At 43.4% G+C, this 72,089-nt stretch overlaps 1 protein-coding gene across 1 annotated transcript; it reads right to left on the bottom strand.

Annotated features, from left to right (window-relative positions):
• Positions 1 to 32,496: 32,496 nt before the first annotated feature.
• SLC1A4 (solute carrier family 1 member 4) lies at positions 32,497 to 68,200 on the bottom strand. The gene is made up of 8 exons (XM_069768714.1): positions 67,495 to 68,200; positions 49,748 to 49,790; positions 48,233 to 48,295; positions 43,909 to 44,075; positions 43,130 to 43,363; positions 41,594 to 41,788; positions 39,604 to 39,738; positions 32,497 to 37,536 (listed from the first exon to the last, which is right to left on the bottom strand). The coding sequence occupies exons 1-8, from the start codon at positions 68,019 to 68,021 to the stop codon at positions 37,302 to 37,304; spliced, it is 1,599 nt and encodes a 532-aa protein (XP_069624815.1). The 5' UTR covers positions 68,022 to 68,200; the 3' UTR covers positions 32,497 to 37,301.
• Positions 68,201 to 72,089: the final 3,889 nt, after the last annotated feature.

Below are 72,089 nucleotides of genomic sequence, written 5' to 3'. Positions count from 1 at the left end.
TTCTCACGCTCGATGCATGATGACATTAACCCTTTATTACCCCATATCCCACCACTACTCGGGAGTGGGAAGAGAGTGGCTGAGTGCCAAAATAGGCGCATCTTACAGATGTGCCTTTTCTGGGGTGGCTGGGGGCAGATGTTTTTAGCCAGAGGGGCCAATAACCATGGCCCTTTATTTTAACAGCTACAGCTCCCAAATTTTACACACAGACACTTGTAACATTATTAGCGAGGAATATGTAAAAAAATTAGGGATATGAAATGGATTACTGTATGTACAGTGGGGCAAAAAAGTATTTAGTCAGTCAGCAATAGTGCAAGTTCCACCACTTAAAAAGATGAGAGGCGTCTGTAATTTACATCATAGGTAGACCTCAACTATGGGAGATAAACTGAGAAAAAAAAATCCAGAAAATCACATTGTCTGTTTTTTTAACATTTTATTTGCATATTATGGTGGAAAATAAGTATTTGGTCAGAAACAAAATTTCATCTCAACATTTTGTAATATATCCTTTGTTGGCAATGACAGAGGTCAAACGTTTTCTGTAAGTCTTCACAAGGTTGCCACACACTGTTGTTGGTATGTTGGCCCATTCCTCCATGCAGATCTCCTCTAGAGCAGTGATGTTTTTGGCTTTTCGCTTGGCAACACGGACTTTCAACTCCCTCCAAAGGTTTTCTATAGGGTTGAGATCTGGAGACTGGCTAGGCTACTCCAGGACCTTGAAATGCTTCTTACGAAGCCACTCCTTCGTTGCCCTGGCGGTGTGCTTTGGATCATTGTCATGTTGAAAGACCCAGCCACGTTTCATCTTCAATGCCCTTGCTGATGGAAGGAGGTTTGCACTCAAAATCTCACGATACATGGCCCCATTCATTCTTTCATGTACCCGGATCAGTCGTCCTGGCCCCTTTGCAGAGAAACAGCCCAAAGCATGATGTTTCCACCACCATGCTTTACAGTAGGTATGGTGTTTGATGGATGCAACTCAGTATTCTTTTTCCTCCAAACACGACAAGTTGTGTTTCTACCAAACAGTTCCAGTTTGGTTTCGTCAGACCATAGGACATTCTCCCAAAACTCCTCTGGATCATCCAAATGCTCTCTAGCAAACTTCAGACGGGCCCGGACATGTACTGGCTTAAGCAGTGGGACACGTCTGGCACTGCAGGATCTGAGTCCATGGTGGCGTAGTGTGTTACTTATGGTAGGCCTTGTTACATTGGTCCCAGCTCTCTGTAGTTCATTCACTAGGTCCCCCCGCGTGGTTCTGGGATTTTTGCTCACCGTTCTTGTGATCATTCTGACCCCACGGGGTGGGATTTTGCGTGGAGCCCCAGATCGAGGGAGATTATCAGTGGTCTTGTATGTCTTCCATTTTCTAATTATTGCTCCCACTGTTGATTTCTTCACTCCAAGCTGGTTGGCTATTGCAGATTCAGTCTTCCCAGCCTGGTGCAGGGCTACAATTTTGTTTCTGGTGTCCTTTGACAGCTCTTTGGTCTTCACCATAGTGGAGTTTGGAGTCAGACTGTTTGAGGGTGTGCACAGGTGTCTTTTTATACTGATAACAAGTTTAAACAGGTGCCATTACTACAGGTAATGAGTGGAGGAAAGAGGAGACTCTTAAAGAAGAAGTTACAGGTCTGTGAGAGCCAGAAATCTTGATTGCTTGTTTCTGACCAAATACTTATTTTCCACCATAATATGCAATTAAAATGTTAAAAAAACAGACAATGTGATTTTCTGGATTTTTTTTTCCTCAGTTTGTCTCCCATATTTGAGGTCTACCTATGATGTAAATTACAGACGCCTCTCATCTTTTTAAGTGGTGGAACTTGCACTATTGCTGACTGACTAAATACTTTTTTGCCCCACTGTATATCCTGTCGGGTTTGGTAAGGAGTTAGCAAAAGCCGGCAATTGAATTACCGGCTTTTCTGCTATCTAGCGCTGTATGAAAACAAAAAAAAAAAAAAAAATATATATATATATATATATATATATATATACTAGATTGTGGCCCGATTCTAACGCATCGGGTATTCTAGAATATGCATGTCCCCGTAGTATATGGACAATGATGATTCCAGAATTCGCGGCAGACTGTGTCCTTCGCTGATTGGCCGAGGCAACCTTTATGACATCATCGTCGCCATGGCAACCATTATGACATCATCGTCGCTGTGCCCGTTGCTGATTGGTTGAGGCCTGGCGGCCTCGACCAATCAGAGACGCGGGTTGTCTACGTCCTTTATGACATCATCGTTTCTGTGCCCGTTGCTGATTGGTCGAGGCCTAGCGGCCTCGACCAATCAGAGACGCGGGATTTCTCTAGTAGCCTTCCACGACAGCCACCAGGAGGTTGTCTCCATTCCCTAATGGGGGACAGGAAGCACAAGAGGTTAAAAACCCCTCCCACCTCCCATTAACCAGTGTCTTTCCTGTCCCCCATGGGGCATGGAGAGGTTCCTGGTGCGCTGCTGCGGCGGCTCTAAGCAGAGTACCTGTGTTAATTTTCTTGCCGGGCACTTAAGGTCGGGCCCCCCGTGGCTTCCTCCTGCGCTGTGCCTCCCGTCTCCTCGGGATTCTGGGACCGCATTCCCCGGCCTCCTGCGTCCTCTTGCGGGGATAAAGCTGGTCGGGGTGCCCGCCGGAGGCCTCCCTGAGCTCTCCGGCGTTTCCCCCTCCAGCGCGCGCTGTTCGGCGACCCGGAAGTCAGGTGACGCTCCACTTCCAGGTCGGCGCTCCTGTGCAGGAGCGATACAGGCCAGAGAGATGGATTACCGAACGGCGTGCGAGGCACGCTGCATCCTCGCACGCCTGCCTGGGACTCCGGAGGGGGAGGGGCGGCTAATTGCCACGCGCTGGTGCAGGCTTATTTTCTACATAAGTTGCGAAGACGTCTCAGGTAAGCTGCTGTAAGCATGGATGCGTCTTGCCCTGCAGCTGCAGAGCCCAGCGCTCCCCAAGCCCTAGTAAGTACGGCAGAGGGGGTCCCATTTAAAGGCACATTTTTCAATATACCTTTTCTTACACGGCTTCCTCTCTCATTGCAGGGAGTCAAGCCTGGCCGTAAAAACATTACCAAGCGCAAATGTGCCACCTGTAATGTAAAAATGCCACCAGATTGGGAGAAAAAGTTATGCCAACCTTGCACGGATAAAATCGTCAGAGCGGAACACCCTTCTTTGATTGATGAAATTCGCTCCTTGGTTAGGCAGGAGGTTCAAACCTCTTTGGCCACACTCGCCCCACCTCCACCGCCACCACCATCCTCACCTGGTCCATCACTCCCTAAAAAGAGGAAAATCCAGGAGTACTCTGAGTCAGAGTCTGAGGGGTCTTATACGTCTTCCTTTGTCAAATGGGAAGATGCGGTACCACGTAAATCTGTGGAAATTAGGAAATACCTTTTTTCCTCTGAATATATTGAGGAATTGGTATCTGCAGTGAGGAACACTATGGGGCTAAAAGAGGAATCAGTTCCTCAGTCTATACAAGACGAACTGTTCGGCATACATACTGAAAAACAACCCGGGTTCCCCGTCCATAAAAGCATAATTGATATGATTAATAATGAATGGGAATTGCCTGAGAAACGGCTAACAACGCCTCCAGACTTTAAGCATCGGTTCCCTCTTGAGGAGGACCTAATAAAATGGGACATTCCAAAAATTGATGTCCAGGTGGCTAGAGTGGCTAAAAAGACGGCTCTGCCGTTCGAGGATTCCTCCCAATTAAAAGACCCCTTGGATAGGAAGATTGAGAGCCTTCTCAAAAAATCCTGGGAAACGTCTACCTCAGCCCTCAGATACAATATAGCATCCACCTGCGTGGCCCGCTCTCTCTTTCGTTGGATACAAGAGTTAGAAAGCCACATCTCTCAGGGTACCCCAAGAGAGGAGGTACTGGACTCTTTGCCTATCTTACACAGGGCAAAAGGTTTCCTTGCAGATGCCTCACTGGAATCTATCCGGGTGGCCGCCAGATCCTTGGTCCAGACAAATTCAGCCAGAAGAGCTCTCTGGTTAAAGATGTGGAGCGGAGACGTTACGTCAAAAATAAAACTGTGTTCTATTCCCTTTAAGGGTGACTACGTGTTTGGGCCCTCCTTAGATGACATCTTAGAGAAAGCCACAGACAGAAAGAAAACCCTTCCTGAACAGAGACCTCCCAGGAAGCGTTTTTTTCGACCCTCCCAGCCCTCCCAGGGTAAAGGGAAAGGAAAGACCGGGAGGTGGAGTTATGCTAAGGGGAAGCCTAAGAACATCCTTATTCCCCAACAAACACAACAAGAAAAGCAATGACTCCGATCCGGTGGGGGGGAGGCTTTCGAACTTCGTTCACAGTTGGCAGAATATCTCCAACAGCCCCTGGGTGGTGAGTGTAATCCAACAGGGTCTACTGATAGAGTTCGATGTGCCTCCTCCCAGGATCTTAAGAGTCACCTCCCCGTCATCTCGGGAGACTCAAAAGTTGATGATGGCTGGAATACAGGACTTGCTAGACTCAAGAGCTATATCCATAGTCCCGGTGAACGAGCAAGGGGAAGGACACTATTCCCGTATCTTCATGATAAAAAAGCCTTCCGGGCAATCTCGTATTATAATAAATATGAAAGCTCTCAACAAATACATAACCTACCGCAAGTTCAAGATGGAATCAGTAAAAACAGCCATCCCTCTAATAGCTCCTCATTCATATATGGCAACAATAGACCTCAAGGATGCCTATTTCCATATTCCAATACATCCTCGGCACAGGAAATACCTGAGATTTGCGGTCCAATTCAACCAAAAAATCTTACATTTCCAGTACAATGTTCTCCCCTTCGGGATCTCCTCAGCCCCAAGGGTGTTTTCCAGAGTCATGGCGGAAGCAGTTGCCCATATCAGGAGCCAAGACATCGCTATAGTACCATACTTGGACGACCTGTTAATAATTGGTCCTTCCGCCGAAGTTCTCAATCAGAGAATTTCCAAAACTCTGAACATCTTACAGCTTTTGGGTTGGATTCCAAATCTAAAAAAGTCTCAGCTATCACCATCAAAGGTGAGGAAATTCCTCGGAGTCCTCTTGGATTCAGAAGGTCAAAAATCCTTCCTACCAGAGGAACATTGGATGAATCTAATTTCCAAGGTCTCACACTTCAGGAAACAACGTTCTCCGACCTTACGGGTTGCGATGTCTCTTCTGGGTTCGATGACGGCCTGTATACAATCAGTCCAGTGGGCTCAGAGCCACTCCAGAGTTTTGCAGGCGCACATCTTAGGGAACTGGAACGGGAATCCAAATTCCCTAAACAGAAGAGTTTACACTCCAGGGAAGGTAAAAGCCTCGTTAACCTGGTGGGCGATCCAATCAAACCTACTGAAGGGGGTCGACTGGGTGCAAGATCCGCTAATTACAGTAACAAGGACGCCAGTCAAAAAGGTTGGGGAGCAGTGGTCTCGCAAATTCCATTCCAGGGTCTCTGGAATCAGAAGGAAAGCTCAGGTTCCTCCAACTCCAGAGAACTGTTGGCAGTGGAGAGGGCCGTTCTGGCAGCCAGCAGTCTCGTTATAGGTCAACATGTCAGAGTGTACTCGGACAATATGACGACTGTTGCGCATCTAAAACACCATGGGAGTCCAAAGTTCAACCAACTAAGAGCAATTTCAAACAGAATATTTTGCTGGGCAGAGAAACATCTCTCACTTTCAGCGATACACCTCAAGGGGTCGTGAACGTTCAGGCAGATCGCCTAGGTCGTCACGTCTTACATCCAGGAGAGTGGAGCCTGAAGGTGGACGTTTTCAAAATGTTGACAGACAGGTGGGGTCTTCCCGATATAGACCTTCTAGCGTCCAGCCAGAATGCACAAGTCGAGAACTACTTCTCCCTAAACCCCAAGGACAGGTCTCAAGGAGTAGACGCCTTTGCTCATACTTGGAGGTTCCATCTAGCATACGGGTTCCCTCCAATACCGTTACTTGCGAAGACCCTCCGGAAGATCCGGGACGATCAGGTCCAGACTATCTTAGTAGCTCCAGCATGGCCGAAGAGGAGCTGGTACCACCTCATCGAAGAACTGAAGGTGGACGGTCCAGTCTTTCTTCAAGTATCAGAAGATCTCCTCTGCCAGGGCCCCTTTTATCATCCAGAACCACTGAAGTTCAAACTGGCAGCCTGGCTATTGAAGCCCAGGTACTAAGAGCTAGGGGCCTTTCAGAGTCGGTAATATCTACTCTACAGAAATCTAGAAAACCTGTTACCAATGCCATATATGGCAAAATCTGGAATAGATTCTCCTCGTGGTGTCATCCTCATAAACCTGACCCTTTTCATCCTAATATTTCACAAATATTAGATTTTTTACAAAAAGGATTAGAGTTGGGGCTGAAGCCAAGTACCTTGAAAGTTCAAGTGTCAGCCTTAAGTTCCGTCTTTGATCGGGACCTTGCGGGTCATCGTTGGATAAAGAGGTTTATGGTCGCAGCATCAAGACATTGTCCAAGAAGACAAATTTTCGTGCCATCGTGGGACTTAAACATAGTCCTAAAAGGTCTTACGGCTCCTCCATTTGAGCCATTATCATCTTGTTCCTCGCAACTTCTGTCCTACAAGACGGCCTTCTTGGTTGCAATTTCTACCGCAAGAAGAGTAGGGGAAATACAAGCCCTTTCAATAAGAGAACCTTATCTTACCATAAGAGATGATTCCATTGTGTTCCGTCCAGATCCTTGTTTCCTACCGAAAGTAGTGTCAGAATTTCATCGATCACAGGATATAGTCCTCCCATCGTTCTGTCACAATCCTTCAAATCCGGAAGAACACAGATTCCATACTTTGGATGTACGACGTATAGTGTTATATTACTTAGAACATACTAAATCATTTAGAATTGACAAAAATCTCTTCGTTCATCTTTCTGGCAGAAACAAAGGCAAGAAGGTAGCGAAGAGTACCATTGCCAACTGGATAAAAAAGGCCATTTCTGAAGCATACTCAACTCAGAATATTGCTGTTCCTGCGGGCCTAAAAGCCCATTCCACCAGATCTACTTCTGTCTCTTGGGCTGAAAGGGCTGGCGCTTCATCGGAGCAGATTTGCAGGGCAGCAACATGGTCTTCCCTACACACTTTTACTAAGCATTATAGATTGGACTTCTGGTCCAATCGGGATCTTGCTTTTGGCCGAAAGGTTCTTCAAGCTGTGGTCCCTCCCTAAATACAGAATTGGTTGGCATTCCTCCTGGTGGCTGTCGTGGAAGGCTACTAGAGAAAATAGAATTATTCTTACCGTTAATTCGGTTTCTAGGAGCCTTCCACGACAGCATTAATTCCCTCCCGATGTTCTTGGATATTTTTCTGAGAACCTAAAGGTAACCGGTGCTATGGGTTCTGTTGTAAGTCACTGGTTAATGGGAGGTGGGAGGGGTTTTTAACCTCTTGTGCTTCCTGTCCCCCATTAGGGAATGGAGACAACCTCCTGGTGGCTGTCGTGGAAGGCTCCTAGAAACCGAATTAACGGTAAGAATAATTCTATTTTCTACGTCGATGCTGTGCCGGTCTCTGATTGGTCGACGCCGCCAGGCCTTGACCAATCAGAGACGCGGGATTTCCAAGACAGACAGACAGACGGAAAAACCCTTAGACAATTATATATATAGATGTGCCTCACTGACATATCTACCATATAATTGTCTAAGGCCGAGATCACACATGCGAGAAACACGTCCGTGTCTCGCATGTGAAATCCAAGCTCTGGCGCCGGCACTTGGGAGCCGAGCGTGCGGCTCCATGTGTTGCTATGCGGCCGCACGCTCCACTCCCCAGTGCCGGCGCCAGAGCTTGGATTTCACATGCGAGACACGGACGTGTTTCTCGCATGTGTGATCCCGGCCTAAGGGTCACTTCCGTCTTTCTGTCTGTCTGTCATGGAAATGCCGTGCTGCTGAATCAGCGATGGGCACAGTCCGGCCGCGAAATGGCCGCTCCCTACTCTCCTGCAGTCAGTGCCCCCTCCATACTCCCCCCCCCCCCCAGTCAGCGCCCACATAGCATTAAAAGGACTGCCTTACACATGCGGTTCTAGAATATGCATGTCCCATTAGTATATGGACAATGATGATTCCGGAATTCGCGGCAGACTGTGCCCGTCGCTGATTGGTTCGAGGCAACCTTTATGACATCATCGTCGCCATGGCAACCATTATGACATCTACGTCGATACTGTGCCCGTCGCTGAATCAGAAACGTGAGATGTCTACGTCCTTTATGACATCATCGTCGCTGTGCCCGTTGCTGATTGGTCGAGGCCGCGGGATTTCTACGTCGATGCTGTGCCGGTCTCTGATTGATTCTAACGCATCGGGTATTCTAGAATATGCATGTCCCCGTAGTATATGGACAATGATGATTCCAGAATTCGCGGCAGACTGTGCCCGTCGCTGATTGGTCGAGGCAACCTTTATAATATCATCGTCGCCATGGCAACCATTATGACATCATCGTCGCTGTGCCCGTTGCTGATTGGTCGAGGCAACCTTTATGACATCATTGTCGCTATGGCAACCATTAAGACATCATCGTCGCTGTGCCCGTCGCTGATTGGTCGAGGCCTGGCGGCCTCGACCAATCAGAGAGCCGGGATTTCCAGGACAGACAGACAGACAGACAGACAGAAAAACCCTTAGACAATTATATATATAGATGTGCCTCACTGACATATCTACTATATAATTGTCCAAGGGTCACTTCCGTCTTTCTGTCTGTCTGTCATGGAAATGCCGTGCTGCTGAATCAGCGACGGGCACAGTCCGGCCGCGAAATGACCGCTCCCTACTCTCCTGCAGTCAGTGCCCCCTCCATACTCCTCCCCCCCCCAGTCAGCGCCCACATAGCATTAAAAGGACTGCCTTACACATGCAGTGTAAGGCAGTCCGTTAACACTGCCATTAACCCTCTGTGTGACCAACTTTTTACTATTGATGCTGACTATGCAGCATCAATAGTAAAAACATATAATAAATAATAAAAAAATAATAATAAAAAATAAAAAATCATTATATACTCATCCTCCGATGGCCCCTGGATCCAGCCCAGGCCTTTCCCGCTCCTCGTGCGCCGCTCCAGTCGTAATAATACATTGCGGCAAATGACTGGAGCTGACGCAGCGGTCTCACGAGACCGCTACGTCATCACGTGTTATTGCTGCTTGGGACCGGAGCTGCGCGCGAGCAGCGGGAAAGGCCTGGGCTGGATCGGGGGCCGTCGGAGGGTGAGTATATAACTATTTTTTATTTAAAAAATTTTTTCAACAGGGATATGGTGCCCACATTGCTATATACTACGTGGGCTGTGTAATATACTATGTGGGCAGTGTTATATACTGCGTTGGCTGTGCAATATAATACGTGGCTATGCTATATAGACACACCAAAAAAGACTACCTTCACATAAGGGCCAATATTAAAAAATAACTTTTATTGATAAACAATACTGTTAAAAATAACATTGGTGAGGAAAAACACCTATGACACAGGAAAAAAGAGGTGGGTAGTCCAGGAAGGCTCCACAGCATATAGGGCAAAATACAAACAAGTGTTCATGTGCAAGTACTCATGTACCCATAAATAGCAGCATAAGTAGTCATATGATAGTAAATATAAGACATTTAGTACAACATAAGAGGTATAGTTACCAAAAATAGGAGCGCTCCTGGGGACCCACCACACCCGACGCGCGTTTCGCTTGAAATGCTTCATCTGGGGGTGGTTAGGTGCCAGCTGAAGATCATATTTAAATAACAAAGGACCAATAGGGAAAATGCCACACTCAAATTGACTAAATACATACACCAGTGGACGCATGCGCAGGCGCGACAGTAACACGCCGACACACTAAAGTGTCAACTGACACAAAGGGCCGAAGCTGCAGTACAGGATAATCGCTAGCAACATACCGTATACAAGCCGCAACAGAGCGGCCGCGACAGGACTCAGCAAGACCGGAAGTGACGGTAGATACTGATGCAACATCCGGTGCGTCCTAGGTAGGCATAGCAACCGCCAATGACAGGGTGATCACGGCGCTGTAAATAACGCTCACGCGCTGTAGATACTAACGCATCGGCGGATACTACCGCCACATCCAGTGCGTCCTTAGTAGGCATAGCAACCACCGATGAAGGATGATCACGGTGCTTATGGATGACACTCAAACACTGCAGATACATACACTCAAAAAGGAACACAAACAAACAGAAAAGACCGGAAATGACGGTACGGCCAACAATGACATACCGGTGCGTCCACCAGTCGCCATGAAAACCGCCGAAAAAGAAAAAGCAGCAGCTTAGTATACATAAACAAAACTGCTCCACATAGAAGGATACCACATGACATGTGCAGAAACAATGGTCAAATAGCAACAATGTATCCAGAAAAAAAGAAGACTGGACTAAAGTGCATACGAGTAAAATCCGAGGTATGTGACTATGTAATAGCCACACCAAAAAAAGTGCGAAGTGAGTGAGTGCGCAGTGCTCACGTGAATAATGCTAGAGGGAATAAGATATTATATATTATACATAATATGACACATAAGATAAAAACATGTTACATATACAAATACAAAATACATATATAGCAGCATAATATAAATATAAATATAACACTAGTGAAACACATAAAAAAGGTACAAAGTGATAATAGGCACATGAATAATCGCACATGAAGCATGAAGTGTATACAGGCGTCAATCCAAGACTGGATCAAAAAGGTAGAACAACATCCATGCAGGTATATCCCAAAAACCGACCCTAAAGGAACGAAAAGAAAAAAACAGAAAAGAATAAATAAAAAGTAATAAAAACAGCTAAAACCTAAGACTAAAATCAATTCCAAAGAACAGCACTGAACTTAAGAAAATTGATACCACAATATACAATATCGATGGAGCAGAAGACAAAGAACAGTAAAGGTAAGAGGCCCTACATCCCTCAATCAAAGATGGGCATGAGAAGGGGATATTAACTGGGAAGAAATGAGGAGAAGCTATTATGTTCATTAAGGCCCAATGGTGAAATGGTGTCCAACTTAAAAATCCACCTCGCTTCTTTCTGGGCTAGCATCTTCTTCCAATTACCTCCTCTGGATCCAATAAATACACGATCAATGCCCTTAACATGTAACCCTTTGGGATCACAGCTATGAACAGCTTTAAAATGCCGTGGGATTGGTTTGAGTTTAAGGGGATCAGACTCAGTTGATGCCGCTACAATATCCAACACATGCTCACGTACCCGTCTACGGAATTCCCGTGTGGTCATACCAACATAGATAAGACCACACGGGCAAGTGGCATGGTAGATGACGGCCTTGGTTGTACACGTGATAGTATGTGTAATCCGATATTGTCTGTCACCCTTTGAATTACAGAATTCAGAAGTTGCTACAATGTTGCTGCAAGCAACACACTTCCCACAGCTGGAGCATCCCCATTCGGGGCCTTTGGCACCAAAAATGTACTTAGGGCCTGATCCTTTATGATAGCTATGCACCAGTTGATCCCTAAGATTAGGTGAACGTCTGTAAGTGATAGATGGTTTAGATCCCACGCATTTGGCAATAGTTCTATCAGTAAGTAGCACCGACCAGTGTCTGGAAATAATCTCGCGGACCTCATCACTCCTGGAATTGTAGTCCAAAATACACCGTACCTCATTTTGTTCTTTGTCCACTTTTCTCTTCTGTAATAAGGCACTCTGTTGTGAATTCTGTGGCAGAGCTCCCTCCTGTGGTCACAAGTGGTACTTCGGCTGGTTCTCTCTGTGAGCTTCCGTTGGTGGAGGAAAGTGGTACTGCGGCTTCTGAGTTTCCTTCCTCAGGTGATGTGGTGAAGTCGTTAGGTGCTGCTGTATTTAACTCCACCTAGTGCTTTGATCCTGGCCTCCAGTCAATGTTCTAGTATTGGACCTGTTTCCTCCTGGATCGTTCCTGTGGCCTGCTGCTCTGCATAGCTAAGTTCCTCTTTGCTATTTGTTTGCTGTTTTTTTCTGTCCAGCTTGTCAATTTGTTTTTTTCTGCTTGCTGGTAGCTCTGGGACGCAGAGGGTGTACCTCCGTGCCGTTAGTTCGGTACGGAGGGTCTTTTTGCCCCCTTTGCGTGGTTTTTGTAGGGTTTTGTGTTGACCGCAAAGTTACCTTTCCTATCCTCGCTCTGTTCAGAAAGTTGGGCCTCACTTTGCTAAATCTATTTCATCTCTACGTTTGTCTTTTCATCTTAACTCACAGTCATTATATGTGGGGGCTGCCTTTTCCTTTGGGGTATTTCTCTGAGGCAAGGTAGGCTTATTTTCTATCTTCAGGCTAGCTAGTTTCTCAGGCCGTGCCGAGTTGCATAGGGAGCGTTAGGCGCAATCCACGGCTGCCTTTAGTGTGGTTGGAGAGGATTAGGGATTGCGGTCAACAGAGTTCCCACGTCTCAGAGCTCGTTCTTGTTTTTTGGGTTATTGCCAGGTCACTGTATGTGCGCTGACCTCTATGTCCATTGTGGTACTGAATTACCTTTCATAACAGCACTCCTTTGTTTGTAATATGCCCGTTGGTAGGAACGACAGATGGTCCTTTTTCCATAACCACGATCCAAGAATCGTGTACATAAATCCTTAGCCTGATTTTCAAAGAGTTGATCGTTAGAACAGATTCTCCTCGCACGTAGAAATTGACCAGTAGGAATATTTTTAATCAGATGACGTGGATGCTGTGAGGAGGAATGTAAGAGGGAGTTAGTAGACGTGGCCTTGCGGAATAAATCGGTATGGATAATCCCGTTATCTCCAATCATGATGGACACATCTAAAAATTAAATTCTCCGAGTTTTATACTTATATGTCAACTTGATGTTTTTGACATTAGAATTTAAAATCCCAATGAACTGTTCTAGCTCAAATTCGGACCCTTGCCACACCATAAGGATATCGTCGATGTATCTCCACCATGACACCACACCCTGACTCAGCGGGTGTGGGTCGGTTAGAAATACATCACGTTCCCATAATCCCAAAAATAAATTAGCATATGGGGCGCACAAGACGCCCCCATAGCGGTGCCCTGTAACTGAAGAAAAAAGGAATCCCGAAATAAGAAAAAATTGTGAGTAAGAACAAAATCCAAAGCCTTAACCAAAAAATTACATAAATCCAAATCTAAATCACTGTTACGTAAAAAATAGGAAACTGCTTCCAAGCCATTCTGGTGCCGAATCGAGGTGTACAATGACTCGACATCACAGGTGACCAAAGCCATGTTCTCCTCTAGCTGTAGTCCATCCAATTTCTTCAAGACATCAGTCGTGTCTTTAAGAAAGGATGGTAATGTTTCCACGAGTGACTTTAAATGAAAATCAATGAATTTGGAAATGGGGTCACATAAACCATTGACCCCAGAGACTATGGACCTACCTGGAGGTGTGACCGGGTCTTTATGAATCTTCGGTAAAAGGTAGATGCTTGCCACTGTTGGATCCTCATTCCAAAGACCATCTCGCTGTTTGGAGGTCAAAATGCCATTGGAAACCGCTAGTTCAAGAAGATCAAATAACTCAAGCCTAAATTTGGATAGGGGATTGAACGTAAGTTTCCTATAGCATGAGGAATCTTTCAACTGTCTCATCATTTCCCTTTCGTAGGCCTTCACAGACCACACAACAATATTTCCACCTTTATCCGAAGGCTTAATAATTACCTCCTTCAAGTCCTTAAGTTCTTTTAAGGCTCGTCTTTCCTCCAGATTAAGATTGTCCCTACTGATGGTTTCCGGGATCATCTCAACATCCTTCATAACCAGCTGAACAAAAAAGTCAATAGCCGGTACCGAATTTATTTGTGGAAACCTTTTAGATTTAGGAAGGAGGTGTTTAGGAAATAGTTTGGAGGCATCGGCTTCTGAAGCTAACTCCTCTAGAACCTGGAGTACTTCCGCTTCTGTTTCTAGGGGAGACAATTCAACAGATGGTTGTTGATGGTACAACCTTTTAAAGAATAGCCTACGTGCAAAAAGTTGAAGATCTTTAACCCCTTCCCGACCTGTGACACAGCGTATGCGTCATGAAAGTCGGTGCCAATCCGACCTGTGACGCATATGCTGTGTCACAGAATGATCGCGTCCCTGCAGATCGGGTGAAAGGGTTAACTCCCATTTCACCCGATCTGCAGGGACAGGGGGAGTGGTAGTTTAGCCCAGGGGGGGTGGCTTCACCCTCCCGTGGCTACGATCACTCTGATTGGCTGTTGAAAGTGAAACTGCCAATCAGAGCGATTTGTAATATTTCACCTAAAAAACTGGTGAAATATTACAATCCAGCCATGGCCGATGCTGCAATATCATCGGCCATGGCTGGAAACACTTATGTGCACCCACCCCACCGATCGCCCCCCCAGCCCTCCGATCTGTGCTCCGCTCCCCTCCGTCCTGTGCTCCGCTCCCCTGTCCTCCTGTCCACTCCCCCCGTGCTCCAATCACACCCCCCGTGCTCCAATCAAACCCCCCCGCACTCCGATCCCCCCCGCACAGCGATCCCCCCCCGTGCTCCGATCCACCCCCCCGCACAGCGATCCCCCACCCCGTGCTTCAATCCACCCCCCCGTGTTTCGATCCACCCCCCCATGCTCCGATCCACCCCCCCGTGCTCCGACGCCCCCCCGTGCCCTGATCTCCCCCCCCTTATACCTACCGAGCCTCCCGGGGTCCGTCCGTCTTCTTTCCTGGGCGCCGCCATCTTCCAAAATGGCGGGCGCATGTGCAGTGCGCCCGCCGAATCTGCCGGCCGGCAGATTCGTTCCAGAGTGAATTTTGATCACTGAGATATAACCTATCTCAGTGATCAAAATAAAAAAAATAGTAAATGACCCCCCCCCTTTGTCACCCCCATAGGTAGAGACAATAAAGAAAATAAAGAAATTTTTTTTTCCATTAAGGTTGGGGTAAGAACTAGGGGTAGGGGTAGGGTTAGGGTTCGGGATGTGCACACGTATTCTGGTCCTCTGCGGATTTTTCCGCAGAGGATTTGATAAATCCGCAGTGCTAAAGCGCTGTGGATTTACCGCGGTTTTTCTGCGCATTTCACTGCGGTTTTACAACTGCGATTTTCTATTGGAGCAGTTGTAAAACCGCTACAGAATCCGCATAAAGAATTGACATGCTGCGGAATGTAAACCGCTGCGTTTCCGTGCAGTTTTTCTGCAGCATGTGTACAGCGATTTTTGTTTCCCATAGGTTTACATTGAACTGTAAACTGCGTTTTCCGCAGCGTGTGCACATACCTTTAGAATTAGGCTATGTGCACATGGTGCGGATTTGGCTGCGGATCCGCAGCAGTGTTCCATCACGTTTACAGTACCATGTAAACATATGGAAAACCAAATCCGCTGTGCCCATGGTGCGGAAAATACCACGCGGAAACGCTGCGTTGTATTTTCCGCAGCATGTCAATTCTTTGTGCGGATTCCACAGCGTTTACACCTGATCCTCAATAGGAATCCACAGGTGAAATCCGCACAAAAAACACTCACACGAATCCGCAACGTGGGCACATAGCCTTAGGGTTAGGGTTGGGTTGGAATTAGGGTTGTGGTTAGGGTTGGGGGTGTGTTGGGGTTAGGGTTGTGGTTAGGGGTGTGTTGGGGTTAGGGTTGTGATTAGGGTTACGGCTACAGTTGGGATAAGGGTTAGGGGTGTGTTGGCGTCAGAATTGAGGGGTTTCCACTGTTTAGGCACATCAGGGGGTCTCCAAACGCAACATGGCGCCACCATTGATTCCAGCCAATCTTGTATTCAAAAAGTCAAATGGTGCTCCCTCACTTCCGAGCCCCGACGTGTGCCCAAACAGTGGTTTACCCCCAGATATGGGGTACCAGCATACTCAGGACAAACTGCGCAACAATTACTGGGGTCCAATTTCTCCTGTTACCCTTGAGAAAATAAAAAATTGCTTGCTAAAACATCATTTTTGAGGAAAGAAAAATGATTTTTTATTTTCACGGCTCTGCGTTGTAAACGTCTGTGAAGCACTTGGGGGTTCAAAGTGCTCACCACATATCTAGATAAGTTCCTTGGGGGGTCTAGTTTCCAAAATGGGGTCACTTGTGGGGGGTTTCTACTGTTTAGGCACACCAGGGGCTCTGCAAACGCAATGTGACGTCCGCAGACCATTCCATCAAAGTCTGCATTTCAAAAGTCACTACTTCCCTTCTGAGCCCCGACGTGTGCCCAAACAGTGGTTTACCCCCACACATGGGGTATCAGCGTACTCAGGAGAAACTGGACAACAACTTTTGGGGTCCAATTTCTCCTGTAACCCTTGGGAAAATAAAAAATTCTGGGCTAAAAAATTATTTTTGAGGAAAGAAAACGTATTTATTATTTTCACAGCTCTGCGTTATAAACTTCTGTAAAGCACTTGGGGGTTGAAAGTGCTCACCACATATCTAGATAAGTTCCTTGGGGGTCTAGTTTCAAAAATGGGGTCACTTGTGGGGGGTTTCTACTGTTTAGGCACACCAGGGGCTCTGCAAACGCAACGTGACGCCCGCAGACCATTCCATCAAAGTCTGCATTTCAAAAGTCACTACTTCACTTCCGAGCCCCGACGTGTGCCCAAACAGTGGTTTACCCCCACACATGGGGTATCAGCGTACTCAGGAGAAACTGGAAAACAACTTTTGTGGTCCAATTTCTCCTGTAACCCTTGGGAAAATAAAAAATTCTGGGCTAAAAAATTATTTTTGAGGAAAGAAAACATATTTATTATTTTCACGGCTGTGTGTTATGAACTTCTGTGAAGCACTTGGGGGTTGAAAGTGCTCACCACATATCTAGATAATTTCATTTCGGGGTCTAGTTTCCAAAATGGGGTCACTTGTGGGGGGTTTCTACTGTTTAGTCACATCAGGGGCTCTGCAAACGCAACGTGATGCCCGTAGAGCATTCCATCAAAGTCTGTATTTCAAAACATCACTACTTCACTTCCGAGCCCCGGCAAGTGCCCAAATAGTAGTTTACCCCCACATATGGGGTATCAGCGTACTCAGGAGAAACTGGATAACAAATATAGGGGTCAAATTTCTCCTGTTACCCTTGGGAAAATTAAAAAATTCTGGGCTAAAAAATTATTTTTGAGGAAAGAAAACGTATTTATTATTTTCACTGCTCTGTGTTATGAACTTCTGTGAAGCACTTGGGGGTTCAAAGTGCTCACCTCACATCTAGATAAGTTCCTTTCGGGGTCTAGTTTCCAAAATGGGGTCACTTGTGGGGGGTTTCTACTGTTTAGCCACATCAGGGGCTCTGCAAACGCAACGTGACGCCCGCAGAGCATTCCATCAAAGTCTGCATTTCAAAACGTCACTACTTCACTTCCGAGCCCCAGCATGTGCCTAAACAGTGGTTTACCCCCACATATGGGGTATCAGCGTACTCAGGAGAAACTGGACAACAACTTTTGGGGTCAAATTTCTCCTGTTACCCTTGGGAAAATAAAAAATTGCGGGCTAAAAAAATCATTTTTGAGAAAAGAAATTTTTTTATTTATTTTCATGGCTCTGCGTTATAAACTTCTGTGAAGCACTTGAGGGTTCAAAGTGCTCACCACACATCTAGATTAGTTCCTTTGGGGGTCTAGTTTCCAAAATGGGGTCATTTGTGGGGGATCTCCAATGTTTAGGCACACAGGGGCTCTCAAAACGCGACATGGTGTCCGCTAATGATTGGAGCTAATTTTCCATTTAAAAAGCCAAATGGCGTGCCTTCCCTTCTGAGCCCTGCCGTGCGCCCAAACAGTGGTTTACCCCCACATATGGGGTATCTGCGTACTCAGGACAAACTGGACAACAACATTTGTGGTCCAATTTCTCCTATTACCATTGGCAAAATAGGAAATTCCAGGCTAAAAAATCATTTTTGAGAAAAGAAAAATTATTTTTTATTTTCATGGCTCTGCATTATAAACTTCTGTGAAGCACCTGGGGGTTTAAAGTGCTCAGTATGCATCTAGATAAGTTCCTTGGGGGGGGTCTAGTTTCCAAAATGGGGTCACTTGTGGGGGAGCTCGAATGCATAGGCACACAGGGGCTCTCCAAACGCGACATGGTGTCCGCTAACAATTGGAGCTAATTTTCCATTCAAAAAGTCAAAAGGCGCGCCTTCCCTTCCGAGCCCTGCCGTGTGCCCAAACAGTGGTTTACCCCCACATATGAGGTATCGGCGTACTCGGGAGAAATTGCTCAACAAATTTTAGGATCCATTTTATCCTATTGCCCATGTGAAAATGAAAAAATTGAGGTGAAAAATTTTTTGTGAAAAAAAAGTACTTTTTCATTTTTACGGATCAATTTGTGAAACATCTGAGGGTTTAAAGTGCTCACTAGGCATCTAGATAAGTTCCTTGGGGGGTCCAGTTTCCAAAATGGGGTCACTTGTGGGGGAGCTCCAGTGTTTAGGCACACAGGGTCTCTCCAAACGCGACATGGTGTCCGCTAACGATGGAGATAATTTTCCATTCAAAAAGTCAAATGGCGCTCCTTCCCTTCCGAGCCTTACCATGTGCCCAAACAGTGGTTTACCCCCACATGTGAGGTATCGGTGTACTCAGGAGAAATTGCCCAACAAATTTTAGGATCCATTTTATCCTGTTGTCCATGTGAAAATGAAAAAATTGAGGCTATAAGAATTTTTTTGTGAAAAAAAAAGTACTTTTTCATTTTACGGATCAACTTGTGAAGCTCCTGGGGGTTTAAAGGGCTGACTATGCTTCTAGATAAGTTCCTTGGGGCATCTAGTTTCCAAAATGGGGTCACTTGTGGGGGAGCTCCAATTTTTAGGCACACGGGGGCTCTCCAAACGTGACATGTTGTCCGCTAAAGAGTGCAGACAATTTTTCATTCAAAAAGTCAAATGGCGCTCCTTCCCTTCCAAGCCCTGCCGTGCGCCCAAACAGTGGTTTACCCCCACATATGAGGTATCAGCGTACTCAGGACAAATTGGACAACAACTTTCGTTTTTCAGTTTCTCCTTTTACCATTGGGAAAATAAAAAAATTGTTGCTGAAAAATCATTTTTGTGACTAAAAAGTTAAATGTTCATTTTTTCCTTCCATGTTGCTTCTGCTGCTGTGAAGCACCTGAAGGGTTAATAAACTTCTTGAATGTGGTTTTGTGCACCTTGAGGGGTGCAGTTTTTAGAATGGTGTCACTTTTGGGTATTTTCAGCCATATAGACCCCTCAAACTGACTTCAAATGTGAGGTGGTCCCTAAAAAAAATGGTTTTGTAAATTTTGTTGTAAAAATGAGAAATCGCTGGTCAAATTTTAACCCTTATAACTTCCTAGCAAAAAAAAATGTTGTTTCCAAAATTGTGCTGATGTAAAGTAGACGTGTGGGAAATGTTATTTATTAACTATTTTGTGTCACATAACTCTCTGGTTTAACAGAATAAAAATTCAAAATGTGAAAATTGCGAAATTTTCAAAATTTTCGCCAAATTTCCGTTTTTATCACAAATAAACACAGAATTTATTGACCTAAATTTACCACTAACATGAAGCCCAATATGTCACGAAAAAACAATCTCAGAACCGCTAGGATCCATTGAAGCGTTCCTGAGTTATTACCTCATAAAGGGACACTGGTCAGAATGGCAAAAAACGGCAAGGTCTTTAAGGTCAAAATAGGCTGGGTCATGAAGGGGTTAAGTATGGAAAAATGATCAGGAGCAGAAGATGGAGAAAAAGTAAGACCCTTATTTAACACTGATACCTGTGCATCAGTGAGCACAATATCAGAAAGGTTAATTACCTTCATCAAATTCCTTTGTGGTACTTCGTCCTCGTCATCAGGGTTAGTCTGGAGTCTCCTCCTGGTATTGTATCTACGGGAACGATCCTCCTTTCTTCTATGACTGAACCGCATATGGTTCTGTTCACCCGTGTTGGAGGATGATATTGATGTACCAGTGCTGGAGGTACTGGCCACTTCTGATGTAGACCCCCTATCCTGGACATTAGCATGACTCCATTTATAGGCCTTATTCTCATTCTTATCCTGAAGGTCTCTCTGAAACTTTTTATTCTTACTGGAAGAAATCACTCTCTCCCACTCGTCACAGGATGCGTCCACATCTTTCCTAAATGAGTCAAATTCTTCCTGGGAGCATTCCTTCTGAAGTTTCTTAAAGATCTCATCAATTTCCAGACTCAACTCATTGATAGATTTAGTGTTAATATCTATCAAAATAGACATAAAGCTCAACGAGCAAGTATGACAAGCTTCCTCCCAGCGGGTTCTAAAGGCACTATCATTAACCGGAAATGAGGGAAAAATTTCAACCCTCAAACCTCTTGGAACAATATTCTTTAATATATAATTGTCCAACGACATCTTGTTCCACCAAATCCGAGTGCGGCGGTTTAACAGATTTTTAAACGTTTTTTTCAGTGCAGTCTTTTGTACTGGTTCCTGTGTCTGAGTGTTTCCACTACGTGGCTGTGTAATATACTGTGTGGCCTGTACTATATACTTCGTGGACTGTGCAATATACTGTGTGGCTGTGCTATATACTACTTGGTTGTGCTATATACTATGTGGGACTACGTGGCTGTGTTATATACTGCATGGACTGTGCTATATACTATGTGGGCTGTGTAGTATACTTCATGGGCTGTGCAATATACGTGGCTGTGCTATATACTACGTGGCTGTGCAATATACTACGTGGCTGTGCTATATATTACGTGGCTGTGCAATATACTATGTTGGTTGTGCAGTATACTACGTAGGCTGTGCAATATACTACGTGGCTGTGCAATATACTATGTGGCTGTGCAATATACTATGTGGCTGTGCAATATACTACGTGGCTGTGCAATATACTATGTGGCTGTGCAATATACTATGTGGGCTGTGCAATATACTACGTGGCTGTGCAATATACTACGTGGGCTGTGCTGCATACTACGTGGCTGTGCAATATACTACGTGGGCTGTGTTATATACTACGTGGCTGTGTTATACACTACGTGGGCTGTGTTATACACTAGGGGGGCTGTGTTATATACTGCGTGGGCTGTTTTATATTACGTCGCTGTGCTATATACTATGTGGGCTGTGTAATATACTACGTGGCTGTGTAATATACTGCGTGGGCTGTGCAATATACTACGTGGCTGTGCTATATACTACGTGGGCTGTGCAATATACTATGTGGGCTGTGCAATATACTACGTGGCTGTGCAATGTACTACGTGGGCTGTGTTATACACTACGTGGGCTGTGTTATACACTACGTGGGCTGTGTTATATACTGCGTGGGCTGTTATATACTATGTGAGCGGTGTTATATACTACGTGGCTGTGTTATATGCTATGTGGCCTTCTATATACTACGTGGCCGGCCGCAAACAATCAGCGAATTGGCGTGGGATTTGAATCACACTTCGCTTACTAGTCGCGCCTGGCTGGCTGAATTCTGTGTATTCATTATATTATTCTAAAATCTTCATAAATAAACTACATACATATTCTAGAATACCCGATGCATTAGAATCGGGCCACCATCTAGTACATATACATACCTATTCTATGTGTACTGTATATATCTGTTCTATTCTATCCTGTCAGTGTGATTTTACTGTACACCGTGCTGAATTACCGGCTTTTCAAAGAACACCGATGCGTAAAAATCGGACAGCACTCGCATGGTGCGAGTGCTGTTCGATTTTTTTCTCGCACCCATTGACTTGCATTGACGAGTCTCGTCCGAGAATCGCAGCATGCTGCAATTTTTTTCTCACTTCGATTTCGGTCCGAGTGCAATCTGATTTTTTTATCCGATTGCACTCGTCCGTTTAGCTCGCAAGTGAGTATGAGCCCTAAGGGTAGAATAACACACAGATATCAATGTGACATGATGTGAGTGGCATGTGGTCACTTGAAAGTTGCAGCAGAGTTCAACTGGATTATTAGAGATTCAGTGGAATTGTATCACTTATTGTTAATTCACATAGAATTTTCTAATTAAACTATCGCACTTTTATGGGCTGACTGCCATATGCAGGCTCGGACTGGCCCACAGGGTAACAGGGGAATCCCCCAGTGGGCCCCTGTGTAGATCTGGGCCCCCAACCCCACTGTATGGGCAGTACTTGGCATAATTCACTTGATTCACTCTGTACAGAAAAAAGCAGCATCTCATTCATTAACCATGCTACCCAGTTTATTATTATATAGAGAAATAGGTAAATTTGTGAACGAAGGTAGTATAATATTTGCTTGCAGGTGAAAAGTGCCTCCCCCCCCCCCAAAGTCAATGTTACTGGTGGGCCCTTTTCACCCCAGTCCGACACTGGTTGTAGTGCTTGCACTAGTGCTGTGACTCATTCTTGTGCTGATCTTTATGGAGTGTGAAGAGTCCCACTGATCTGATAATACTGGCCTATTCTAAGTATCAATAATCTAATCCTCAAAGCACTGAGTCAGAAATTACTGCTGGCAGATTACTGCTATTTATTCTGTAAAAATGTGACTGCAGCTGTTGGCTATTAACAGCCTGTAATCGATGATGAGTATAAGATAAAGAAATATTAGATCATTTTCACTCATCCAATATTCTCATAGTGTTCTGTCCATTATAAACAAGTACTCATTATAGTCTGTGGACATGCTCACATGTCCAGCTTTTTTATAGATAAATTAACACTATCCGTGGGGCCAGGGCCGGCGTTAGGGGCAGGCAGACTAGGCAGCTGCCTAGAGCCCCCGCTGCCCTAGGGGCCCTCAGCCAGGGGCGGACACACTGCTGATGGCACTGCTCCAGGGCCCAGAGGTGGAGGGGGGCCCCTGCAGGCAGGGCCGGTATTGTGCAGGATCGGGCCCCTCTCACTCCCTCCTATAATCATGGAACACCCAGAGGGAGAGAGAGAGTGGGGCGCGAAGTGCAGGAGATCAAAAAGGGGGCGTGTCATGCAGGGAGAGACGCTGGCCAATGAACGCTTTCCTTACCTCACCAGGACCAGACTGAGGAGAGCGCGCACTGGTTGCTGTCCTCCTGCATGGCGCGTCCCAGTCGTGAGTACTCACCCCTACAGTCAGGTGAGGTGCCCCACCGCACAGCACATAGAGATAGCAGTGGAGGAAGAGAGCCTTAGGGGGTCTTCTGCTCCCTCCACTGTTCTGTCCCCGGCAGGCTGCAGTGTCTCCTCACTGTGAAGAGATGGGGGAGGAGGCTCACTGCACGGGACAGCAGGTAGAACCAGGGGGCTGATATCAGTGCTGTCTGCTCTGTGCCCCATCCCCCACAGTGGGGTCTGCAGCCCCCTGCAACTGAACTATGTGACCTCATCCAGGGCTCATCTGATCACCTATACAAGATTAGTATGTGTGTATATATGTGCTTGTATGTGTGTATGTATGTGTGTGTGCATCTGTGTGTATGTTTCTATCTGTCTGTATATCTGTGTATGTATGTACGGCGTATGTGTGTATGTATGGTATATTTGTATGGCTGTGTGTGTATGCATGTACAGTATGTGTATGCCTATGTGTGTATGTATGTACAGTATCTGTGTGTATCTGTATGTGCAATAAATTTCTTTGGATATATGGTATGTATGTTTATGTGCATGGACATACAGTATATGTGTATGTATATGTGTGTACGGTATGTGTATACTATGTGTATATACTGTATGTGTGTATGTATGGTACATGTATGTGTATCTGTATGTTCGGTATATGTATATATGTATGGTATGTGTATTTGGTGTATGTATGGTATATGTATGTACGGTATGTGTACTAAATGTGTATATAACTATCTGTGTATGTACGGTATATGTGTGTATGCATGTAAGGTATGTGTATGTATGTACGGTATATGTATGTGTGTATGTATGGTATATGTATGTACGGTATTTGTGTGAATGTACGGTATATGCATGTGTGTATGTACGGTATGTGTATGTATGACGGTATATGTATGTGTATGAATGTACGGTATGTGTATCTGTGTGTATGTACGGTGTATGTATGTACAGTATATGCCGGAACAAAAATCATTGTTCTCATCAGCACATCGCCCAGTTAAAACTGCAGATATGCTGCTAAGATGATACTGTATGGGGACAGATTGATTTACTAGTGATCATTCTGTCCCCTTCATTATTCCTCAGCCAGTGTAAAGAGGCTGGAAACAAGCGGCGAATGACTTCAATATTGTTAATCACACTCGTTTAGTGGCCTGAAATCAGCGCATGTAGCTACAACCAAAATGTTTCTGTTTGATGGTGCAATATGTTAGCATTTGGGGCCCCATTTTAAATATTTGCCTAGGGCCTCACTTTGCCTAAAACCAGCCCTGCATGGGGCTCCATAATGCTGTCCACTTTTCACTGTCAAATAGGTAGAAGTTGGAAAATGTTGATCTTTTTTAATCCTTTCACACAAAAACCGTACTTATGGTAAAAATGTACATCGTGACCATACAAATGACAAAAATCGTTTAAAAATCATTGCCCAAAATGTATCCATATAAGGGGATAGATATGATTTCTCATTGCAGTTCTTGAAGAGAAACACATCTTATGAGCCCAGTTTCCTACATGAACCAGACGCCTAAATGAACTCTAGAAGAAAAGCTATAATATCTGACGGCATCACAACATGTGTCAACTGATGAAAACTAAATTTTAAACCGCACTCCTCTTAATATATTGCAATCATCATATTATATGGCACTGTGTACTTATAATTGCTCATTTTTCCCTTCTGTCCTTCATTTTTCCCTTCTTCCCAGTAAATTATTTTCTTTTCTATTAGGTCTATGACATCACGTGAGTAAAAACAGACTAGCTGAATCCTTCTAAGCTCTATGTAGAAACAGGAAGCCTCTCTTCCCTGCATGAGTCATCATTAGAACTACAATTCTACATCACGTAGTATAGAGCAAATGAAAAAGAGAAGAATTAGCTGGGTAGAAAAGCAAAATGAGCAATTGTAAGTACACAGTGATATACAATATGATGATTGCAATATACTGTATTAAGAGGAAAAAACTTTCCAAAAATGTTTCTGAATAAATGACATTCCATGCTGTCAACATAGCATTTTTTGGTGCCATCAGGACACTATGTAGGTCTGTTACTGTTTTACAATTTGCATTTCTTGCATCAATGAAGTAACTCCGGATGGGCGCTTTATGCACCTGATTTAAATGCATGGAGTAATTCAATTCCCCGGTGTTACACCCTTCCCAATTTGCTGTCCAGGAAGGAGGCGCTGATGCCTCTTCCCACAACCTGCAGTTACACAGACAAAACAGTCTGCAACCACGTCCAGTCCAGCGTTGAGTTGTCCCTTGTCAGCATATATGTCTGTTCACAAATTGTTAGATAGGGCATATACACTGCTCAAAAAAATAAAGAGAACACTAAAATACCACATCCTAGATATCTCTGAATGAAATATTCCAGTTGCAAATTTTTATTCATTGCATAGTGGAATGTGTTCAGAACAATAAAACATAACAATTATCAATGTAAATCAAAATGAATATCCCATGGAGGTCTGGATTTGGAATGATACTCAAAATCAAAGTGGAAAATCAAATTACAGGCTGATCCAACTTCAGTGGAAATGCCTCATGACAAGGAAAAGATGCTCAGTATTGTGTGTGGCCTCCAAGTGCCTGTATGACCTCCCTACTGTACAACGCCTGGGCATGCTCCTGATGACGCGGCGGATGGTCTTCTGAGGGATCTCCTCCCAGACCTGGACTAAAGCATCCGCCAACTCCTGGACAGTCTGTGGTGCAATGTGACGTTGGTGGATGGAGCGAGACATGATGTCCCAGATGTGTTCAATCGGATTCAGGTCTGGGGAACGGGCGGGCCAGTCCATAGCTTCAATGCCTTCATCTTACAAGAACTGCTGACACACTCCAGCCACATGAGGTCTGTCATTGTCCTGCATTAGGAGGAACCCAGGGCCAACCGCACCAGCATATGGTCTCACAAGGGGTCTGAGGATCTCATCTCGGTACCTAATGGCAGTCAGGCTACCTCTGGTGAGCACATGGAGGGCTGTGCGGCCCTCCAAAGAAATGCCACCCCACACCATTACTGACCCACTGCCAAACCGGCCATGCTGAAGGATGTTGCAGGCAGCAGATCGCTCTCCATGGCGTCTCCAGACTCTGTCACGTCTGTCACATGTGCTCAGTGTGAACCTGCTTTCATCTGTGAAGAGCACAGAGCGCTAGTGGTGAATTTGCCAATCCTGGTGTTCTGTGGCAAATGCCAAGCGTCCTGCATGGTGTTGGGCTGTGAGCACAACCCCCATCTGTGGACGTCGGGCACTTAGACGATCCTCATGGAGTCGGTTTCTAACCGTTTGTGCAGACACATGCACATTTGTGGCCTGCTGGGGGTCATTTTGCAGGGCTCTGGCAGTGCTCTTCCTGTTCCTCCTTCATAATATAAATAAGGCTTTTAACTGAAACGTGTCGGTTTTTCTATGGACATATGTGGGTATATTTTTTTATATTGGACTAATAAATGTGATTTTTTTATTTTTATTTTTCCTTTTACTGGTCATTGCTGGAAAAAAAACTTCTTCCTCTTTTTTTTTTTGCATTGCGGCATATGTCCCAGACAGGAGTGACTCCTTGCGATGAACTACATCCAGACACGATGTATCTGAACACGATGAGCCGACTTTCTCTGATCCCATTCCCTCTCTGTGTAATGCTGTGAAGTCTTATCTACTATATAATTGTGTAAGGGTCACTTCCGTCTTTCTGTCTGTCTGTCACGGATATTCATTGGTCGCGGCCTCTGTCTGTCATGGAAATCCAAGTCGCTGATTGGTCGTGGCAAAACGCCCACGACCATTGCCACCACCAATCAGCGACGGCCATAGTCTGGCAGCGAAATGGCCGCTGCTTTAGTGCCCTGCAGTCAGTGCTGAGTGGTCACACAGGGTTAATGCCAGCGTTAATGGACCGCGGTGTAACTCACTCCGTTACCGCAGCAATTAAACTGTGTGACCAACTTTTTACTATTGATGCTGCACATGAAGCATCAATAGTAAAAAGATTTAATGTTACAAATAATAATAATAAAGAAAAAAGGTTATTCTCACCCTCCGACGTGGAGTGGTGTCCTCGGCAGTGCAAGCGGCAGGTTCCGGTGCCAAGGATACTATGCGAGAAGGACCTGCCATGACGTCATGGTCATGTAACCGCGACGTCATCACAGGTCCTGCGCTCATACCAACCCTAGGACTGGAAGCTGCCACGTGCACCACACACAGGTGCCAGGACTTCAAGGGCCCTTTGGAAGGTGAGTATATCTTTATTTTTTATTTTAAGTCTTTTTTAACCACTCATATAGTGCCCACATTGCTATATACTACGTGGGCTCTGTTACATAATGTGTGGGCTTTGTTATATACTACATCTCTGTGCTATAGACTATGTAGCTGGGCAATATACAACGTGACTGTGAAATATACAACGTGACTGTCCAATATACTACGTGTTCTGTGTTATATACTACGTCGACTGTGCAATATACTATGTGGCTCTGTTATATACTACGTAGCTACTATATACTACTGTACATACCTGTGCAATGCACAGGCTATGTTATACACTACGTACCTTTGCTACGTACGCTGTGTTACATACTACGTAGATCTCTTATATACTACGTAGCTATGTTATATACTACGGCGGTTGTGTTATTTACTACGTCACTGTGCAATATAGTACGTAGCCTGTGCTATATGCTACATACATATTCTAGAATAACCGATACGTTAGAATCGGGCCACCATCTAGTATCAAAATAATCTTGCAGTCTACACAGACTGACAAATCACCCGACAAATGAGCAAAATGCACGTTCGTTGGGTGAAATTATATTTTTCGGCGCACAAAAGATCATAGTTCTCGGCTGTCATCATCCTGTGTAAACAGAACTTGTGCTGCCGAGAACAATGCACAGTGAACGATCTATTATGGATTATCCAGTGCCTGTGTTAGCAGACTATTTATTTATGACGTATCGGTAAATATTTATCGGCAGTCATGTAATGCCACAAGTCAGGTGGTGTAAATCCACCTCAATTGATGGCTTCCAGGGCAGGATAGCCCCAAAATATGATGGTGCATGCCACAATTTTTTGTCAGAATCATACTGAAAAAGTAGAAACAGAGACATTGGAAGTTAGAATGTTAGATACAGAAAGGCCGCGTACAACTCTGTTGTTTCCTTTTTTTTTTTGCAATAAATGTAGGACACAAGAACAAAGTGCAGAAACCTGTTCACATGAGTGCACACTAGTAATGTGTAAATAAAGCACTGGTTCTATAGCAAAGTCTTCTTTATTTTGAATGCAACACATGTTTAATTTGTGATTGCTACATTGTATACATATTATGTACAAGGACAGGGTATAATGGATAACACATGCATTCCCATCATCATCATCACACAATTCTTTACTTTTAAGGTCACTTTGTTATTGGTGACATTCCTTTGACAAGCTGCCAGGTCAAAAGTGACTTCCAATGAAAGAAATACACGGAGGATAAGGATCGGAATGTGAGCAAAGGTCCAATCCAGTAATAACAAAACCTCTCTGCACTCGTGTCATCCTTCTGAACACACAGAGGCACCGGGCAGCATATTTATAAAAATGTTGCTGTAGGATTTGTGGTGGAAATAGTGCAGATTTCAGTGGATATTGGACGCCATCTTTACACTCCATGGGACTTTCAGGCCAGTGTTATTATAGTGCTTTGGAACAAAGCACTATATTGTAATCCGAACGTGGTTAACTTCTTATTCTTCTTATTATTAGGCTTTTTTCCGCAATTAATGCGGCCCAAACCGCTGCACGCACAGACTCCAGTGAGGTGTCATTTCGAAGCCAGCGTCCATGAGAGGTGTGCTAAGTATTTTTCGTGTCGATTGGATTTGTAGTTTTGGCGCAATTGTCGTTTGAAAATTTTTTTTTTCTCATTGGAAAGCATTGCCGCAATGCATTTCAATAGGGAAATTTTGCCATAAGGTATAATGGCAGATTTCTGAGGCAATTTAAAAATAACTGCCAACTGCCACCTGGCTGATCAGCTCATTGATATGCGAAGTCAGACCCAGTTACTATGCCAACGCCTACGAACTCTACATGACCCCACCAGGACACAGTTTTGCCAGATAATATCAGCTCTTAAAGTGACCCGCGCACCAAATTGTTACCTGAGGTGTCCAGCTCACCAAATCGGACCGAGTGACCCCGCCCACCAAATCGGACCCAGAGGGTAAGTGCACCCCCGCCCCGTATGTGCAAAAGTAAGTGCACCCCCGCCCTGTGTGTGCAAAAGTAAGTGCACCCCCGCCCCCGTGTGTGCAAAAGTAAGTGGACCCCCGCCCCCGTGTGTGAAAAGTAAGTGCGCCCCCGGCCCCATGTGTGCAAAAGTAAGTACACCCCTGCCCCCGTGTGTGCAAAAGTAAGTGCACCCTGCCCCGTGTGTGAGAAGTAAGTGCGCCCCCGACCCAGGATGTGCAAAAGTAAGTGCACCCCCGGTCCCGTGGGTGAAAAGTAAGTGCACCCCCGGTCCCGTGGGTGAAAAGTAAGTGCACCCCCAATCCCGTGGGTGAAAAGTAAGTTCCCGTGGGTGAAAAGTAAGTGCACCCCCGGTCCCATGGGCGAAAAGTAAGTGCACCCCAGCCCCGGGTGTGAAAAGTAAGTGCACCCCCGGTCCCTTGGGTGAAAAGTAAGTGCACCCCGGTCCTGGGTGTGAAAAGTAAGTACACCCCCGGTCCCGTGGATGAAAAGTAAGTGCACCCTCGGTCCCGTGGGTGAAAAGTAAGTGCACCCCCGATCACGTGGATGAAAAGTAAGTGCACCCTCGGTCCCATGAGTGAAAAGTAAGTGCACCCCCGCTGCCATATGGGAAAAGTAAGTGCACCCCCGATCCCGTGTGTGAAAAGTAAGTGCACCCCCGGTCCCGGGTGTGAAAAGTAAGTGCACCCCCGGTCCCGGGTGTGAAAAGTAAGCGCACCCCAGGTCCCGAGTATGAAAAGTAAGTGCACCTCGGTCCCGTGGGTGAAAAGTAAGTGCACCCCGGTCCCCTGTGTGAAAAGTAAGGGCACCCCCGGTACCGGGTGGGAAAAGTAAGTGCACCCCCGGTCCCGTGTGTGAAAAGTAAGTGCACCCCCGGTCCCGGGTGTGAAAAGTAAGCGCACCCCAGGTCCCTAGTGTGAAAAGTAAGGGCACCCCGGTCCCGGGTGTGAAAAGTAAGTGCACCCCCGGTCCCATGTGTGAAAATTCAATGCACCCTCGGTCCCGTGGGTGAAAAGTAAGTGCACCCCCGGTCCCGGGTATGAAAAGTAAGTGCACCCCTGATTCCGTGGATGAAAAGTAAGTGCACCCTCGGTCCCATGAGTGAAAAGTAAGTGCACCCCCGCTGCCAAATCGGAGGCCGAGGGGTCCCGACCACCAAATCGGAGGCCGAGGGGCCCCGACCACCAAATCGGAGGCCGAGGGGCCCCGACCACCAAAACGGAGGCCGAGGGGTCACGACCACCAAATCGGAGGCCGAGGGGCCCCGACCACCAAATCGGAGGCCGAGGGTCCCCGCCCACCAAATCGGAGGCCGAGGGTCCCCGCCCACCAAATCGGAGGCCGAGGGTCCCCGCCCACCAAATCGGAGGCCGAGGGGCCCCGCCCACCAAATCGGAGGCCGAGGGGCCCCGCCCACCAAATCGGAGGCTGAGGGGCCCCGTCCACCAAATCGGAGGCCGAGGGCCCGCCCACCAAATCGGAGCCCGAGGGGTCCCGCCCACCAAATCTAAGGCCGAGGGGTCCCGCCCACCAAATCGGAGGCCGAGGGGTCCCGCCCACCAAATCGGAGGCCGAGGGGTCCCGCCCACCAAATCGGAGGCCGAGGGGTCCCGCCCACCAAATCGGAGTCCGAGGGCCCACGCCCACCAAATCGGAGTCCGAGGGCCCCCGCCCACTAAATCGGAGGCCGAGGGGCTCCGCCCACCAAATCGGATTCCGAGTGACCCTGCACACCAAATCGGACCCCGAGTGACCCCGCCCACCAAATCGGACCCCGAGTGACCCCGCCCACCAAATGGGACCCAGAGTGACCCCGCCCACCAAATGGGACCCAGAGTGACCCCGCCCACCAAATGGGACCCAGAGTGACCCCGCCCACCAAATCGGACCCAGAGTGACCCCGCCCACCAAATCGGACCCAGAATGACCCCGCCCACCAAATCTGACCCAGAGTGACCCCGCCCACCAAATCTGACCCAGAGTGACCCCGCCCACCAAATCTTACCCAGAGTGACCACTTCCACCAAATCTGACCCAGAGTGACCCCGCCCACCAAATCTGACCCAGAGTGACCCCGCCTACCAAAGCGGCCCCAGAGTAACCCCGCAAACCAAACCGGCCCCAGAGTGACCCCGCAAACCAAACCAGCGCCTGAGGGGCACCCAAATGTGAAAGTCTTGCAGGGGCAGCCCAGGCACCATTCCAAAGCACTATCTGTAGTTCCTTCAGGAAATACCCATCTAGTTTATTAATGTGGACCCATCCTGGGTTTTCTCATTGTAAATTGGTAAAATTGCAAAGCACTTGTAAAAACAAGCCAATTTGCAGTTTACATCTTGATAATAATATTCTCCTTTCTCTACAATGGAGGGATCTTGATTGTGTAGTGTATGGCTTGTTGCTTAGATTACTGGACACTAGTGATGGGTGAACGTGGTCGGATAAGGTGTTATCTGAGCATGCTCTGTGCTAACTGAGTGACTTTGGCACTCTCTAAAAATATATTCGAATCCCTGCAGCTGCATGTCTCACAGCTGTTCGAGTGCCGCAACACATGCAGGGATTTCCTGTTTGTTAGGCAATCCCTGCATGTTTTGTGACTGTCTAATGGCTGTGGGGACTATAATATATTATTCGAGTACGCCGAAGTCACTCTGTTACCACACAAGCATGCTTAGATGACACCTTATCCCAGCACGTTCACTCATCACTACTGGACACCTCTGCAATGTATCAGTTGTAGCCGGTCTTATATCTAAAGAGTGCAGCGCTTACAAGTTCTTTGCTATAGCACTTCCAAGCTCTGCTCTGAAGCCGGCCACAGTGCTGGAGTCGGTCAACGTCGTTGCTCCTCCGATGCTGCAGAAGTAAAGCTGGCTTTACTTGCAGAATGGGAGAGCGCACAGTTCGGGCCAGTGGCACAACCATTCTACTGGTCAAAATTGACAGTCCTGGCAGCTGTTGGTCCAAATTCCTGCTGCCGCAGACAGAAGATGTGACAGCCCCTTTACAGTGATCCTCTTTTTTTTTTTCTCTGATCCATTATCTTGAATAGGTCATTTCCATCCATAAATCGGACACATACATTTTTTTATTTTTATTTTTAAAGGACATGTGAACAAACCCATAGGGTATAATGACCACAAGTAATATACATGAAAAACACCTTAAAGAAAATCGAACATGTGAAAGGGGCCAAAAGCTAAGCTGACATGAGAGTCTTTTGGTCAGTGTGTATAAAGGGCAGTACACAGATCAGTGTTTGCCTATATTCTAGAGACACATGAGCTATTCTGCACACAGACTTCAGATCCACATGGAAAAAAATTGCAGCATGTAGATAGTCTGGTCTAATTTATGGATCAAATAAGAGACTGTAAATACTGACTCCAGCCCCCATTTGCTATGTGGACGAGCACATGGGGCTGCAAATGGAGACAGGCACATCCACAGTTTGCAGATATAAGTGGTCCGCAATGTTCAGCGCTCATTTTAACATGAACCTCATTATTTTCTTTTTCTGGAGTGCAGTGTTTGCTCACCTTCTCTATATCCTGACGATCAGTGTTCTTTTTTTAGGAAACTGGATATCCCCCTTTAATTAATGTGTAATGGTTCTATTTCCCGCTATCACTTTTTAATAGAATCTAGGAAAGAAACGGAATCTGGGAGGATGAGAACATCTCAAGGTCTTACCTCTTTAGTTTGAGAAATCCTCTTTAAAAAAAAAATTCAGCACAGATAAGGCTACGCTCCCACGATGAACTTTTGATATTGCAGATTTTCTGCACCTTTTAAGTAAAGTAGGTTACTTGCATTTTCTAAAAAATACACAGCATAAAAAACGCACCAAACACTCATCATGGGAACGTAGCCTAAGTCTACGTCCCCACAATGAGCTATTGGTGCGTTGTTGACGCTGCATAAAAAATGCAGTGTCTTACAGTTCCAGCAAAGTGGATATGATTTATAAAATCTCCTGCCCACTGTGAGTTTTTTGTTACTCAGTGTAAACTGTTCTTGCGGTGCATGTTTCAAATGCACAGCATGTCAATTTATCTTCGGTACAGAAAACTCAGCATACCCAGATTTCCCTATAGACTTGCATTAGATTCGTAAAATCCGCCGGGTAAAAAACACATGGGCGTTTTGAGTGCGTTTTCTTGGCAGAAATGCATAAAAAACACATGTAATCCGCACCTAAATATGTCAATAAAATTTTGGCAAAGCCAAATACCAGGAATTATCAAAATCGAAGTAGCATTTTTTTTTTAAAGAATGTCATACAGTAGCTTGCAAAAGTATTAATCCCCTTGGCTTTGTACCTATTTTATTACATTACAACTTGTGTTTAAATAATTTTGTAACTTGACTTGTGTGTGATGTATCAGCACTAAGTATTCTAAGTTAGTGAAGTAAGAAAAATATAGGCATAAATTAAATGTATGGGTTCAAATGAAACCTAAATTTGGCATGTGCATATGTATTCTCCCCTTTTGTTATGAAACACTGGTGCAAGCAATTACCTTCATAAGTCACATTCGTAGTGACAGGACATCCACCTGGGTGCAATCTAAGTGTCACATGTCTGTCAGTATATACACTTTACCTTTTCTGAAAGGCCACAGAGGCTGCAACACCATTAACAAGAGGCACCACTAACCAAACACCATGAAGACAAAAGAGATCTCCAAACAAGTCAGGGACAAAGTTGTTGAGAAGCACAAGTCAGGGTTGGGTTATAAAAAAAAATCCCAATCTCTGTTGATCCCCCGGAGCACTATCAAATCCATCATCATCAAATGGAAAGAACATGGTACCACAACAAACCTGCCAAGAAAGGGACTCCCACCAAAACTCTCTGCCCGGGCAAGAAGGACATTAATCAGAGATGCAGCACAGAGACCAAAGGTAACCCTGAAGGAGCTGCAGAGTTCCCAAGCAGAGACTGGAGATTCTGTCCATACGACCACAATAAGCCGTACAGTCGATAAAGGTGGCCTTTATGGAAGAGTGGGCAGAATCAAAAGCCTTTACCTACACAAAAATTGTAAGGCTTGTTTTGAGTTTGCCAAAAGTCATGTGGGAGACTCCCCAAATGTATGGAGGAAGATTCTGTGGTCAGATGAGACCAAAATTTTACTTTTTGGCCACCAAGTTAAACGGTATGTCTGGTGCGAAACCAACTCAGCTCATCCCAAGAACATCATCCCCACAGTGAAAAATGGTGGTGGAAGCATCATGCTGTGGGGATGTTTTCTGGCAGCAGGGACAGGGAAAATGGTCCAAGTCGTGGGGAAGATGTATGGTGCGAAATACTGGGATATTCTTCAGTAAAACATATTTTAGTTTGTCAGTAATTGGAAACTGGGACGCAGATTCACTATCAAACAAAACAATGACCCAAAGCAGGGGCGGACATATCATTGGTGCAACCTGTGCAGCCGCACAGGGGCCCAAGGGGTAAGGGGGCCCATTTCAACCTCCAAAGCAGGTGCAATTTTGCACTTTTCGGAGCTCTTGGGCTGCAAAGGGCCTATATATTGTTCTTGCACAGGGGCCCTTTTCTATCTGTGTCCGCCAGTGACCCAAAGTATACTGCTAATGCAACACTCGAGGGACTTAAGGGGAAACGTGTAACTGTTTTGGAGTGGCCTAGTCAAAGCACAAACCTTAATCCAATTGATAATCTGTGGTCAGACTTGAAGATTGGTGTTCACAAGAGGAAACCATCTAACTAGAAGGAGCTGGAGCAGTTTTGCCTTGAGGAATGGACAAAAATTTCAGTAGCAAGAAGTGGAAAGCTCAGAGAGACTTATCCAAAGGGTATTGTGGCAAAGGAGCCTCTACAAAGTACTGATGGGTTGGGGTGAATGCACTCTGAAGTTTTTAGTTATTTTGTCCTATTTGCTGTTTGCTTCACAATAACCCAATGTTCACAGTTTTAGGCATGTTCTTTACATGAACTGATGCAAACCCTAAAAAAAAAACAGTGAAATTCCAGGTTGTGAGGTAGCAAAACACAAAAAATGCCAATGGGGTTGAATATTTTCACAAGCCACTTTACCAAAAACAGACATGAAACGCAGTGGCAAAATTGAGATAAAAACACGTGTAAAAAAATTGCACACAAAAGCGCACTAAAAAAACACAAGTAACCTAATTTAAATAATAGGTGCAGGAATTCTGCAATGTGAAAAACTTACCAAAAGCTTATCGGGGAAGCGTAGCCTAAGGCTGGCGTCACACTAGCAGTATTCGGTCAGTATTTTACATCAGTATTTGTAAGCCAAAACCAGGAGTGGGTGATAAATACAGAAGTGGTGCATATGTTTCTATTATACTTTTCCTCTATTTGTTCCACTCCTGGTTTTGGCTTACAAATACTGACGTAAAATACTGACCAAATACTGCTAGTGTGACGGCAGCCTAAAGGATAAAAAAAACTTGACAACTGATAAATGCATTTCTCATGGAGTGAAATTAATTTCTGCAAAATAACTGTCTATTTTGCTAAGACATCTAACAAAAAGGAAAAAAAACAACAATTCACTTTACAGAGAGAACAAAGCGCAAGTACAAGCATTTATGAGACACTAGGTTACAAGAGACGAGACAAACTCCAGTAGCGCTGCGGAGGCACAGCCCTGGCCACAACGGTAAGTGTAGAAAGTAACACAGGCTGTGGAAACACAGGATTGCCGACTACAGTAAAACATATCACTAGTAAACATCAGTGGACATACAAAATTCCCCATATCCCGGGTCCCATAGTCCAATCCTACAACCTTATCCTCAATTTCAGATGATGGGAACTGACCAATGTATTGACTTGTCCTGGTACAACGTTCAAGTAAATGTCACACACTTGTATGAAACTAAAGCCCTTGGGTAAACTATTCAGTATCATGGGGCAGCCTTTAAGCTGCTGTCCTGAGGATCACCATAAAGCTCCCGGACCCCACCTACTAAGTGTCACTTACTGGTGACATCCTAGGCAGAAGAAAGGCCTCTCGGCCTCCTCAAGCATTATAGAGTTATTCCCATTTTCATAAATGGATATTGTTAGATAGTCTTTTCAAATAAAAGCATTTTACAGTTTACTGCTTATTAAAATGTTCATCCTTTGAGATATTAACAGATTACTTTTGCTTAAAGCTTGTCGCCTTGGAGACCGACCACCACTGCAGTAAAACGTGCAGTGCTTACAATCTCTCTTCTGTTGTGCTTTCCGCACTGTTTTGAAGCTGACCTGGATCGCTGAAGTGCGTTGTTTCCTCCTAATACTGACCAGCATCAGCACATTGCTTACAAGATAGACAAAGGTGGTCAGTTACCTAGGCAACGAGCAGTAAACAAAAGAAAACTACCATACTCAAGAATGGCTGCAAATTTAAAAAAGCAGTAAATTACCAAAGTAATTGTTTTTACAAGGACTATCAGACAAAGACCCATCTATGAAGATGGGAATAAATCTTTAAGGACTGGGCAGAGCTTCTATTGTTACTATCTTGAAGATTTTCAATGTTTTGCCTTCAATTTTCAACCCTATTTATCAAAATTATCTGACAAAAACATTGGCTTTGTTGCCCATAGCAACCAATCACAATGAAGCTTTTCACAGTTTAAAAAATCCAATTGGTTGCTACAAGCAACGAGCCCATGTTTTTCTGTCAGACAGTGTTGTAAATGAGGCTCATTTGACAAAACTATCTTTTTCTCATAATATGGACATGCTCCAGATACAACAAGACTTATTAGTGGTTATCGTCAATGATTACATTGTGTGGGGATCTGTTGAGGATTCGGGAAGGAGTCGCTACTCTAGCAGCTCATACTGGCAGTGAGCAATGTCTGGCCTTAAGGACCGACCAGCAGTCTAACCACAATAATGAGCACCACATGGCACATCACAGAACTGACTCCTTAGATTCGGGCACAGATACGTTGTGAGGATTTGAGAGCTGGTCCCTGTGCATTACTAGGGGGGAGGTTTCCTCTTCTGACTTGCAGTTTGGCACAGCTTCTACGTAGACATCACTCAGCTCCTGCGGGATCTTCGCTGCTTCTTTTTGATTGAGGTGATGGAGGATACCTGCTCCAAGAGCGTCTCCTTCGACGTTTACCACAGTGGTAGTCCGATCCCTATACATAGAGGAACATGTCAGACAGAGGAATTTAGATGGACAAGAATTTACCAACAAGACTGTACTCAAACCCCCTTATCTCTTGGGTCCCTGTGCGGCTGCACAGGTTGCACCAATGATATGTCCGCCCCTGCTCTGGAGCATAACCTTCTAATGTATTCAGCCTTTACTCTGGGCCATGCTGGAGTAACCAGGACTCCTTCTGCTATAAATATATACTTTCATTTCTTAAAATACGAGTTTTTTAGGCATTTAGGAAGAGTGAAGTATGTAGTTTCTCCTGATTTATTGATTGGGTAGTTCCACCAGATAGTACTGGGGCTGAGAACTGTAAAAAGGGCCCAAAATTCAATGTACTGCTCTGGGTCTCGGTTTGGCATTTGGAGAATTTTATTAGTAGCTCCTTAGAACTTCATCAAAGGTATGTTAGACCTGGTTCACCTCAAGATGTCAAGGGGTTCCTGATGGTCAACATAGCCATTGACTTTAATGAACCAGAGGGAGTCACTTTGTTCTGTGTCTGAACCCATTTTGGGCAGCATCCGCCATTTTCAGACCGGCACAGAAACTTGGTAGTCGTACCCTATAATCTAAATAACTGGTAGCTTCATAGTGAATGCTAGATTTTTTTATAGTCAATTTCAGTCCATTTATTCCTTTTATTTGTGGGACTAGATATTCTTCTTGTACTTGTACAACTTTGCTAACAGCCTTGTCTAAAATCCTTCTACTGTTACAGACTAAAAACAAGTCCTTTGTAATCAGATTCTTCATTTATGTGCTATGGCTCCCATACAAAAGAGATAAAAGTGGCTGAAATGGGAAATGTCATCCATAAGAAACGATCATTGTCTGGATCAGTGAAAAAAATGATTGTTCGTTTAGAACGATGACCAACTAGTGAACATAGTTCAAAGACCGATTAGGTTTGTTGGATTTTTTTGGATGATATAGGCAATGAATTGTTATTGGTTCGAAAAAAAAACCAACATTTGAGATACAGTCTGAGAAGGTTTTTTTTTGTATAATAAAGCATAAGTGGAAAAAATAAAACGTAACTTTTATTAGAACTAAAGCCACACAAAAAAAACAAAACCAAACACCCAAGTGGATAAAAACTTTGTACAGGGGTAGCTGTGGACTGCCCTTGTAAGGGCAGGAGCTTTGGGGGATAGTCTATCGATAGCCCCATAGGGACTGACATAGGGATTGTCGTCTCCGCCATTTTTTCCGGATCATCTTCTGACCAGAAGCTATCCGGCGCTCCTGAGCCCTCATCTTGGAACTGGTGAGATTGTTCCTTTTTGCATTATTTATATAGCCATCAGTGGCACTGTCTATCTGCAATTATTGATGGTCTTTTAATTGTTTGTTCGTGTATCTAGTTTGACGCTGTGTGCTGTGGAGGTGATTCTACTCCAGCTTCATATGTCAGAAACTAGTTTACGATGATACCTCCAATTTGTTGCGGAGGGTATCATTTTGTCCTATCTGGGGATAATTAGTCTCCGTGGTCACCATACCATTTGTTGGGGACTACACCCCAGTTTTTTATCCACTTGGGTGTTTGGTTTTGTTTTTTTTGTCTGGCTTTAGTTCTAATAAAAGTTATGTTTTATTTTTTCCACTTATGCTTTATTATATATTATTTATAGTGGTATCGTCTATGTGACCTGTAGTCAGTACATAGACTCTGCTTTGTTCCAAGGTTTTTTTTTGACCGTTCCGACTGATGAACGACCATTTATCAGCCCATATTTGTCTCATATGTATGGGGGCCTTTACTTTCTTCCATCTACTTCTTCCTATTCTACTGTTTGTAGATTAACAATACAGCAGCCAATAGTACGTGACTGCAGGAATACAACACAAGCATGTTTGTTTCTAGTCTGTGACCTTGAAGACATGGGAGCTGTAAACACAAAATGGTTGAATCATTTTATTCAAGACTGCTTGCAAAGAATTTTTTTCTACTGTTTATTTTCCATTATGGATACATGGGAGGGTGGAAACAAAAATTGGTTAAAAAGATGGACATTTTCTAGAGCCCCTGTTACATACTTACACTATCCAGTCAACAGCCAGTATCAATGACAAGTCATTTGTGGGAAGTCCAATGGCCTCTAGGATAATTGCTATAGTGAGAACTCCCCCTGCCGGTATTCCAGCGGCACCAACACTCGAGGCAGTGGCAGTCACACTGTGAATCAAAGATAAATAGTTGAAACTAGTGGAAGAAGATTGGAAACATACAAAAGTATCAAATAATTTTTTTTAAGAATATAGTAATTGTAAATTATCTTTCCCATGGAAGGAAGAAAACTTCTTCTGTTGCCTGTAGGTTACTATCCTCCGAGTTATTGTCTGACCCATTAAAGATCATTGTCTAAGGATATCCGCCAACCAGTAACACCTATCTGTAGACCAGGGTTCTTGAAGATCAAGGAACTAGATAACAGCAAGAAAGTGAAGGATTCCACGCTGTCTCCCGCCTACCCCGACGCGCGTTTCGGAGATTTCCTTCCTCAGGTTGTTTTGGGATGTTCAATCCACTATCTCTGTATACGTTTTAGATGGATCCTTTTTTCAACTATGGAGCTACATTGGGATCCATATATGTATGTACTTTCTTGATCTTTTCTTAGGGTTTCCAAGCTGCCTGTCACTTTTTAGCCTGTTCATTTGTCTTTGACCTTTTGATATAAATAACTGTAATTTTGCAATATATATATATACCCGTTTTTACTTTTTTACTGTAATTTTTTGTGGTGGTTTTCAGATCAAGGTACTAGTCAGATGGGTTACAGGCAATGGTGCAGCTCTCAATTGGTTACAAAATGTCAGAATGTGGCAAAAAATTAAAAATCAAAATCATGTGCAGAACATGTGTATGTCTAGTAAGTTCCTTCCTGACACACGCTATATACGTGTGTAGGATTTTGGGTGTGCATGCATGGAGCGGGCTCAGGAGCTTAGCCTGCACTATAAACAGAGAATGCTAGCTGTATTATACAGATGACACCTGTCTCTAACTGCTGTGGTTGGAATTAGCTCCTATTGTGGCAGTTTAACCCCTCAGATGCTGCAATCAATGGCTATCTCTGCATCTAAGTGGTCAGGCAGGGGAGGGCCCTCTGTCACCCAAGAGAACAGAAAAAGAAAAGCAATAAAAATATACGGTAATTCAATTTAAAACAAAATTAATAAAAACATCATAACATTTCAAATCTCAATATTTTTCAATTCTGTAAAAAAAAACAAATAACATCTGTTATCACTAGATCAAAATAATTGAGAATTGTTAAAATACCGCATTATTTGTCTTTCGTGATGAAGATTGTAAAAAAAATAAATACAAATGCCAAAAAAAATAAATATTGAAAAACTATAGAAGCTCGTAATTGAAATGATGTAATTCAATACTGCGACTCTTCCCCCAAAAAAGGCCCTAAAACATCTTTTCATGTCAGCAGAAAAAAAATGGCGATTTAAAAAAAAGTAAAAAATGAAAAATAGCTGCATCTGGCAGGGACTAATTGCATAATAAATAATCTTTGTTGCATAAGACTATACGATAAGAAGCTATAGTATAACAATTCAGTGAGATTCTGCTGCAATTACTGACCTACACAGAGCGTCATTGTTCGGACTTGTTAGACCGGTTTCTGGACAGGCGGTTTATAATCTTTATATATGGTTTGTAGGTAACTCTTATAGCGGGTGTCCACTTTCAGGAAAATGGGCCCCAATCTATGTAAAATTCCTAAAATATCAAGCTCAGTAGGTATTTACACTCCCTGGGTCCAGCTTCTCTTCTGGTCTCAGTGTTTGGCTGCAGCGGTGACCTTACGTTTCCAGAAAGATAATTTGTCCTAAACCATTTTTATTGATCATGTATGCCCAATTTGAGCAAAAACAGCCAATACAGACTTCAATGTGTACGGTTGTGTCTGCTAAATGATCGTTCTGCAAACAATTATTCATTCAAAATTTTCTGACTTGACACTTTGCGTGGGATCATTTGATTTACTGATATGGAAAGACTAGTGTCTTACAGAATTGTGAAGATCTGTCCAGCATTTAGGTCATAGTTATTCATCTGGGCGATGAATACTGCTGCCATGCACTGGAATATAGCTGCACCATCCATGTTCACTGTGGCCCCAATGGGGAGGATAAACCTGCTTATCCTTTTGTCGATGCCATTATTTTCTTCTATGCATTTGATCATGGTTGGAAGAGTTGCAGAGCTAAGAAACAAAAGATAAAAAAATCAGAAAATGGCTCAAAAACAGTCATGTCCTGAACATGTGCAGGCCTACTTTTCATGACGTCATTATGTTTGTTAGCATTGTACACATAGGACAGCTAATATCTAGATTGTGAGCCCCCATCGGGGACAGTGATGATAATGTGTGCAAACTGTAAAGCGCTGCGGAATATGTTAGCGCTATATAAAAATAAAGATTACCGTATTATTATTATTAATAAGATTTAATTATTTATAATTTAACCCATAATAAATAGACATTCGTGGCAAATCATTTGCTTTAAACTCACCTCCCAATGTGGTTGACTTCGGCTGGATATTTGGAGTCCATCATTGAGCCAGAGCTTGGGGCTACGAGAGAATCCTCTAGTAGTCTGGGGAAGTAGTCTGACCTTGACTGTTGTTAGGGTGTATAATGCCACATATGTAGCATGAAGAGACTGCAGCTTTACAAGCCAGGCACAGCTGCCATAGTGGATAATCTACAATACTAGGCACAGCTACCAAATGGGACTAAGCTGCTGTACCAGGCACAGCTTCCAAATGGGGCTAAGCTACAGCACCAGGCTCAGCTGCAAAGTAGGACTTAGCTGCAATACCAGGCAGAGTGGTAAACTGGACTAAGCTACAGTACCAGGCCCAGCTTACAAATGGGACTAAGCTACAGTACCAAGCAGAGTGGCAAATAGGACTAAGCTACAGTACCAGACACAACTGCCAGTTGGCACTAAGCTACAGTACCAGGCACAACTGCAAGTTGACACTAAGCTACAGTACCAGGCACAGCTGCCAGTTTGAACTAAGCTACAGTACCAGGCACAGCTGCCAGTTTGAACTAAGCTACAGTACCAGGCACAGCTGCCAGTTTGAACTAAGCTACAGTACCAGGCACAGCCGCCAGTTTGAACTAAGCTACAGAACCAGGCACAGCTGCCAGTTTGAACTAAGCTACAGTACCAGGCACAGTTGCCAGTTTGAACTAAGCTACAGTACCAGGCACAGCTGCCAGTTTGAACTAAGCTACAGTACCAGGCACAGTTGCCAGTTTGAACTAAGCTACAGAACCAGGCACAGCTGCCAGTTTGAACTAAGCTACAGTACCAGGCACAGTTGCCAGTTTGAACTAAGCTACAGTACCAGGCACAGCTGCTAAATGAAACTAAGCTGCAGGGACTTTATGAATGGGCCACTATGCCCGTGTAAAGAATATAGGGAACATGGTGGATTTAAACTCATCAAAATTTCAGAACCAGAAACCCCTTTAACAAAAGCAGACTAGCAGTAAATAACGAAAAGGTTAACAGGTTCAATATTTGCTTACCTTGAAGAGGTCGCAAATGCTGTTGCAAAAGGAGTTATCAATCCTAACAGGAATGTGTAGGGGTTCTTGCGAGTAAAAGCAAAATAAATAAGAGGAAGAACGATCCCTCCGTGGATGACATGACCTAAAATAGATGCCATGATGTATTTTCCCAAACTGGTCACCAAGAGCACGATGTTTCCCATTTCAACAATCTTGCTTCCAACAAGAAACATGATTCCAATAGGAACGTACCTAAATCACAAAAATACAATGTGACGGCTGTTAATATGGCAAGAATCAACATTTACATTTCATAAGATAATATAACATCTGGGATACAGATAAGACTTCTTCGTGCTTAAATAAAATGAAAGATTCAATTATATTGAATCTATGGATATCTGAGACAGACTGAGAAATGATCACTGAGACATATCACATTACTGCGTCTGATATTAAAGGGGATCAAGAACGCAATATTACACGATTATATACCGTAATTGATTTTCAAAGGCACCATGTAATGCATAATTTCACCAGTGGGGGCACTGCAGGGGATTAGAACATTTGCTGTGACAATATATGATAATCTTATTCTTGAGGGATCCTTCTGACAATAAACAGAAAAAATTCCCTTACTTTTTCTACTATATATGATTGTGACTTGGGGGCCAACCTGAGGATTTAGGAGCCGTAATCACTGATCTGATAATCACGGGAGTACTTCTGGGACATAGGGGCAATGGATAACTGCAGGAACAGTAGTTTTGTTAGAAAAGTCGGCTTGCTACACTTACCACATAATCCAAGAAACAATAACCATTGTGGCCTCATTAAACGCATTGAAAAATTTTATCAACTCTTCCCCTTCTGGACCCAACTTTTTTAAGGCTACTCCCAATACAAGTGCGAAGAGGACGAGTCCCAGAATGTTCATTCCTTCAACTTCCATCCCCACAGGAACCTGAAAAATCAACATTACACTGTTATCAAAACAAGAAAAATACCAGTCATAAATTACCATAAACATACAGTACAGACCCCAAAAGTTTAGACACACCTTCTCATTTAAAGATTTTTCATGACTATGAAAATTGTAAGTTCACACTGAAGGCATCAAAACTATGAATTAACACATGTGGAATTATATACTTAACTAAAAAGTGTGAAACAACTGAAAATATGTATTGTATTCTAGGTTCTTCAAAGTAGCCACCTTTTGCTTTGATGACTGCTTTGCACACTCTTGACATTCTCTTGATGAGCTTCAAGAGGTAGTCACCGGAAATGGTTTTAACATCACAGGTGTGCCCTGTTTAATAAATGGGATTTCTTGCCTTATAACTGGGGTTGGGACCATCAGTTGTGTTGAGCAGAAGTTTGGTGGATACACAGCTGATAGTCCTACTGAATAGACTGTTAGCTGCTTTTTCTTGCCATAATACAAATTCTAAGTAAAGAAAAACAAGTGGCCATCATTACTTTAAGAAATAAAGGTCAGTCAGTCTGAAAAATTAGGAAAACTTTGAAGTGTCCCCAAGTGCAGTTGAAAAAACCATCAAGCGCTACAAAGAAACTGGCTCACATGAGTAAGACCAAGAGTCACCTCTGCTTCTGAGGATAAGTTTATCCGAGTCACCAGCCTCAGAAATCGCAGGTTAACAGCAGCTCAGATTAGAGACCAGGTCAATGCCATACACAGTTCTAGCAGCACACACATCTCTACAACGAGAGGAGATTTTGTGCAGCAGGCCTTCATGGTAAAATAGCTGCTAGGAAACCACTGCTAAGGACAGGCAACAAGCAGAAGAGACTTGTTTGGGCTAAAGAACACAAGTAATGGACATTAGATCAGTGGAAATCTATGCTTTTGTCTGATGAGTCCAAATTTGAGATCTTTGGTTCCAACCACCGTGTCTTTGTGCGACGCAGAAAAGGTGAACGGATGGACTCTACATGCCTGGTTCCCACCGTGAAGCATGGAGGAGGAGGTGTGATGGTGTGGGGGTGCTTTGCTGGTGACACTGTTGTGGATTTATTAAAAAATGAAGTCATACTGAACCAGCATGGCTACCACAGCATCTTGCAGCGGCATGCTATTCCATCCGCTTTGTGTTTAGTTGGACCATCATTTATTTTTCAACAGGACAATGACCCCAAACACACCTCCAGGCTGTGTAAGGGCTATCTGACCAAGAAGGAGAGTGATGGGGTGCTACGCCAGATGACCTGGCCTCCACAGTCACCAGACCTGAACTCAATCGAGATGGTTTGTGGTGAGCTGGACCGCAGAGTGAAGGCAAAAGGGCCAGCAAGTGCTAAGCATCTCTGGGAACTCCTTCAAGATTGTTGGAAGACCATTTCCGGTGACTACCTCTTGAAGCTCATCAAGAGAATGCCAAGAGTGTGCAAAGCAGTCATCAAAGCAAAAGGTGGCTACATTGAAGAACCTAGAATATAAGACATATTTTCAGTAGTTTCACACTTTTTTGTTAAGTATATAATTCCACCTGTGTTAATTCATAGTTTTGATGCCTTCAGTGTGAATGTACAATTTTCATAGTCATGAAAATACAGAAAAATCTTTAAATGAGAAGGTGTGTTCAAACTTTTGGTCTGTACTGTATATCAATGGCGACTCAAAAACAATACTGTTACAGGAGAGACAAAATAGTCCAAAAATTGCCAATAAATTACAAAATAACAATATTTATTGAAAGATCAGTCACTAGCTTCCACATAGAAAATTCATAGTATTACAAAAATGAAGTACCGTATATGGATTTTATCATCAATGTGACTACATCCATAGATGCAAAGAATGACCCAAGAATACAAGACGGGACATGTACTGTTGCAACAAGATCAAAGAATTATGCAAAAGATATGTCCATATTGCTATCAAGTGTTAAGTGCATATGCCTCAACTATATAGTGATTTTGCAAATAGTGCATCTATATAAATACTTAGTTAATCACTATATACCTTTGTGCAAATAGTCCAAAAAAAGTAATTAAATAAATGGGATAATTACCCATAAGTGTAAGAGTCCCGTCTGGATCCTGGACACCTTACCTCAAAGCGTGTTTTGCGTCAAATCGTTACCGCTTCCTCGGGGGGCGTGCAAAGGTACCCTTTCATCCTAGATAGCTGCTGGCCACTTGTTCTACCAACAGCAATCTCTTTTGACTCCATTATACACATAAACTCTAGGGTCAGTGGAATATTCATGAGTTTTCAATGCGTAAAGAAGAGTAAGCCACTGTCATACTCTTCTAATGGCGGCTCATCTCTTGGGATAACAAAAGGATTTGGCATTTAGATTCACACTATCCGATCTTCATCTCATCAGACATCATCTGTCCAGAGGGACAGTCAGAAGACCCCAGCGTTACCGTACATGGTCGGCCATCGAACCCAAGTCATGGGGTTGAGTTGATTTTAATCTAATTTGAATATGGGCCTTTAATGTGCATAACCGGTGGTAAATAAATAGTTTTCATGTTGGTCAAACACGGAATAAGTTTACATCCTGCACTCTCTCTAGAAACTATGATATATATCTATATATACAGTACATATACTAATTAAGAGTAAGACTCATATCAGTCTCACTGGACCTCCTGGACACATAGTACCCACTCCAGTCCATTGCTGATCAGAATAATAAATGCAACAATCAAAAAGACATTTGCCATTTTAACAACCATAATGCACTGCTGTAATAAACAGCCAACCAACACAGCTGGGGTCCAATTTTTCACCTTTGCTATGTTTTAGTAAACTCCTTCTGATTGCTAATGAGTGCATCTGAAGAAGTTTGTTATCATTGTCACTCGTTATCATTGGCACACAGATATTGTGCCTTATATGGCTACTTTTCAATCTTCAAAGTCTGATAGATAAGTCTGTCTTCTTAAATTGGAATTCTTAAGAAACTCCAAGTAATGAAATAGCCTGGACAATTATCATAAGTACAAATGATCCTGTGCGGTAATCAGGTCTGCGCCTTACTTGAACTTATTTGGTTTTCACAAATATGAAAATGACTGGCTAATCCCTAATGACGGAAACACAAGAACATCACGGAATGGTATCAAGTGCATGTTAATTCCCAGTTTCCTGTAACAAGCCAGACACTGGCTCATTAGATGTGGCTTTAATGAGATATTTGTGATGTCGGTCTGTACTCTAAAGTAGTCATTAGTATGCAGATACAAGGAAACCACTGGGATCAGGAGGTGATTTGAGGGACACATGAGTTTAAGATATTTTTATTGGAGGATGACTTATATCTACGTGCTGTTTTCTAAATTAATGAGTAGGAACCATCATAGATAATGAAGTGATTGCATGCATTCAGTATTAGATATTAAGTATCATCCGGTGGAAGTGTTATATAATATAGTGTAATAATTCATAAACACATGTATTTATTATGTGGATGTCCCACTGATACACCATGATGGGGATCTGACTGCTGGGGATCTGTCGTTGTGGCATTTTTCTGTAGTGACAGAGCTAGAGACCAAAGCAATTCCCCACTTTGGCTCGTAGAGAGATGCCAAAGGGTACCCCCAAACCATATGCTATATCAGGACATGTAGACAGGGGTTGACCAGTTTGGGCAACTTCGTTAAGTAATTCCCTAATATTATAGATATGAGATCTGTGTTATTTCAACAGTGCATGGTGATTTATCTATACCTACATATGTGGGGACCGATTCAAAGCTTTTATTGCGGAAAATTTGGGTGAAAGCTTTGAAAAGTTGACTTTTTTTTGCTTAACGGGGAATTGTGTAGAATTCGGAGAATTTGGGTGCATTCATTGCAGTTTGAATCAGTTCCACCAAAATGGGCAAACCTGGCGGTAGGGCATGCCATGACCCAACCCCCCTGTCAAATTAATCACAAATGCTGGCGTTTTGCAGGCACAGAGCACAGAGGTACACCCCACAGAAGAGATGCGCAAATTCATGCACCTTTTTTTCTATTCTTGGAGAACCCCTTTAATAAATTCAGTGAATACTGGCGTAGTGTGAGTGTGTGCTGCTTCAGTCTTGATTAGTCAGCAGCATGGTTTGTAGCTTATAGACTCCACTAGACTCAGAACCTCACCCGCTCCACGGTGATGTTTCCATCAGTTGTGTTCCTTATGTACTTCACGTAGTCAGTTGCATACTGGAAAAAAAAATAAAAATGAATTAGAAAACTCTTAATTTTGCAAATGAACATTTTCATTTGCACACTACAGAGAAGGTGGAGAGTGCAGGAAAAGAGGAATGGATCTCTGTTTGGAGAGGGTACCTAGCCTTCTGTCAGCCAACCGATCATGCAGCCCACAGCTTTATAAAGTCCATCCATGCACCTTAGATAGCTGTCAGCCAAATGTATCTCCCCCAACTCGTCCATTCACAAGAGCGCTCAGCTGGCCAGTGCCCCTGTGTTGTCTTTTAGAGAGTCGCTGTTAGACATCTCTGATGATGGAACAAAAGAATCAGCAGTCTGAAAGTAGACATGATGGATCGTTTGGTTGGAAGACAGTCGGCCAACTTTAGACTCTTGGCCAAAAGGGTTGATGCACATTCAGCTGAAATGTATGGCGGCACAGAGATCCACTGACTCCCTGCGCTGCAATACTCGCGGCTCACATGTCAGGGACCAGCAGCAGTTCGGCTTCCCCATGACGGGCGGTGCATGGCGGTGACCTCATATGCTGCCTTTGCCGGCACCCTGAAGTCATCTGCTGGCTTCTGCAGCGGCTATAAAGGAGGACACCGCACATCATGGAAGTAGAAAAGGTAAGAATAATTGTTTCGTTTCAAAATGTACTGGAGAAGAATGGAAGGGACCCAGAATGGGGGCATTATACCAGGAATGGACTCAGTATGGAAGCATTATACCAAGAAGAAACCTAGGATGGGGGCATTATGGCAGAAAGGAGCCCAGGACTGGGGCATTGTACCAGGATGGAGGACATTATTATAGGAAGGGGCTCAGGATGGAGGACATTATTACATGATCGGAGACACTATACTAGAAGAGGTCCAGGATGGAGAACATCATACCATGAACTGGCCCAGGATGGGGGACATTGTTATAGCATGGGACCAGAATGGGGGACATTATTACAGGAAGGGACCAAGATGTTTACAGGAAATAGCAATGACGGGGGTCATTATTACAGGGGAGGGGAAATAGGCATGTTTTTATAGGATCTAGAGTGCTACCAGGGCCCATACATCTGATCAACGTGGAGGTAGGGGGACCAGGTCCAAATTGTGCATTGGGGCCCATCAGACTTTATTTATGCCACTGTCTCTATAAGTGTCACCATATGGTACATCTGTATTGGCTTTACTTGGACTCTGGATGCCATAAAAGCTTTGCCATACAACTTGTTCTCCTGTTCTTTGTACGTGTATGTGACTGCTTGTGTTACAATCCACGACCTTAGGAAGAAACTTCCTGAAGTGTCTGAGCATCACTGAGCTTGTCAAATCTTTATCTGAGAACCCATTGGAAGACAATGTTCTCATTATATTGAGATCCCCAAATGTACTACTATCCCAGCAGAGGCTGCAGCGTCCTGCTGTATCTTATATTGAAGCTACAATACAGTATTTGTCTTACCGATCGGAAGGCTGCAGCCACAAGATTTGCAGGCATCAGGTTTCTGAAAATGAGAGAAGGAGCAATTTTTAACTGCAGGTTTATATTATCATGTAAAATTAGTGAAAGTTTTCATATTTAGAGTTGAGAGTCCTCAGTGGTTGATACCTTTTAATGGCTAACTGAAAAGATGGTAACAAATTGCAAGCTTTCGAGACTACACAGGTCTCTTCATCAGGCAAAGACTAAAACAAATTCTGAAGAATCACATATTTACTCATCTTTGCCTGATGAAGAGACCTGTGTATTCTCGAAAGCTTGCAATTTGTTACCATCTTTTCAGTTAGCCATTAAAAGGTATCAACCGCTGAGGACTCTCAACTCTAAATATTTTTCTATCCACTGGCTAACACGGTACCAAGATATATTTCTTTCCTGTATGAAAGTTTTCAATCATTTTCTTATATGACCATATTGTAACAGTTATGTTTATAACATTTAATCATATTATTAAAAGTATATCCATACAACAAAATCCAGAAGTGTAAGCAGTGACTATTAAAAAAAAAACAATTGCTGAATTTCTAACCTGAATTCTAGTTATATAGACTGAGATCTCTTATAGAACAATCTATTTCCAGTGCTGACTCTATGGGTGCACGGGCATAAGCCACATTGCCTGTAAGTCGCAGCTACAGACCTTTATTGCCTCACTCCAGGGCGACTCAGACTTCTACTGAGACTACACCAAATAGTTAAAGGCGACGTCTGAGCTTCCCCATTTGTAGCCAAAGACAATAACAAGATTAAGAATATTGCTCAATTAACTTTTTCTTTCTTCTAAACGCTGTATAACATAAAAATAAGCAAAAATTATCTCTTGTTTAAAGGGAACCTGACACCTTGGTAAACTCTATTGAAGGGCAGATACAGGGGTAATATGGAGCATTTTACGGAAGCAGTGGCTATATGGAAAAATTAAGTTTTACTTTCCTTGCAGCTGCTCGCTTGTAATCACAGGGAAGGTGTATGACATTTACTGCTCGCTACAAAGTGGGCGCAGTTGTATACAATCTCCAGCACTTTGATTGACAGCCTGCTCTGCAGTGTGTTTGTGTGCAGGCTGTCAATCTAAGTGTTGGGGTGTGAGTACAGCTGCACTCCATGTCAAGTGAGCGGTGACTGTAACTATTTCCGGCACCATTCCTATGACTGGAAGCAAGCGGCTACAGGGGGAATAAAACTTAATTTTCTCCCTATAGCCTCTCCCCAGTAAACTGGTTAAATAGGATTTAAAAACAATTTTCTTGCAGATTACCACTGAGGGTAAATAACATTTCTCTAAGAGCCAGGTTCTCTTTAAATCAATGTTTTTTGGTCAATCTTTTTTTGTTTTTCCCCATAATTTTTAATTTTCGTACCATTATCGTTGCTATAAAAAATATCATAAATGTTTCAAGATTTCTGCTTTTAGCCCCTTCACTACCTTGTGATCTTCGTCCAAGAGCCATAGCTTTTTTATTTGCCATCTACAGTTTTTTTGTATTTACTATATTCACTATATGATAAAACTTACCAGCCATTTTGATTCCCCAGGTCAGTACGAGTAAAACCTGTACAGGTTTTTTTAATTTGAGTGGTGATAAAAAATTCAGAAATTTGTAAGTACATTTTTTTTTGCTTGAGAACCGTAACGTTTTCATTTTTTGGAATAAAGGGCTGTGTGAGGGCTTATTTTTTGCACCCTTAGCCGACGTCCTTACTAACACCATTTTTGGATAGATACAATGTTTTGATCGCCTCTTGTTGCATTTTAGTGCAATTTGCAGCCGCCAAAAAAAGTAATTCTAGCGTTTTGATTTTTTTTTCGTTGCGCTGTTTGCCAATTGGATTAATTTATTTTATATTTTGATAGTTTGGACTTTTACAAATGCAGCGATATGACATACGTGTATTTTAAAGTTTTTAAAATTGTTTAATGAGGCAAAAGGGCGTGATTTGAACTTTTAAGTTTTTTATCTTTTTTTGTATTTTTTTTAACATGTTTTAACTTTTTACTGTAGTTAATGGTTCTCTTAGGGAACGTGCTGCTGCGATCATTCAATCGCTTGTGCTATACATAGCAGTTCATCAGCCCTGCTATGTATAGCAGAAATCCAGGTCTTCTATGAACGCCAGTCACAGGCCGTTGTTCACAGAAGTGTCGTAGTGACATGCATGGGGGTCATCAGCAGATTCCTACCTGTCAATTCAATGTGGACAAATCTGAACTATTTATCTTTCCTCCATCTCGCACACCTTCCCTACCTGATATATCTATCACAATAAATGAATTCACACTTTCCCCTGTCCCGGTAATCCAGTGCCTCTTAGTAACCCTTGACTCTGCCCTGTCCTTCAAACTGCACATCCAAGCTCTCACCACCTCCTGTTGCCTCCAGCTCAAAAATATTTTCAGAATCTGTCCTTTCATCAACCCACACTCTACCAAAATGCTTATGAATGCCCTAATCACCTCCTGCCTCGACTACTGCAACATCCTCCTCTGTGGCCTCCTTGCTAACACCCTTGAACCTCTCCAGTCCATCCTTAACTCTGCTGCCCGACTAAATAATCTCTCTCCTTGCTACACTCCTGCTTCCCCTCTTTGCAAATCTTTTCACTAGCTCACAATTTCCCAGATTATCCAGTTTAAATTACTAACACCGACCTACAAAGCCATCCATAACCTTTCTCCTCCGTACATTTCCGAACTAATCTCTCAATATCTTCCCTCACATAATCTCCGGTCCTCTCAAGACCTCCTTCCCTCCTCCACGCTTATTCGCTCCTCACTCAATCGCCTCCAAGACTTCTCCCGAATATCACCCATCCTCTGGCATTCTGTGCCCCAACACATCCAGTTATCCACCATATTTGGATCCTTCAAACGGAACCTGAAAACCCATCTCTTCAAAGAAGGCTACAGCCTGTAAAGACCACACGGCCACCTCAACACCATCGGAACTACTGCAACCCCTGACCTACTGTCTCCTTCCCCATAATCCTGTAGAATGGAAGCCCGCAATGACAGGGTCCTCTTCCCTCTGTACCAGTCTGTCATCGTTAGTTTTGTTTACTATAAGTGATATTTGATGTAACCTCGTCTAATGTACAGCACCATGGAATTAATGGTGCTATATAAATAAATAATAATAATAATAATAATAATAATAGCTGTTGTAACTCCCATCGGAGCCCTGTGATTACATCACAGATGCGCTTATGGGAGTTTGGAATGAAAGACCCTCCATCAGGTGCTTGTTAAATGCTGCTGTCAGAGATTGACAGTGGGATTTAACAAGTTAACAGCTGCAGGCAGAGCTTCATTCGAACCGCGGCTGTTAGTGGCACATGATGGCTGATTAAATCAGCCATCATGTGCAAGGAAAGATGCAGGCTCAGCATGCGAAGGCAGGGATATGATTTTGACATTCAAGTATGTCAAAGGTCATGAAGGGGTTAACCTAGATAGTGATATGGAAAGTGAAAAAACAAAAACAATACCATAAAAACTTGATTTAAACAATAGGTCATTTTGTGCTTACAAATGTCCTTCAAGGTTCTTCTGTTTGAATAGCTTCTCACTTTTGATTGTTTTATTTGTAGTTCTTTTAGTGGCAAAAGTGTCACAGCTATGAAAGAAATGCTACACTTGGTTCATTTATAACCTCTAAGGTTATACTTGACAACTTCAACTAGGAGTGAATGAAGCTGTCAGAGCAACTGAAGTTCAACTTTATATTCTTGTTGGTACACCTCAAGAGCGCCCCCACAGGAAGCGAGAGGAGAGAGAGACTCTACAAAGTTTGAGACTTTTCTTGTGCTTTCTACATTACAAATAGTTGTGCCTACATTTGGGAAACCAGTAAATAATAAAGAAAAAGCCAAGCTATTCAGGATCCAGCTGGTTTTGTGTCCATGCATGCTCAGGTCATACTACAGGAAGCGCGGTGCCCCCTATACATTCTCACCATGACATGCATTATTACCAACCACCTTACAAAGCTCGAAATGATAAATACTGAACTTTTACATAGATAATTTATCAAGGATTCCAGTGGAATTGTTTGCCATTTTCTGTAAGACTTCCACTCCATCTTTACCTTTCTTTCCCCAGTTTGTATGGTTTGCAGAGTCCCAGCACCATTCTGGATGGCTATTCATACAGTAGCAGTTTGCTTTCTAATGAACAAAGACCGGGGTCTTTGGCGCGATCTGGCACGTTGCCCACTCTTTGAAAGGCTCTTTATCAGTTGCCTGGCTCTCGCTGAGTAATAACTTGGAAGCATATGTGTTCCTATGCAGCAGTTGTCATGAGTCTCCTTTATACACATTTTCTTCTTAAAAGATCTAAAATATCCCAAGGTTTCCCCTCCCCTATGTATTACTTTTTCACAAATATTCAGAGAGCCTAAGAAGCTAATGTATCATAAACATGTTGTGAATACTTTTGGTTGGGTGTTTCTTTCCCGTAAATAGCTTTACATTAATAGAATTTCATATTATTGAAAGGGATTAGTCAAGGACTTAAACTTTTTTTTTCAGATGTCAATAGAAACTTCCCTTTTAGGGTCAGCACTTCACGGGTCTTTATTGAGAGTTAGAAAAGTCAAAAGAATGTCAGAAAGGTCAGCCATGCCATGGAAGTAGTCTGAACAGTTGCTATGGGCTCATGTGATGGGGGAGTCCAGCTCTGATTAATCTCTTATCTCTTCCTATGGGCTACGATGACCTACACTTTCATGTGTTCTGGGGTAGGAGGGGCAGTAGTTTGCGCTAAGGACCTCTCTACATTGTAATAGTAATATATTAAAGAGAGTCTGTCAGCATGTTTCATCCACGTGAACTGCTGCTAACACTGTGGATAGAAAACTGTCACGACACAGCTGTCGGGTGACCTGGGACCTTGGGCTCCTTCCTGTCCATAAAACTAGGAGGCGCCCTAGCTTGCCCTGCTCCCCGGGATACTTCAGATGCCAAGGATGTCAGGGCCTCCGCCCTTGCCTTGTATCCTGAGTTAACCCGCCATCTGTTCTCTACTCCCACCCAGGGAAGAGGGGCGCTACTGTACACTGTAGTACACCAACCCGACAAACAAGGCAGCACAAACAAGGGTTAACAGAAAACTCCAGGCATACAAAATATTCACTCACATATAACAGAGGAATGCACCGGGAAGTAAATGTAGGGGAATAAACCAAAACAGAGAAGGGTAAGGAATTACCACGCATACAAACCAAGTCACTAATAACTCCTTCAACTCTCCTTCCCATGCAAACTCCTCTCCCTCCTTTACGTTAGCCAGGCAGCAATAAAGCTAGCTCTGACAAGGATTAGTATCAGAGCCCAGATAATTTAGTGAAAAAGAGTGGCTAACCAAGCACATCCAACATGGCCGATAAACCCCTGTTCTTTCAGAAGGAGTAAACACATTTAAAATGAAGGAGAAATTAAGGAGATGTGCTTCTTTTCAGCCCCAGAGTAGGAGCCATCAGACACCGCGGTCTTCTGGCTCCACACTGTCGCGGTAACCCCATCACAATAACATAACAAAAAGTTGGTAGAAAATGGAGAATGACGTTTCAAAGTAGAGAAGAAGCAGTTCCAGAATAGAATAGTGATGTCGTAGTTTTTATTTTTACGCGTTTCAAGCTCACACCAAGCCCTTTTTCAAATACAAACTACATAGAACAAATAAAGAAACAAACAAAGAAATGTGTTCAATGTAGTTTGTTTTTGAAAAAGGTCTAGGTGAGATCACAAAACGTGTAGAAATAAAATCTGTGAGATTACTATTCCATTCTGGAGCTGTTTCTTCTCTTCAGCAGCGTGGACTATTTTGAAACGACAATCTCCTTTTTCTACCAATCGATATGCAGAGGAGAGTTTACCTTAATTTGCCCACAGGACTGCAGAAACGGTTATATTTATAGGCAATTAAAATTGGAGTTGTGACAATCGCAAACTTTTCAGGTGAGCAACTCCACAGCTCCCTTCTCATCTGTACAGTATTGAACTGGGGTGACAAGGGCCCACCAGTAACTGACTTTGAGGGGCCCATTTTTCACCTGCATGCAAATATTATACAACCTTCGTTCACAAATTTACCTATATCTCTATATAATAATAAACTGGGTAGTTTGGTTAATGAATGATAAGATGCTGCTTTTTTCTGTACAGAGTGAATCAAGTGAATTATGCCAAGTACTGCCCATACAATGGGGTTGGGGGCCCAGACCTACACAGGGGCCCACCTGGGGATTCCCTTGTTACCCTGTGGGCCAGTCCGAGCCTGCATCTGTACCCTTCAATATCACCCTATGTGCACTTGTCTCCCCCCTTTTTTCATTAACAAAAAAGTTAGGAAAACTGAAAAAAAAATTACTGTAAGTTTAATTCTGTCTCATATGAAAATTACCGTAGCTTATAATATCAGAAGTGTTGACTAGTTAAGGAAGTGTCCTGGATTTTCATCAGTTTTCTCTCTCCCAACCCCTCCACTTCTAGCATTCTCTAGTGTGCCATTGAAATTCCGCACTTGTGTCATGCATTGCACATGCTTCTATGCTTCTAAGTCATTGAGATGGTTGCTGATAGTTTGGAAAGTCACTGCAGGCTCCAGGCGTCAATGATATTAACACTGGCATACAGGAACACAAGACTTGTCCGCCAGATTGAAATGCAAGTAAATACTGATCTAAAACAATTTTACTGGCTAGGTAATACCCAGTAGACTCTAGATAACTCATTTGCAGAAGTCAGAATTAAAGATGTAGTCCACTACTTTAATATTGATGGCCTATCCTTAAGGTACCTTCACACTAAACGATATCGCTAGCGATCCGTGATGTTGCAGCGTCTTCGCTAGCGATATCGTTCAGTTTGACACGCAGCAGCGATCAGAATCCTGCTGTGATGTCGTTGGTCGGGGCTAGAGGGCCAGCACTTTCTTTGGTCGCTGGCTCTCCCGCTGACATCGCTGAATCGGCGTGTGTGACACCGATTCAGCGATGTCTTCGCTGGTAACCAGGGTAAACATCAGGTTACTAAGCGCAGGGCCGCGCTTAGTAACCCGATGTTTACCCTGGATACCATCCTAAAAGTAAAAAAAACACGCTTCATACTTACCTTCGGCTGTCTGTCCTCCGGCGCTGTGCTTTCCTGCACTCACTGTGAGCACAGCGGCCAGAAAGCAGAGCAGTGACGTCACCGCTCTGCTTTCCGGCCGCAGCGCTCACAGCCAGTACAGAGAAGCACAGCGCCGGGGACAGACAGCGGAAGGTAAGTATGAAGCGTTTGTTTTTTTTACTTTTAGGATGGTATCCAGGGTAAACATTGGGTTACTAAGCGCGGCCCTGCGCTTAGTAACCCGATGTTTACCCTGGTTACCGGCATCGTTGGTCACTGGAGAGCTGTCTGTGTGACAGCTCTCCAGCGACCAAACAGCGACGCTGCAGCGATCCGGATCGTTGTCTGGATCGCTGCAGCGTCGTTTAGTGTGAAGGTACCTTTAGGATAGGTTATCATTGTTGTCTGATTGGTGGGGGTGCGACACCCAGCACTCATATTAAGCGGTTCCCGATGTCGATGGCCACTAGAACTGCTCAGTTACAGAGCTGCACAGCGCAGCGCCATCAACGGAACAGTGGCAGCGGCTGGGTACTGCACATTTGCCTGTATTGACGTGAATATGGGGTGATGTGCAGTACTCATCCGCGGCCACTATGGAGTTGACAGAGCTGTGCAGCTACGTAACTGAGCGGTTCCAACCGACATCGGGAACAGTTAATCGGTGGGGCCATCAGGTGTCATACCCCCACCAATCAGATACTGATTACCTATGCTAAGAATAGGCCAACAATGTAAAAGTAGCGGGCAACTTCTTTAAAGTTATATTTTGGCTATTCTACTGCTATTAATCTTCTTCTGGAGTTTTTGTTGTGTCAAAGGCCCATTATTGTGTGCGTACACTGGAGGTTGTTATAATTTAATGAATGATAACTGTGAATACAAAAGACATGGGGTTACAAGGCAAAAAATAAATAAATCCCATGCTAATTACAAATTAGCTATTAAATCTGTCATGAAACACAAGTATTCTTTTAGAGCCCCATATTTTTCTAAGGAAAAAAAACAATGTTTTCCCTTTTCAAGTTCCCCATATTGATTTTCATAGCAGGGGTGGCAGAATGAAGATCTACTACAAAAGTGACTCATGCTGTGGTACATTTGCCCTGGCATCGCACTCATTGTTGCTCTGAGGGTCATAGTGGACAAATATCATGTTCCTCATTACAAAGCTAGGAACAAACTATTCTTGTAGTATTTGGTACAGGATCATAAGCTCAGTATGATGGGACTATGAGATGGAACTAATATTTGGAAAACCTTGAGTGGTCTTAGAATAACATATCAGGCCGGAAAGGAAGAAAATTGCTCTCATGAAGAATTTATAGCATACTAGAGTAATAAAAAGTTGTATAACTTCATAAATACTTTTCGGTATTACTTAACTTGCATTAATCCTGAGCTACAGGATCAGTTATTTTTTGAGCTTCACAGGCAGGGCGATGATGGGGTCTTCAGTAGGTCCTTGTCTGTCATGCTAACCTAACACCAGTAATCAGAGGTAGTTATACAGCACCCACTGTGTAGGGAACGGGCTCAGCTATTGAGCCTGCTCCCTACACCTGCACCCGCACTTGATGTGCATGTACAGGACATGTCAGGAAGGGGTTAAGTATGTAAACCATACCATCAAGAAAATATGGGAAATAAGTCAAACCCTCCTGATTCAGTCAGGAACCAGTTTAAGCCACCATGATATGAGCAACAAAAATGGTAATATAAGCCTATACAGTGACCATATATATGGCCATGTGATCTCAGGTCTGAACATGTCGTCTGCAGAGTATTGTCACATCTCTGACAACTCTGATTTAGCACAATAAAATCTCTGGAGCAAGTTCAGAGAAGAGCTACCAGGATGGTGAGCAGACTGCAAACTATGTCCTACAAGGAACGGTTGAAGGATCTGGGAATGTTTAGCTTGCAAAAAAGAAGGCTAAGAGGAGACTTAATAGCTGTCTACAAATATCTGAAGGGTTGTCAGAGTGTAGAGAGATCATCATTATTCTCATTTCCACATGTAAACACGAGAAGCAATGGGACGAAACTGAAAGGGAGAAGATACAGATTAGATATTAGAGAAAACGCCACGAGAGGTGATGAGTTCTCCTTCAATGGAAGATTTCAAACAGAGGCTGGACAGACATCTGTCTGAGATGGTTTAGTGAATCTTGCATTGAGCACGGGGTTGGACACGATGACCCTAGAGGTCTCTTCCAACTCTAATATTCTATGATTTTATGAAAACAAACAGCACCTCCTGGTGTGGCACCACAGAGAAGAACCAAACGAAAAAAAAAACACAGTATAAATCTCACCTGCGGAAGTTGTTCACACCAAATATACACAATCTCGTATGCCAAAAAAGTCCAAGTGCTTATTCATGCTAGTACTGCACGTGCAGCGCCTAATAGTGCCTCCTGGTAATTTATGCATGAGCCTCTACAATTCCTCCCGACACTGTTCCTTTTGATGTCTGATTTAGGAAATACATGTACTGCCTTTGAAAAATCAATTCTGGGGCATCTTTTCTATGACTCCTGCAATGTGCCATTCCTATGTTATTCCTCCTTGAAATATATCAATTAATTGACAACTGGTTGTTACTGTTCTTACTGTTATTGGGATGTGTCCCTATACCCCTACAATATATAGTCCCTATAAGTTTCATATTGTTGACACTATCATACAGTATAGGCCACAACAAGACTTTATATAGCACCATCAATTGATCTGACAGCAAATCTAAAGATCCAGTATTGTTCTTCACCTGGCCCAGACTGCTATGACGACTTCTCCTGAAGTGTCTGATGTTACAAATGTGGCTACTTTCTTTTCAGCCATACTTAGCCTTTGTTAAAAATACAAATAAACTCAGACACCAGAGCAGACACCTAAACATGTATATTATTTGTTTGACCCTACTGCAGCGGGTGCATGGATTGGTTCACTGCTCATATATGAGTATTTTAGAATAATTATCTCTGCTGTTTAGTAGACAGAGCAAATGCATGAGTTAGGTGCTTCTACGGGCACTTATACAGTCTAAACCTTGTAGGTAGGCAAGTAAGAGCAGGAAGTCTTTTAGCATTTCCCTACAATGCAGAGAGTGTATGGCACCGATTTATTACCTAGTCATATACATAATCTATTTATATAATTGCCTTGTAATGTTTTAATTTCCTCTTCTGTCCAGATGTCACCGTATCCCAGAATTCCACGCGGAGGAAGTTCACCGACCGCCATATTGGGACACCCAAGTGATGGGTGTCTCAATATGGAAACTGCTGCTGGTACCAACCTATTGCGAGGTACCACCAGCGGAACACCGTCACACCACTCTCACCCTCACACAGGCTCTTACACGGTACCACCAGCGGAACACCATCGTGAACACGTCGCCAGGATCAGCCGGATGATTCACTGACTGCCGCCATCTTTGTACAGGAGGAGCGCATGCACAGTTTTAATGTGACCGCCGCTATCTGTCTGCACAAAGATGGCGGCGGTCTAATTTACTGTACCTGCGTGAATTACGCGCAGGTGCAGTGAATCATTCAGCTGATCCCGGCAGCAGATGCGCGACGTGTCTACAGGCAGAGGAAGCCAGCCACATTAAAGGGGTTTTCCCACGAACGAAAGTTCATTTTAAAAATTGTCGATGGCTGACTGTGTACAGAGCATACCACTTCTCCTGGGCAGGGGAGGAAGCAAAAGACAATACTGACATTACAGCAGGGGATCAAAGTGGATTCATTTTGTGAGGTAAAATATTTCACTGACTGTTTTTAAAAAATATTTTACCTCACAAAAGGAATCCACTGCGATCCCCTGCTGTAATGTCAGTATTGTCTTTTGCTTCCTCCCCTGCTCAGGAGCTGTGGTATGTTCCGTACACGGTCAGACACAGACAATTTTTAAAATGAACTTTTTCTCATGGGAAAACCCCCTTAAAAAGCAAATATCAACGCCAACATGGCTCCTCCTAAAAAGTATGACAATGACTATGAAAGGAAAGCAGCAAAGGCACAACGTCGAAGACAACAAAGGGCAAATGTGACTCTTGAAGAGCAACAGCATCGCTGGGACAAAAACAATGCATATAAGTGTGGGCGCCAAGCACATGAGTCCCCTGATGCAAAAGTCATTAGATTATCACAGGATGCCATTAGGCAACAACAGCGCCACATGCCTGCCCCCATACTGACATTACCACCCTCCCGATGTGATAGCATTGGGCCTCCATCTAGTGCTATCTATAATTTATAACTCACTGAAAAGTTTTTTGCGTTATTGTAAAGGTAGTGTGATGAGGCTCAATAGTTTTGATTAAAGGAGTTGTCCCGGTTCGGCACAAAAGTCTGCAGTCACTGTATATGACTGCAGACTTGTGAATCCTCACAGCACGCGCCTTAGTGTCAGCAGTGAGACTAGGTTGTCATGTGATATGTATATTTCTGGCCCCATTCCGACTAGACATGTGCAGTCTCACTCCATACAAATCAATTGAATGAGTGTGTGCACCTCTAGTCAGGATGTTGCCAGAAGAATGCATGTAGCATATTTGTGATCACATGTCCACCCGATCTCGCCACCAGCAGTGGAGAATCCTGACAGTATGCACTGTGCGCACAACATAGATTCCTAAGAATAGATGATATAGAATTGGAATGTTTAGAATTTACTAAAAAGACATTTCAGAAGAACTGATCTCAACGTGTCAGTGCAGTGTGGGAGAATTTTAGACCACTGCCATATTGTCATTGGAAGTGGTCATCAGAAAATCAGAAAGTCAATGGACACTATAAGTATATCTATTTATAACTATGTTTTAAAGGGAGCTGATGGAGATTATGCTGTACCCGCATCTCAATTTCTAGCAGTAAGCAACGCTTTATGGGAAATCTGGCCAGTGACTGCTGGGAGCTGATAAATAATGTAATATTACTGAATGCGACACTTCATGGGATTCCTGCTTCCTCTCCAAGATCCTGGTTCTAGTCCACAGAGCAAATCAATTACTGCACATTACTGTACACCGGGTATTGTCAAGTAACACAAAAGACCACCGCCATTATCCTTCCAGCCAGTCATTATGAGACTGTGCAGGAAACCATAAAAACCATGAATGGGAACAGGCTGAATTTTAATACAGATTTGTGTGTCGCATATAATATCACATTCCTGGATTTACACTGGATCTGGCTCTGTCTACTCTTACACTAAGACTACTGCAGGAACAGTGATGGATCTGATGGATCCCATCACCTTATAATAAATAGTTAGGGTTTCCATAGTAGAATCAGCTGTGGAGGATATTTAGTGGATATCCTCCACAGCTGATTCTGTCTTGAGCCAGGGGGTATATATATGGTGTGTTTTTTGCACACTATTGCTTTTTCTTCTTTCCATAGTAGAAGAACACATTATGACATTCTCAGCCATCTGCACTATAGTGTCAGTATGACCATATCCTAATCTATACATTATATTATTGTTGAAGTAGTAAGCCCCCCATACATATTAGATGAAAGTCAGCCAAACCCACCAATTTTTTGAGGGTAGTTGGAATCTCAACACCTGATGCTTTTGTTTTCCTCTCAACCCGATCCAATCACTCACATACATTGGGGAATCGGGAGAGATGGCCGTCTGCCCAATGAACAGCATGAGTGTTGCAGCTTACATCCAGGACGATTGGATTTATGGACAATTGGTTACTCCTTTTACCTATTGTTTTGAAGTGTTTGCTTCGATTGAAGTCCAGAGTATTTGTAGCATTTCCTTTCACAAGAAACTTGTAGAAGTATTTTTTATTTTTGTACAAGGACATTGTCATTCTGATAAAGGTAAATCTGTGGGCACCAGACTGGAGGCACAAATTGTAAAGAATCTAAACTATTCTGTATTATTACATTTCCCTTAGCTGGAATCAAAGGCAAACAGTCAGGCAATGCGATAGTGTACAGGTGCCCATGACTAGTGCCCTTTAGTCTATAACTAAACTGTTTAAATTGTCAGACCTGCAAAAATGCGATTTATAAGTGCAATATTAAAAAATATTTTAAAGCAGTTGTATCCCAGCTGTAATGATGGGCAGTCCATGACCTTTAAAGTAGAACTAGTAGAACTACTGTATAGGTTCAAGTAACTTTTTAGAATAAATTGTGCTGTATGATGAATAACATTATTTCTGCCCATGATATGACATGTATTTTCCATTTTCACAATGTTTCCCTTCTGCAGGCTCTATCTCTTAATTTGCAATCCACCCTGAGCTGGTGAGAAGACACTAGCAGTTATGATCTCTCCCACACCCGGCACACAAAGACATGAGAAATTCCTACTCTTCATTCCTTAGCTAACTCACAGACAGAATCAGCAGCAGCGTGGAGGACATTACAGAGCCATGGTAATCAGTGTAGATGTGAATCCAGCTCTAGATGAGGTACAAGACATGTTAAAGAGAGCAGCTTGATCCTTCTGTGTCTCCCTCTGCCTGTTTCTGCATCCTGCTCCTCACGCCTCCGCCCCTCCATAGAGTGTAAGGGACAATGTCACACAACAACTGTAGTCCATCTTGTCTGAGCAAGATGAATGTGAGCTGTTTTAAAATTTTCTTAGATTTGTTGACAAGTTCATGAATCAGGGGTCGGAGGAAACGGCTCATAACTGTGAAAGGAAGCTGATTTCTCTGATATTATGCATTACAGAGTTTCTTATAGTGACCTCTATTATTGATGTATGCAAAGTTTGTTGAAAGTACAATCCCCATTTAACGAGAATCTGCCGCTGATTCATGATGCACATGTTATGAGCATTATTAGTAAAGGTCAGGATTCCTCATTCCGGGCTAGTTGTGAGGTTGACAGCTATTTGTTCACAAACCCCCGTACACATGAATATTCAACTCGGCCCTGTGGTGTGATGCAGGGGAATTCAACATTTATTGCCGGGTTTCCCCACAGATCACAGCCGATCACTGCGGATCCAGCAAGGGACACTTAGTGATGAGTTTATTGTCAAGTGCATTTAGGCTGTGCCCATCTCTGATTCTAGGATGACCTGATGGGTGAGTTATTTTATTATGATCTAGTCCTGCTGCAAAGAACTAGTAATCACCCCTCAGTTGTATCTGTACTAAAAAAGAAAGCTATAAATTTGCATACAACTTAATTATTATCTTTGAAGACTTTTCAAAAGTGTATGTTCTGTCTAGATGTTGTTATTGGTTTTTTTTATCCAAAAATGCTGTTCTAAATAGAAAAATGTCTGTAGAAATAACAGCAGCCTGACCAGGAAGTTAAACGTTTTTGTTATTATCGTGATAAAACTTTCTTCAGTTGTTTCAACACAAGACAAAATCGTTATCACCTATCACAGTATTGTATCTAAGACTTATGTTCCCTTTTCCTGATAAATAGAACATCTTTCTTCATGAAAGAGCGATCTTCTTTCACTTAGAAACAATCAAAAATGTCCGATATGACGTCATTACAACAATTAGGGGCTTATAAAAGATGGTATTCCCATTTGGTAACTTCTTTTCAAATGCCTTATGAACACATCCGGATGTAGTATAGATGGAGGTTTCCCTATGTATGAGCTTTATGAGCCAAGTCCATGAATGATTCCCGCCACTACATTCTCAAAGTCTGTGGAGCTTCCACCAAAGATTACAGATGATCATCGGTGGTAAGGAAAGCAACATTCAGATCATTGGGGAAGCTTCATTGAGTTGACCATTGTTTTTTACTTAACTGCACATAATTGTGGGTAACATAATTTTTACAATATTTAATTATTTGCTTTCTATAGTCTCAGTGCTGAGGTTAGGATCACATGATGAAATAAATCCTGAAAGCCCAAGGTCCAAGTAGGCACACGGCCATGGGCGTCAGTGCGGCAGATGGGGAAGGCATGCAGAACACAGATAGCAGAGGTACTGGATGCTGCAGGCAGACAGGTAACTGAGGTACTGGAAGCCACAGGCAGACAGGTAGCTGAGGTACTGAAAGCCACTGGCAGACAAGTAACTGAAGTACTGGAAGCCACAGACAGACAGGATACTGAAGCACTGGAAGCCGCAGGCAAGTAACTGAGGTATTGAAAGTCGCAGGCAAGCAGGTAGCTGAGGTACTGGAAGCTGCGCACAGATAGCAGAAAGGTAATGAGATACTGTAAGCCACAGGCAGATGGGTAGCAGAATTTTTGGAAGCCTCAGGCAGACAGGTACTGGAATCTGCAGGCAAACAGATAACTGTGGTACTGAAATCCATAGGCGGACAGGTAGCTGAGGTACTGGAAGCTGCAGGCAGACAGCTAACAGGTACCGGAATCCGCAGGCAGACAGGTAGCTGAAGTACTGAAAGTCGCAGACAGATAGGTAACTGAAGTACTGGAAGCTGTAGGCAGACAGGTAAGTGAAGTACTGAAAGCCACAGGCAGACAGGTAAGTGAAGTACTGAAAGCCACACGCAGTCAGGTATCTGAAGTACTGGAAGCTGCAGGCAGACAGGTAGCTGAGGTACTGGAAGCCGCACTCAGACAGGTAGCTGAGGTACTGAAAGTCACAGGCAGACAGGTAGCTGAGGTATTGGAAGCCACAGTCAGACAGGTAGCTGAGGTACTGAAAGTCGCAGGCAGGCAGGTAGCTGAGGTACTGGAAGTCACAGGCAGACAGGGACATCTTGGAGACTGCAGACAGGGAACGGTGCACTGACAAACTAAAATACCAAGATACAGAGGTGTGTGTCTTGGTGAGCCTTATATAGGTCCATGCAGATGATCACATGGGATCACACTGGGCCATCTGCAAAGCCCGACATGGACCACGACAGAGTGTAACAGACCAGGGTGAGGGAAGCAAAGTGTGTTGCACCGTCTATTGCTGGCTGCACAATGTGTCAACCGAGACTCCATCAGGGAGCTCACTATGGTGGTCTGACAGCCTGTTTGTATCTCTTCCATCTGTATTTTTCTGAGCGTCTCTCAGCGGATTTATGACCACACACCACATCAAAGTTAAATGTGTAGTGTAAAATAGAGCCCACAAAACCCAAACGGTGGAAAATGTTTAATGGAACCAAATTGCAAAAATTATTTTTGACCCCCAATAAATGCATGTCTGTAAAATAAAAAAAATATATATTCTCCTCGATGTGCACAACCCCCAAGACTGTGGCTACATGGAATCTTTGTCCACAACACAGTTTTCCCAGGCAAACATTGCTGAATACCGTTGCTACATTGCATTGTAAAATACGATGACCATGACAAGCAAGTGGCATAAAATACAAATAATTCCGACGTTCTGCAACTTGCTTGCCATGTAGCCCCAGCCTTTGGGAGGTATCAGTATGGTGAGTGTCTGAGAACCACAAGGTCTGGCAGCATGTGACACACAGAAATCATATATGTCATCTATATTGCAGAGGACCCATGGCAAGTACAGGTCAAGTGCATGATTTCTAAGAGCTTCAAAGGGACTTGTTACAAAACCTAGCGGAAGCCGGTTCTTCTGTGCAGTTCTAGACCAGTCAGGACCAGCAAATGCCATTTGAGAACCCAGAATGACTACTCAGAATTTACCAGGGCAAATACTTATTCCAACTGATTTCTATCGGATGGAATTACGTCTAGCTACATAGGTAGAATTATTATCGTCATCATTATTTCTATGGCCAGATAGGGTTTCTGCTAAGACCACATCAAGTCTACAAGTTTGGATAAAATCTTCATTATTGTCTTTTTAAGACATTGCAAAACTAATGTTTTGTCTAGATACCAGGTAAGGATTTATGGAAACTACCTACTGTATAACCACTATGTAAAAGCCATTCCCTGAGTGGGCAGTGGCCACACAATGGGCATGCAAATGTCTCCTGGTGTTGCATCATATGAGAGAGTCTGCACATGCCAGCTAAGATAATGTTCTTTATATAGTAGCACTAAATGCAGGAGCGCGCAGCGCCATGTGCAGGTCTGCACTGCTCTATAAGGTAATACTGTATATTTAACTACTAAATATTCCTTATGTTAAGGGATCATGGTTAAACTAGAGAATATGTTCATGATGCCAAAAAAGAGATCAATATAAATGATAGTTAAGGTATAATATAGCAAAAGTGTAAGGAAGAATAGGTTGTTAATGTGGTTGACAGCTGGAAAGGCGCAAACCATAACTTGTCGTTTGTCACAACTCATCATGGCATTAGTGTTATCAAAACTTATGGGAGCCAGGTATCACCAAACAACGCGGCTTCAGGGGTTGACGAAAGGTCAGGTCCAGCATGCCTTACAGGATGAGGGAACTACAACATTATTCTTACTTTCCACTGTCTGTACATGTAAGCTATAGATAGCATTCATCCTTGATCAATGCCCCCAAGCCGGCATCATTGTCATAAATAACCCCCCAAGGCTATGTTTCCCCCCCGATGAGCTTTTGGTGTGTTTTTGATGTTGCAAATTGTCTGCACCTTTTCTACATTCATTAGGTAAAATAGGTTACTTGCATTTTTTCAAAAATATGCAGCATCAAAAAGTCACCAAAAACTCATCATGGGACTGTAGACAAAGAGAAAAAAAAAACGTACCTGGCCAGATCCAAGAATGAGTCCACGGTCTCTTTATTAGTAGTGATGGTGGTTTCTATGCCCAGCGCATTAGAGTTCAGGGCACCTGCGCCAGCTCCTGGTTTAATAATGAATCCCAGAGCAATTGCTAAACCTGAAGCCATAAGAGTGGTCACAAGAAAGTAGGCTACAGCAATACCACCCAGCTTGCCCAATGATCTGGTATCCAAACTTGCAGCCCCAGAGATCAAGCTGCACACCACCAGGGGAAGGATGATCATCTTCAGCATCCTCAGTAGCAGTTCTCCAGGGAAGGCAAAATAGGTCATTTGGGCTTTGGTCAAGTTCATGTTCCTCACTGCTGTACCCAGGCCAACTCCGACCAGCACCCCGGACACCGTGAGGAGCACTATGGCATTCTTCCTCAGGAATTGGGAACATTTTTGACCTGTCTTATTTTTGGTAGATTTGCCAGCATCCTCCACTTGGCACTCAGTGTATTCAGGGTACTTGTCAATGTGACCATTGGTCTCGAGAGGTTTCTCCATAATGGCTTGGTGTGGTACTTTTCCCTCAGTGGTGATAATGAGTGGGTCCTGAGGTCCAGATGCCCACAGTTGGGTGTAGCAGAGTGCGCGGCTGTCAGGGCTTTGTGAGGTCTCCTACACTTTGCTCAACTCATGAGGCTCTCACAACCACTAAGAGCTGCAGCTGAGGCTGATGCAACAGAGCTTCCTCCTCTCCCTCCCACCCATCTCTGTCTGAATATCCCTCCCTCCAGCTCCCCGTCTGTGTCAAGTCCTCTCCATCAGCCTCTTATTTTCTGTGCCTGGTCTGACTACATTAAGCCATGTAATAGGATGGATGAGCATGGTGAATATGGCTAAGCCCAACAAAGGACGTGATATATAGCGTAAATATGGAGATAAAAAAACATAAAACACACTATAAATAATCATAGGATCCTAATAATAACCATATATCAGTTCCCCGAAAACTGCAAGACATACACGTTAAATCCATTAGGGTGACCCGTCAATGCCCTATTAAATGCTATTTACATAATTGAAGGTAATAGAGTACATGGATAATAATACTTTTCTCCTGCTGTGACCCTATGATGGGGTCCATCGTGATCAAATGGATGGATTCAGTTATGTAAGGGGGTTGTCCCATTTAAGGAATGGTTTCCATATATCTAACACTACTACATTTGGTTGCCAACAGTCCAGAAATACAATCGGTAAAAATAGGGCACTTTTTTGTTCTGTCCATAAAATTTTTTTTTTACGTGTCCGTGATTTTTTTCAACCTGAAACAACTTAAATAGATAATTTTGACTGTAACTCTCATCATTTTACAGATTACAGTGAATACGGCTGATATCATTATATCAGAATTTTGGCCTGTAGACATGGATCACTTACAATTTGAATGATTTATGATGGTTTTCCAATGTGTCTGTAAAATTTATTTTCTGCCTGTAGTTTTTTAATAAGCTGTTCAGTTCAAAATAAAAAGTCAAGTTGGCTCTTCTGCATGTACGCAGCCCGATAATCAACATATTATACGATTTTTAGGAGTTCTCTAGTTTCACATGGCATTGGGAAGACAAGTCATGCAGGACGTTCACTGATGTGGATGGAGTATTAGGATATATAGGATTTTTGTACAACATTTTATTTTATTTTTTTTTTCAATTTTGTTTATCTCTGATTTTCTATGGTGAGACTGTACAATTTAGGGTTGAAGTTATCTCTGCGACACTTTTTCAGAAGTATTAGTAATTACTGATTCATTATTATCTTTGACCTAAGCTATCATTGACATTTTCTATTATTATACTGTATATTAGAACTAGGCTATCATGGACATATATCATTGGCATTGGTTGGGTCCCACCAGTGTATTTTCTCTCATCCATGAGAATTCGGTTGATTATGCTAAACACACGTTGATTAATCTCTAATCAGAGTTTGATCAGAGTGTTATCCTAGTGTGCTACAATTTTCACAGATAAGAAGATGAAAAAGAAAATTTCTCCATCTTCTCCATTGTGTCAGTCCGTGGAAATCGGACCGCACTCAGATTCCATAGTAGCCACCCCAAGTAATTAATTTTCTTTACTATGAGCAGCAAAACACTCAAAGTAAGAAATGAGTGTATTGCTTTGGACAGAAAACTGATTATTTATTTTAATTCTCTCTTGGCCCTATCTCTTTGTTAAAAGCACATTAAAAAACACCAAAGCAAAACCTTAAAGTGGATCTGTCACAAAAGTCCACAATACAAACGGCGTATATAATTTAATAGATCTCTTAGTCCAGATGAGGTTAATGTACTTACTTTGAAAATCCATGTCAAAAAGTCTGTATAGTCTTTAAATTAAAATGAGCATAGCTAAAGCTGGACAGACAAAATTTTCATTTTAATATAGCGAAACTTTGACAAAGGATTATACAGTCATCCTGATAGTGATTTCCAAAGTAATTACACCAGCCTCATCAAGTCTAAAAGATCTATTTAATATTGGTTATAGTATGTATTTTTAAAATTGATCTGGTCTCTGAGCCAAAATCTCAAGGAGTGCTTATTATTAAGATCTGTGTTTCCCTACAATGTTTCTATGGATGCCCTATATATAGGGTAATGCATACAGCACACAAATACTGCAATACCGTGCCCCCTATAACTTGTTTCTGGAAAAACACTGGCGCAGATACAAAGTGTAGAGGGCATATTACCCTAAATGTTGTAAGCAATCAGCACACTATAGATATTTTCTTCTCTACTGCTTTACGTAAATGTTCATTTTCCCTCTACAACTGTTCCGGAGTGGACAGTCTTCTGTAGAGATGTCAGCATTTTCCTGTGTGATCTGGGCAAATAAAATATCTGTCTAGGATGCCCCCTCTTCCCTATAATCTAAGGGGTAACATTTCTCCTTGTGGAGAGTCACATACCTGGCATGCCAGTGTAAGGAGACTTATTAGCCTCGTTAAAGGGTCAATATTGACTTTCAGGATTGCTACTTTCAATAAGCGGCAGTAAAGTTCAATTCCTCTTTCTCTCTGAAGAGGCAATTTGCATATTTAATTTTCCAGAGAAGCATTGTATGACTTATAAATCTCCTTACATTGGCATGTCACTCTCCACAAAGCGAAATATTACCCATTAGATCCCAGTCAGAGGCCTCCATACAGACAAATCAGATCTCGTGCTTTGCACTGATGATGGGCAACACCCTGAAACATTGTGTCTGCAAATTGAGATTCTAGTTTGGTGTTTATCCTAAGTCATGTGGCAAGGCTCGTTAAAGGGTCAGTATTACGTTTTAGGATTGCCACTTACAATAGGTGGCACTAGAGTTAAAGTCCTCTTTCTCCCTGAAGAAGCACTTTGCATACCCCCCTTCCCTAGTCACTTCATGTCCTCTCAGAGGCAGACAGAGGCAGGGACACTGTGAGATGATCTCTTCTTCACCCTCTTCACCTTTCACAGCACGAGTTTCCACTGAATGAGAGCTAGGCGCCTCATACACAATAGATGTCAGCCCAATGATGGTATTGCAAGCGACTATCTCTCCAGACTCCCCTATACACACCGTCAAGAGCTCCTGTGTTTTCTACCATAACAAGGCTCCTCTCAGGGCCGGACTGACCATTTGGCATTTCTGACAAATGCCAGAAGGGCCGGTCTGGTTGTGGCCTGCCTTGTGTGCTACTTTGTTAACAGAATCAATGTTCTCAAGACACCCATACTGTTAACAGTTGTGACGGAGCACAAAGCTGGTCACTCCGTCACTTACCTCAGCATGCCGTGGGTATAATTAGAAATATTGGTCTTGTAGTAATTCTTCCTTTCCTCCATCCAGGGCAATATTAGTAATATATCCCATCTAGTTATTGGGGACGGGGACACCATGGGCCTGTGTGATTTCAAATGCCAGGGCTGAATTTCATCCCCAGTCCGCACCTGGCTCCTCTGCTGACAACTTATCTCACCGGCAATAAAAGGATCAGCAGTCTGAAATCAGACATGCAGGATCCCTATCTGGAGGCCTCAACTTACATTTGACTGTTAGTTTGTTATTTCCTCCCATTTTTCTGAAAAGCCATCACTTTTTAATGTTTTCATCAACATATCAGGGCTTGTTTTTCGTAGGACAAGTTATCGTTTCGTTTGACACCATTCATTTTGCCAAACCTCCTACACTAATACTTTCCTCATCACTGACCTCTCCAGACACTTTGTTACTTCTTTACGCCATTGTATGCTACGTCTCTGACCTCTTCACTATAGGCCAGAACTTCTCGCTATGTCCAGACCATGGATGTCAATGCACATTGTAAGGTTGCGGCAGTGACCTCTGAGGCGTGGAAGCGATCAGAACTCCTGGCCTATACTGAATAGGATGGAAATGGGGTGTGTGACAACGAAAACTAAGGGGTGATCTTATTTTAATGTATAAATATATGAGGGGACAGTACAAAGACCTTTCTGATGATCTTTTTAATGATAGACCTGAAACCGGGACAAGGGGGCATCCGTTTGGAGGAAAAAAGGTTTAAGCATAATAACAGACGCGGATTCTTTACTGTAAGAGCAGTGAGACT

This window comes from Ranitomeya imitator, chromosome 5 (assembly GCF_032444005.1).
Source record: "Ranitomeya imitator isolate aRanImi1 chromosome 5, aRanImi1.pri, whole genome shotgun sequence".
NCBI classification, from domain to species: domain Eukaryota; kingdom Metazoa; phylum Chordata; class Amphibia; order Anura; family Dendrobatidae; genus Ranitomeya; species Ranitomeya imitator.
Note: the sequence above shows the minus strand (reverse complement) of the source record. Positions and strands in the feature narration are given on the sequence as shown.

What these genes read in the sequence shown, in the direction of transcription:
- SLC1A4 (XM_069768714.1), bottom strand. Translation starts at nt 68,021, where the DNA reads ATGGAGAAACCTCTCGAGACCAATGGTCACATTGACAAGTACCCTGAA. An exon ending in GGACAGATCTTCACAATTCT is followed by an intron (nt 39,739 to 41,593) that starts GTAAGACACTAG and finishes TTTGATTCACAG; the next exon opens with TGTGACTGCCACTGCCTCGA. An exon ending in CTGGCTGTTGACTGGATAGT is followed by an intron (nt 37,537 to 39,603) that starts GTAAGTATGTAA and finishes CTCTATGTATAG; the next exon opens with GGATCGGACTACCACTGTGG.